Source organism: Myotis myotis, unplaced genomic scaffold (assembly GCF_014108235.1).
Source record: "Myotis myotis isolate mMyoMyo1 unplaced genomic scaffold, mMyoMyo1.p scaffold_m19_p_6, whole genome shotgun sequence".
NCBI lineage: Eukaryota > Metazoa > Chordata > Mammalia > Chiroptera > Vespertilionidae > Myotis > Myotis myotis.
The window spans coordinates 88,189,452-88,261,540 of record NW_023416368.1 but is presented as its reverse complement, the minus strand read 5'-3'; the positions used below and the strand labels follow the sequence as shown (position 1 = coordinate 88,261,540).

At 46.2% G+C, this 72,089-nt stretch overlaps 1 pseudogene; it reads left to right on the top strand.

The window, feature by feature from the left end:
- Positions 1 to 19,400: 19,400 nt before the first annotated feature.
- Positions 19,401 to 62,617, top strand: LOC118658559 (annotated as a pseudogene).
- Positions 62,618 to 72,089: the final 9,472 nt, after the last annotated feature.

Genomic DNA, 72,089 nt, shown 5'->3' with positions numbered 1-72,089 from the left:
AACAGGGTTTCTGAAGGTTGTGGTATGTGAGCTGGGTCTGGGAGGATATGTGACCTGAGGCTCCCCAAGCAAATGCCACTTAAAATGAGACCTTCTCTCTCTGGTCATCTAATTGTCCCTAAAATAGTCAAAGTCTGCAGGTTTTAAATATAAAGCTAGGTGTGCAACTTAGTGATAATACACAAGTTGGAATTTAGAAAATATGACAGACTCCCCTAATTGCCTGCCCAATATCTCTTGTTGCTTTCTTCCTTACTGTCAGAAACCCAGTCCTGTTTGGGGGTGGCAATGTGCCCAGGTAAATGCATTCAATTTTCCACACTTCCTCCCAGTCAAGGGAGTTCATCTGGACAATGAGATAACGCAGAAGTTACTGGGTGGGGCTTTTAAGTAGCAGTAATAGTCAAAGTAAATAACCAATTCTAAAGGATACCTGGTGTAAACTGCTGGTAAATAATGCCATTCCCAGAAAAGTTCTTTAAAAGGAACAGGCCTTCTCCCTTCTTCCTGCCTGGAGCAGGGAGGCCCCGTGCCTGGAGGCATAGCAGCCATCCTGCAGTGACAAAGAGGAAAGGAGGCAAAGATACTAACGATGACAGGGCAGGAAGAGAGAGAAGTCTGAGTCTTCAAGGACTCTCTTGACCAGCTGCATCTAAGGACTGCCTATTTCCAGAACACGTTACATTCGATAAATTAACCTCCTATTATTTAAGCCACTCTTGGTCACATTTTCTATCGCTGGCACCTGAATTGAATTCTAACTGATACAGGCATCAGATTGTGTTTAAATGTAAGAGGGTAATTGTCTTGTAATCTACAAAGGACTTGAGGCTTACTAGTACTTGTGCCTGGCCACTTAACCCCCCAATTCCTTTCTGGTCTGAATAAGGGTAACCCCAACACTCAGATGACTACAAAATAGATGACCCACTAGGGTCCAGCAGACATTGAATCTGCATTGTTATTCCTGCCTCTTCTAAGTCCCATTGACAAGGGTGCAATCTTGTCTCAACCAGAGAAGGAATGATGTCTTTTCATGGGTGAGCTGCAGACTGTCAGAATAAAATACTCTCCTCCCTACTTTCAGCGTGTGCCAAACGCTGCCTAGAACAGTGAGATATTGTAACTCTGACCTCTCTTCTCTAGTTAGAAACCTTCTGTTTTCTTCTCCACTGGACCTTAGGGGCCAGGAGGTGGCTTGCTTTGACTTGCTGTGTTCTGCCCATTTTTTTTTTGTGAATCTGTGTCTCTATGGAAAGACCCACTTAGTTGGATTTAAACCAACCTGGATAGAGTCATCTCTGGAACTGGCAGTTGGACCTCAGTTGGAACTCGTACTCAGGGGAAAAGTTCAGGGGGCTGGGAAAGGAACAAGGCATTCGAGGAACAGTAGCCAAAGTAAGGAAATATTTAAGTTTGTGCGTGGTAACATCAGTACAGCAGTTTCACTAGGGTAGAAAGGACCTTTTTGGGAGATTTTCGAAAAAAGCTGGAAAGATAAGCTAAGACCATACTGTTGGATGCTGGGCTTTATCACATAATAATGAAAAAAAGTTAAAATTGTCGAATTCTTTTTAGGTTTCAAAATGCCATCATCTATTCTCACACAACCTCTATGGTATGTATAATACTGGTTTCTCTTATCTTTGTTTCAGGGAAAAGGACTAGAGATGTAAAATGAGTTGTCCAATGGTCCACAACTAGAAATACTGTAGTAGATTGAGACTCAAAACCATCACAAATATTACCAATCCAGGGTTCTTTCACTCCATCCTGCTGAGAGTGGGAATGAGAGGCCTTTTGTAATCCTGTGTTTAAGCAGACAGTAGGAGGTAAGCAGGGAAGCAGTGGGACCATCAAGAGCAACTTCGGAATAGCTCAGCGTTAGGTAAAAGGGTTTGAATTAAACTTATGTCAAGAATTCCATGAAGGAGAAGGAAGAAGACACGAGTTCTGGTAAGGAGGACTCGGCAATGTGGGAGAAGTTTTCTTACTCAGTTTCTACTCAACCAACTCTCCAGATGGACCATGTTCTTCATCTCTTCCATAAAACAAAACGGTGGTGCCCGTGGGAAAGTGAATGCTTGTGATGAGCAGGTGACTGTCTGGTTCACTGAACCTCTGCTCCCACCAGTTGAACTTGTTCCTAATCTTGTTTATTTCAGTTATTCTTGTTATGTCATGACATGACGTAATTAAATATTACAAATGATGTTGTTGTTATATAAACCAAGTCTGATGCTTTAAGTATAGACAATAAAGATGAGTCACTAAAATGAACTCTTCAGATTCTTTTGCAAAACCATTAATGTTCCCTCTGCTTTTAAGAAACCTGAACATCTTAGAGCATGCATTCAGGATATGGCTTATGAAAACATTGTCAGAGAAATCCAACCAGCAGACTCAAAGAAAGGCCTTGACCCGACATCAAAAAAATTGGCTTTCTCCTTGAAATAAAATGTTTCAACTACTTAAGTAGCATTTCTCATTTTAATTGATTCTTTTTTCAGTTAATTTACTATCAATTCTGGTCTTGTGGGGTGAGAGGGCTTCCTCTGTAGTTAGAATCACAGACAGCTGAATGGAACATTGGAGATCAGCTAACCCCAAATTCTCCAACCTTCGTGTGTATCAGACTCGCTGGAAGGTTTGATAAACACAAATTGCTGGGCCTCAACCAACATTCCTGATTCTGTGGTTCTGAGTGGGTCCTGAGAATTTGCTTTTCTGATACATTTTCAGGTGAAATCTGATGCTGCTGGGTCAGGGACCACACTGGGAACCACTGAACCCACCAGCACTGAGGAAGTTCTAAGATTTGGGGATGCGAGGGGGTTCCCTCAAGCTCACATGTGGGTGAAATAACAGGAAAGCTGAGACCAGCACCAAGGTCCCCAGGATATCAACACAGAGATCCTCCCATTGCCCCTTGCTATCAAAATGAAAAGTATAATATTTGTGATAGATTTATAGATGGGGACAATTTCTTTAACAATCTTTCCATCCACGGGTAGCATCGACATCCTCTCCTATATTTTGAGCTGGTTCCATAATTCCATGACCAATACCATATGGTAGAAGTGATACCGCACCTGTGTCCACACCATCTTAAGACAGTAGTGGCTTCCACTTACTATCTCTTGGAACTTTCATTCTGGGGGCTCTGTGCCCAGAGGAAGTCTGACCACCTTGAGGCCACCATGCCGGAGAGGCCATGTGTAGGCAATAGTTCTGAGCCCAGCCTTCCATCTACCCCCAGCAAGGAGACAGAGAGTGCACCATCCCTCCCTCTCCAGACCTGCCAGCACGCCAGTGAGTACCAGTGAGTGACGTCTGTTGATGCCACTTGAAACAGAATGACTGCTTGGCCCAGATTTCCAACCCACAATCATGAGGTATATTAAAATGATTGTTAACAACATAAACTGATGAACAAAAATAGATCCAGAGACAGAGAAGCATCGAACAGACCATCCATCCTCAGAGGGAAGGCGGGGGCGGCGGGTCGGGGGTGGTGTAAGAGATCAACCACAGGACTTGTATGCATGCGTATAATCATAACCCATGGACACAGACAGTAGGGGGGTGAGGGCATGTGCTGGGGGATGGAAACGGCCGGGGAGAGGTCAATGAGGAGAAAAGGAAACATATGTAATACTTTAAGCAATAAAGAATTTAAATTTAAAAAAAAAATAAAAGACTTGTATGCGTGCATATTAGCATAACCAATGGACACAGACACTGAGGCAGTGGGGGCTTGCCCTCGGGGGTGAGAATGGCTGGGGGAGGGGGTCAATTGGGGAAAAAGGAGACATACGTAATACTTTAAACAATAAAATAATAATAATAATAATAAAGATAATAAAATGGTTGTTGTTTTAAGTTTTGGGGTACTTTGTTCCACAGCCATAGGAAACTGGAACAATATTGAAAAGACAGAAGCTGTATGGACCTGGCGTTCTATTTTCAGGCTGGACTTGGAGACAAAAGCAATCTGTGAGAAATGTAATAATGAGTGACTGATTAGATGTAGGTGTCTAGTGAAAGCGAAAAGGCAGCATTGTCTGAGGTTTGGCTCTGGAGACTGTGAGTACACTCGGTAATAAAGAGGAAACAGGGCTGATTTTTAGAGAATATTTGTAGAGCAGAAAGGTGGATGTGGGATGAAGTTGTTAGGTATGATTTTAGACACTTCAAGTCTCCCAGCAGAAAGCCCAACCTCCACTCCCATTCCCTGTTGTCTTTCGGGGATCCTCTCAGTTTCCACATCTGGCCCCCCACTGCTTAGTTCCCACTCACACTCCTTCCTAAATTCAAGTTGACCTTGTCTGGCTGGCTCATCTCAGCTCTGCTTCGTGTACTGTTTTGCACTATCATTTGATTTTTTTTCACGTGCTTCTCCCAAATGTAGTTGTAACTCATGACCACAAATTTGCCTTTTACTTCCTCCATGCTGAACTGAACACAGTGCTGTGCACACTTGGTGCCCCCAACACTCCAGCCAGGTGGGAGTTGTGTAGAATGGCTCACCTTACAACAGCAGCAAACAGAAAGGGTGGGTTGGAGTGGGAGCACCAAGGGCTGGGATCCCCTCAATGCTAACATCGCGCTCAGCGGCAGCCGCAGTGAAGTACATCGCTGAAGGTGACTGTTTGGAAGAGCAATATTCATCTCAGTCTGCTACATTTAGGCTGTTTGTAAAGATATCACTCCTGTGCATGGATATGAACATATATATTTACTGTTTTATCTGTTTGGCAATTCAGGTAAATTTTTCTTACTCGTCTAATTCTCAGAATTGATATCCAAGTTCAAAGTTCAAACCACGTCTTCTTTCTGACATTTTGATATTGACAATCCCCTGGGACCCTAAGAGCCGTTCACCCCTATTAAATTCCTCAATCAGCAAATGCTTTTTGATCTCCTTACTCAGTCAAGCACTGTTCTCTGGAGAAAAAAAATGCAAAGTTCCCTGGGGATTGAAAGAAAGAAAGTTCAAATCCAACTGAGCTCAAATCAAGCCCTGCTTCACAGAGGAAGTAGCGCTTGAAATTACCCTGTAAAAACCGAACAAAATTTAATAGAATCAATGGGGAGGGATCTGCAGGTCCAAGAGGCATTTATCCTCAGATAAAAAGAACATGAGGTAATCTGGGTTAACCAGAACAAGGGGCATGCGCAGAAAGGCGGGTTGGAGACGTCTACACAGAGACTTGGTTATCAGGGCAATGAATTTGCCTTGAATTTGGTCAACAGTGAGAAGCTATTGAGTTATGAGAATTAGATGGACAGAATTTTAAGCCCATTTGATTACTCTCCACAGTCCCTATCATTATATATGGTAGGTGATTATTAAATATTTGTTGATTGATCAGTGAAGTGCCAAAGCCAGCACGGCTGGTGTCTGAATCTTTTGGAGACTTGATTCTCTCCCCCTTTCTTCTCTGCCATTTGGGCAACATTTATTCTGGGAAATGACTCTGGCTTTAAAGACAAAGGAGAAGAAAAACTCCCAGTAAAACAGAGACCGTCAAAGCATAGCCATTTTTAAGTGGAATGATTTCTCCCTACCCAAACTTTACCGTGAGGCCCCATTAAGAGCTGCAGAGCCCCAGCATGAAAGAACTATAAATTGCAAGGCTCCCGACATCAGGGACAGAGAGCCACAGTTCCCACCGGAGCCGGCTGGACATTCCTCCTTGCAAAGCATCCAGAGCAGATTGAAATCCTGGCCGAGAAGCTTGTGGGAAGATAGAGCTGAGGCAAAGGGCAAAGGCATTAAATAATATATAGATTTTCACAAAAGATCATGTCTGCTTAAAGAGCCAGCCGCTCATGTTGGTGGCCAGGTTCAGGAAGGACGGGCTGCACTGTTGACAGTGGGGGGTGCAGGGCTGATGCAACGGTGCAGTGGCCATGTTTAATGGGCTTTTAAATGCCCCACGTTGAAGGTCAAAATTTCTAGGAGGACCATAAGGTCAAGACAATTTCTCTTTGTTTTGTTCGTGCACATGATAACGCTTTTCCCTGCTCTAGGATACAATCATCTATCCAGCGGTATAAGTGAAAATTCCACACATGCCCACCCCACCCAGGACACTTTTCTACCGCCAACACTTCAGAAACAAGTTCATCCATGAGATTCTCCCAATATGTGAGTGTCCTCATCCTCAGCCGTCTTCAAGAACCCCATCCCTACCAACCCTTCAGAGCTAGTGCACTTTCATTGTTTGGAACCCTGGCCAGCATAGGGAGAGGAGGGCTGCAGGCAGCACCCATATCAGCTGCATGATTTGATTTAAGTAACTGCCAGACCATTCCCCTAAGTCAAACGTTGATTTATGCTGATTGCCAAGTGAGTGGAAAAGAATGATGGCTCACTTTCATTGTAGAACCTTTCCACTTTCACAAGGAGAACGCAGACAATTTAAAAAGAAAAGCAGTTTGTTCTCTACTGTTTGTCTCTTGTGTATAAATTCCTCTGCCTCATCATCAAGGACCTATCTTCCAATGCATGGCCCACTCTTCTACCTTCAACAGAGCATGCCTACTTCTGTTTCTGTACTCATGATGCGCTCCCCTTCTCTCTGCTCTCCAAATCCATCCCACTTGAGAGCCTGGTCAAGCCCCACCTTTTCTATGAAACCAACAATATTACTCTTCCCATGAACATTCACAGACTTACCGAAGAAAGGCAATACACTCTCATTGCTTGGGGAGCTTACAATTTTTTTTCTCTCTAAATTGTGCTTTTTTAAAAAATATGTTTTTATTGATTTTTTTAGGGAGAGAAACATTGATGTAACAAAGAAACGTTAATTGGTTGCCTCCCATACGCACCCCAACTAGAGACTGAACCAGCAACAGGGGCATTGACTGGAAATCGAACCAGTGACCTCTTGGTGCAAGGGACGAAGCTCAACCAACTGAGCCACATCGGCCAGGGTTAAAGTATAATTTTTTTAAGGGGGAGAAGCCTGCCTTTTTATCTATGCCTTACAGTGAGCACTATGGCTTGCAAAGTGGAAGACCCAATGAACACTTGCTAATAATAAGACACATCTATGTGTTTAACTTATTAGCCCACAGAGGCCAGCAGAGAGCTGAGGGGGACATTCAGCTCATTTAAAGAGTTAAGAGCCGTTAAGCTAGCCATCTACTGCCCACCCCACCACTCCATATTTTTATTTTTTATTTCATTAGTTGTTGTTATTGTGGCTGTGGCTGTTCCTTCATTCGATGATGACTGATGATATAATGATGACAATGATGATAATAATGAATACTTAATATTGACTGAGAATTTACTAAATAATCCGCCCTGTTTTTAGCACTTAACCCTTCTGGTCACATTGCAACCCCAGGAGAAGGCATCGTCATTTTAATACAGAGGAAACTAAGGCAAAGAACATTAGCAACCTGCCTGAGATCATTCAGTGGAAAGGACAGAGCTGGGATTTGAATCCAAGGAGTCGACCTCCAGAGCTGGAGCTCTGAGGGGTGTGGCATTCCTCACACTTCCCTTCACCTTGTTTGTACAGTACCTAGAATGATAGGGAAGTCATAATGGTTTCCCTAAAGGCATTCGAAATTATTTAGCACTTTATTTTTTTAAAGTACTTTCTCCTACATTAAGTCATTTGATCTTAACAAGATACCTCTGTGGAAGGCAGGCTAAGTGTTTCTATACTTATGAATAGATAGGGAGATGGACTTCCTGCCTGAGAGTACAAAGTAGATGAGTAGGGTCAGGAAGTCATGGAAACAGAAACACAGATGCCAGAGGAGAGGAAGAGCCAAGATCATACAACCCACCCTTCATTCCACAGCAAAGCAACTGAGCCACCAACAGATGATCCACTCAGGATTGTGCCACAAGCACAACTAGAACTAAATTGTGCGACTTCTCGTCATGCTCTTCCATGGCAGCACCTTGGCCCTGAGCGTGCTCCCCAAAAATGAACAATGAAAAAGGAGTCCTGGTCAACTATGTTGGGACCTTCTATAGGCCTGGTCTGCTTCTTAGAGAGTCACAATTCCCAGGCTTTGAAAAACCACGCAAAAACATGTCATAAAATCACTTGACCAAAGAAATCCTATCTAATAATAGACAAACATGGTAATTAACTGTAACTTCGCTACCCTTCCCATTGGTTAATCGGGGCAATATGCAAATTAACTGCCAACCAAGATGGCGGCCGGCAGCCAGGCAGCTGAAGCGAACATGAGGCTTGCTTGCTCCAGTGATGGAGGAAGCCAACGTTCCCCGCCTGCTGCTGCCGGCCTCTGAGCTGCACTCTAAGAAACAATGTTGCAATTATAGAAGCTAAACAAGCTCCAGAAACCTGCTTTCAGCCAGCTTCGGCCTCAGAGCTTAGAGCGGCAGTGATGGCAACAATGTTTCAATTATAGAAGCTAAAAAAATCCCAGATACCTGCTTTCAGACAGCCGCAGCCTCAGAGCTGGAGCCAGGCCTCAGAGCTGGTGCCTGCTCTCAGCTCCAGTGACAGCTATAGAAGGTAAATAAATACCAGAATAAAAAGAAAAAAAAGAAAAAAAAAAACAGAAAAAAGGAGAGGCTGGGAGCTTTAGTTGCCTGCCAGCCTGAAAACGGCCCCCAGCCCCTCACCCAGACTGGCCAGGCACCCCAGTGGGGACCCCCACCTTGAAGGGAGTGTGACCAGCTGCAAACAGCCATCATCCCCTCATCCAGGCTGGCCAGGCACCCAAGCGGGACCCCCACTCTGATCCAGGACACCCTTCAGGGCAAACCAGCTGGCCCCCACCTGTGCACCAGGTCTCTATCCTATATAGTAAAAGGGTAATATGCAAACTGACCCTAACAGCAGAAAGACTGGGAATGACTGGTCACTATGACACACACTGACCACCAGGGGGCAGATGCTCAATGCAGGAGCTGCCCTCTGGTGGTCAGGGCACTCTCACATGGGAGGAGCTCTGCTCAGCCACAAGCCAGGCTGATGGCTGCCAGTACAGTGGTGGTGGTGGGAGCCTCTCCCGTCTCCTCAGCAGCGCTAAGGATGTCCGACTGTAGTTTAGGCCTGTTCCCCGCTGGCAAGTGGACATCCCCCGAGGGCTGCCGGGCTGCCAGAGGGATGTCTGATTGCCATCTTAGGCCCAATCCCCCAGGGAGCAGGCCTAAGCCAACAGGTGGTCTTCCCCTGAGGGGTCCCAGACTGCGAGAGGGCACAGGCCAGGCTGAGGGAACCCCCCCCTACCCCCCCGAGTGCACAAATTTTTGTGCACTAGGCCTCTAGTCTCACCTAATAATAGACAAACATGTAAATTGACCATCCCTCCGCTATGCTCCCCAGCCAATCAGGAGAGTATGCAAATTAACCCAACAAAGATGGCGGTTAATTTGCATATGTAGGTGCGAAGCAGCGGAGCGAAGACTGAAGGCTCCGGCAGGAGAAGCAAAGGCTTGGGTCCCAGGTACCGGAGGAAAACTGGTGTCAGTGGAAAACTGGTGCTGGCAGCCAGGGGAAGGGAAGGCCTATTGCACGAATCTCTTTAATAACTTCCATTAATATCCCTTTGTGGAACTGGTATTCTATGGGAGTCAATGTGGGAAATAAAGCATAACAATATATTGGGATACATGCATATAAATTAATTAATTCTTCTTTTCTGCTCTTGGGGTTAGATGTAAAAAGAAAATAGTGCCCCGTTTTCTTTCTTTTTACCTCTGAAACTCCCCTTCCTGCCACCATCACCAAATCTATGCATCACACTCCTCCACCCTGCAATGAAACATACATGAAAAAAACTTCACCCACTTAGATGAAATACAATAGAACATTAACTCTCTCTAAAGAAGCACCTGCATTCTTGCTTGTTTACACACCACATACACACATGTGCCTTGAATTCTAGTGCTTTTTCAGATTCTTAGGGCTATCACATTATTGTATTTGTGTAAATGAGGATCATATCCCCACTGTTCCTTGGAGATTAGTTTCTAAAAAAATGTATTAGTCTGGTCAGGCCATCATAACAAAATACCATAGACTAGGTGGCTTAAACAACAGAAGTGTGTCTCTCACCTTTCTGGAGGCTGGAGGTCCAAAATCAGGGTGTGGTGAGGGAGGTTTTATTTTGAGGCCTCTTCTCTTGGCTTGCAGGGGGCCATCACCTCACTGTGTGCTCACACGGCCTGTTCTCGGTTCAGTGTAGGCTGCTGGGAGGGGTAGGTGTGTGTGTGTGTGTGTGTGTGTGTGTGTGTGTGTGTGTGTGTGTGTGTGTGTTTGTGTGTGTGTGTGAGAGAGAGAGAGAGAGAGAGAGAGAGAGAGAGAGAGAGAGAGAGATCCTTTGAGAGTGAGACTCTGGTGTCTCTTATAAGAACACTAAATCCTGTTGGATCCAGGCTCTACCCTAATGATCTCATTTAGTCTTAATTACTTCCTTAGGGGCCCCATCTACAAATACAGTTACACTGGGAGGAAAGGCTTCAACATATGGATTTTTCAGGGACAGGATTCCGTCCATAACACAGATGGAGTTTATAATGATGACAGCAAAGAAAGTCATTTTTAGGGTGACCAGAGAGATCTCAGTGGTAGACCAAATTTGATTTTAAAATCTGAAGAAAAATACTTGAACAAACTATTCACACCCTGCCGTCTCACATCTTTTTCCCAAGTTGGCAGGGTGGCGGGGGGGAGGGGGGTACGGCGCTGGGAGGGGAGGGTATGAAAGAAAGTATTTCAATGAATTGTAACAACTATGCCTGAAAATTCTAATCTTTTATGAGCTAAAGTAAGGTGGCAAGTTTATATTAAGATATAAATAACTGACATTCTTTCTCCAAGCACATCTTTATGGCAAGGGAGCCTGGAAAGCTGAAGTGGAGAAGGAGTGGGCCTACCTCAGCAAGGACAGACACACACACCCCATCCCCATGCATCCGGGGAGCTAGCTGAGGGGGGCAACCACACTCTCTGGTGGCCAGAGCCCCAGGGGCCACAGCTTCCCCATCTGACCTCTGTGGCCCCCAGGCAGCACCGTGGGCAAGCGAAACCTCTCCCCTGGGTTCCAGCCCCACTCACCTGCCAAGAGCAGCAGCCGAGCAGGAGCCAGGAGCAGAGGGAGAAGGGAAAGGGCATGTGGGTTGGAAAGGGCACCGCTCACCCAGGGGGGCTGAGGGCGGCCTTCGATGTTCTAAGAAGAACCTCACTGATCACTTTCTTCCTCATTATTTCAGGATTATTGTAATTTCATGCAAACACTCCTTCTTCCCCACGCAGCTTCTGACGGCCACGGTTCTTGTTTGGTGCTGGCCCCCAGCAATGCTAATAAACGGCTTCCGGATCATTTTTATTCATTTTGCACATTTCACTCACAGTACTTCATGTGACTTATGTAGCCCCTGCAGCTCATATTTCTATTTGAATTGCAGGGCAAGTAGTGAGTTTTAACATTCCAACTGCACACACATTCTTCTTTCCCTCGAAATGAAAGATCATTTGAACTTTGAATTGCATTAGCATGACATTTTTCTACTAAATTACCCTGGCTGCACTCAACAGCCTGAAAAGAAACAAACCTCTTTTAACTCTATAGGCTATGTGAGTGAATAAATAGCGGAAGAGACGCCACAGAGAAGAGGAGGGGCAACCTGGCAAGGCTGGGCACTCCCCCTGCCCTGGGAGCCCAGCTGTGGTGCTGGCCGGGACTGGGAGCCATCCGGGTCCCACCCTTGCCAGGCTATGGTGGGTCATTAGGATGGATGGGGGAGGTTAACGGTTCCCAGCAGCTGTTGCTTTGTAAAAACAATGAGGTGCTGCTTCTCCTATGGCTTTCAGAAAGCAATGCTTGCTTCTTGTTGTATTATAATCGTAGGAAATGTTCATTGTGGGAAATCGGGGAAATAGAAAAAGGCTAAAGAAGAAAGTGAAAACCACCCATATGCTTACTGCTTAGATAGAGAAACTACAGCTTTTGGATGGTATTTTCCAAATCCTTTTGAGGGAGGGATAGAGCCCTATTCAATGGTACATGTACATAGCATAATTTTATTCCCCCCCCATAAATTTTATATATATATATATATATATATATATATATATATATATATATATATATATATAGTGGGGCCTTGACTTATGAGTTTAATTCGTTCCAAGACTGAGCTCGTTAAGGAGCTCGTTAATTCAAATTACTCTATCAACTCAATGCAAAAAATCGGCAGAGAGACAGCTGGTATCTCAAAAAACTCATTAGTCGGGACACTCGTAAGTCAAGGCCCCACTGTGTGTGTGTGTGTGTGTGTGTGTGTGTGTGTGTGTGTGTATATATATGATTTGGATCTTCTTTTTACCTGACATTTCTTTTGTGAGTATTTTCCCTTTTTTAAAAAAGTCAGGATTTACAATGGCTGCATTATATTTTATCATATGAGTATATCGTAACTGATTTAATCATTTCTTTATTGGTATACGTTGATGCCATTCCGAAGATTTGTGTTTATAAACAATGTTATGGTAAACATCTTTTTGCACATATCATCTGAAGACTGATATTAGCTACCACTTCTTAAGTACCTACTGTGTGCTAACAATGATACACGCTTCCCAGGGAATGTTATATATAACATTAATATATCACAGTATAATAATCATCTATAATATTAAAAGGGTAATATGTTAATTAGACCGATGTCATTCGGACATCATTCCAGATGAAGCTGGGGCTGGAGGGAAGCAGCCCAGGTCCCAGTGCTGGCAGTCAGGGGAAGGAAGGCCTGCTCTTGCACGAATTTTTGTGCATCGGGCCTCTAGTAATATATAATATCTTAGCTCTCCTAATCTCCCTCAGAGGTAATCATTATTCTCCACATCTTATGGACAAAGAAATTGAGGTGCAGAGGTGCACTGACAGGTTCAGGGCCATGAGGCAGGAAGGAGCAATCCTGGGATTGGACCCCAGTGTTATTTGACTCCAATGTCCATGCTCTTTCACCTGTGCTCTGGGTATTATCATGATCTACTTGCCACTCCCAAGGCCCTTCTCTGAAGATTGCAGGAAAAGGGGCTCAAGTCACCCCATAAAACCCCAAGTCTCCCTCAGAAGTCTGTATCCCAGCCAGAATTCCAGGAGCTCAGCAGGAGCTTGAGATTTGCCTCCATCGAGGGGTAAGCATTGGCTTTAAAGAGGCTGGTTGTGGGAGCGGAGAGTCTGCCTTGGACCAGTGCAGACACAGGTGCTCAGCTGCTCACTGCCTGCAGCAGGGCCGGTCGGAGCCACCTGGACAGAGGCTTTAGACCAGTGGTTCTCAACCTTCCTAATGCCGAGACCCTTTAATACAGTTCCTCATGATGTGGTGACCCCCAATTTCACTGTTACAAATTGAACATAATTAAAGTATAGTGATTAATCACAAAAACAACATGTAATTATATATGTGTTTTCTTATGGTCTTAGGCGACCCCTGTGAAAGGGTCGTTCAACCCCCAAAGGGGTTGCGACCCACAGGTTGAGAACCACTGCTTTAGACTCAGGTACTTCTGGGTGCAGAGCGAGGGTCCCCACCAAGAGGAAAACAAATGGGAAAAGAAGTGGCATCTTCATAATACCTGGTGCATGCAAGCCCAGTGGTGTGTTTGATGTTTTCTGTTTAAGGAGATCGCATGGACCTCCTTGTAGGTTGGCATGTAAGCATGTTATTCCTACTGAGTGAGTTGCTGGTGATAAGCTAGTGTCTGGGTGGATGCATCACAGTTACCCTGCTAAAGGCACACAGAAATGTTGACAAACGTGAAACTCCACAATAAAGAAGCCATCTCATACTCTCCTCCTCCCCAAGGTCTATGCAAAGCAGCCTTGGCCTTCCAGTGGGTCTCGATCCACAGGCCCCCTCATCTTCACCACCTCCCAAGGTAAGATCTCAGGGAGCTCCATGGCGGCACAGGCATGCGGTGTAACCACACAGGCACCAGCCAGACACAGCAGGCTGTGCTCCCATAATTCACGGACTCTGTGCAGGACCCCAGGAGAGCCGACTGTGCCTCAGCCCCTGGGTTCGGGCTAGTTCAAGGTGCCTCTTTATTCCTCTTCCAAACTCTGTGGGATAGGGAGCCACATTTGGCACAGAAACACCAGCTTCACCCGAGCTCCTCCTGAAAGAGCTGCCCCAGTGTTTGCGAGGTGGTGAGAACCAAGTTTGAGCCGGAGCTGGAATCTGCAATGGCACCTTGACACTGCTTGCCCTTAGTCACATGGCCTCCTGGTAAGTCGGCAAACTTCTCTGGACCTCAGCTTCTTCATCTACAAAATTAACTCATTTAATTAATTTATTTCTTTAATTTCACTCATTTATTGGCTGCCTGCCATGCTAATAGTAGGTAACATCTCTAGAGTGATCCCTAAGTGCTGGTACCATGATACTAATAAGTGCTGTTTAAAAGTTGGCCAATGAAATAAGTAGATGTCTGCCTTTGCGGAGTTTGCTGTCTAATTGGAGATAACCGAGAAAACATTGTGAATAAGTAACCATTTCAACCCAGATGGGGGTCAACATTATTAAGCAAATAAACCAAATGCAATAAGAATAAGAAACATCAAGATGACACTTCATCTTGCCAGATATATAAAAGACTCAGCAAAACAACTAACATTAGCACATAAATAATAAATAATATTGTCGGAGGGAAAACTAAGATGGCGGCATAGGTAAACACCAGGAAATTGTCGCCTCACACAACAATTGAAAATTACCGCAAAGGACTGAGCAAATATCATCCAGTACAACAGGAAGGCTGGCTGAGTGTAAATTCTACAACTAGAAGGAAAGAAAAGCACGCTGAGAGCCAGAGGCGCTGCGGAGGTGAAGTGCAGAGGTACGGCGGCTCGCGCGCGAGGAAAGGGGGTGGCGCCTGAGGACGCGGCTGTCTTTTTGAATCACAAGCTCCCGAGGGCTCTGAACTCCGGTTCTGGGAAGTCTCTGGGGACCCAGGACTCATACGGGGAGAGGCTGGTCTGTCCGGCAGCGGGCGAACTTGAGGGCGGCTTTCCCTCAGAGGTGCTTGCAGCCGTTACCGGGACACTGAGACGCGCAACTCCGGGCGGAGAATCGGCCATAGCTGCTTTCTCCGCCCTTTGACTCCCTGAGACCCCGCCCCACCCAGGCTGCGGCAGAGGCTTTTGCATGTGAATGTACCTAACTGCAGCCGAACCAGGCAGACCCGGAACTTCCAAGAGAAGGCCCAAGGCCCCACAGCGGCTTGCATTGCTTCACAGCTGAGCCTCTTCGTGGCTCCTGCTGTGTGGCCTCAGGCAGAGGCTGAATTAGCACCTCCTTAGATCCAGGAACCACTGTACCCAGTGGTCAGAGGGGGACCACCCAGATTGCAACTCCTCAGATCCATAAGGGACACACTCAGGGAGCAGACTCAGTGAGCACCAAAGCCCCACTGAAGCAAGTCTTGCCCCAGAAGGCTGTCTTCAGCACAGAAGTTCTCCCACTTTAGACACAGCTGATTCTCACAGCCAATTGGCCTGGAGGTCAATTCCTCCCAGTGATTCTACAACAACCAAGGCACCAAGAGTGCACCAAGAGTGTCCATCCCAGGTAACTGGGGAGGCTGAGCTACTGGGCCCTACAGGACACCTGGCGCACAGGGCCACTCTATCAACACAGGGAAGCTGCCAAAATGCGGAGACAAAGAAACAGGTCACAAATGGCAGAAATGGAGGAAAGCAAATGATTGGATATAGAGTTCAAGGCCACGTTTATAAGGTTTTTCAAGAATTTTATGGAAACCGCCGATAAATTTAATGAATCCCTCAATAAGTATAGTGAGACCATGGAGGACATGAAAAAGGACCAACTAGAAATTAAGCATACACTGACTGAAATAAAGAATAATTTACAGAGATCCAGCAGCAGACAAGAGGATCCCAAGAATCAAGTCAAAGATTTGAAATACAAAGAAACAAAAAATACCCAACCGAAAAAGAAAAAAGAAAAGAGATTCCAAAAATATGAAGATAGTGTAAGGAACCTCTGGGACAACTTCAAGCGTACCAACATCAGAATTATAGGGGTACCAGAAGGAGAGAGAGGGCAAGATATTGAAAATCTTTTTGAAGAAATAATGACAGAAAACTTCCCCTACCTGGTGAAAGAAATGGACTTACAAGTCCAGGAAGCACAGAGAACCCCAAACAAAAGGAATCCAAGGAGGACCACACCAAGACACATCATAATTAAAATGCCAAGAGCAAAAGATAAAGAGAGAATCTTAAAAGCAGCAAGAGAAAGACAGTCAGTTACCTACAAAGGAGTACCCATACGACTGTCAGCTGATTTCTCAACAGAAACCATGCAGGCCAGAAGAGACTGGCAAGAAATATTCAAAGTGATGAATAGCAAGAACCTGCAACCAAGATTACTTTATCCAGCAAAGCTATCATTCAGAATAGAAGGTCAGATAAAGAGCTTCACGGATAAGAAAAAGCTAAAGGAGTTCATCACCACCAAACCAGCATTATATGAAATGCTGAAAGGTATTCTTTAAGAAGAGGAAGAAGAAAAAGGAACTCTTACCATTTGCCACAGCATGGATGGAACTGGAGAGTGGATAAATACCACAGGATCTCACTCATTTGTGGAATATAATGAACAACATAAACTGATGAACAAGGACTGATCCAGAGACGGAGAGGCATTGATTGGACTGTCGGGACTTGGAGGGAAGGTAGGGGAGGGTGGGGGTAAGGGGGAAAGGTCAACCAAAGGACTTATATGCAAGCATATAGGCCTAATCAATGGACATGGACAACGGGGGGGTGAGGGCATGAGCGGGGGAGGGGGGGGGTAGAGGGTAACGTGGGGACAAGGACACATATGTAATATCTTAATCAATAAAAAATATATTAAAAAAAAAAAGAAAAGTCTTCAATAGAAATGAAAAAAGAAAAAAAAAAAAACAGTCCTTAAAAGTAGTATTACACTAGTAATATAAAGGTGGTTTTACTTTCTTTTTTTATTTTACTAACTTGTACTCATATTTCCTAAAGTTTCTACAATAAACCATTTCAATAAAAGCTGTTTAAAATATAAAAAAATAAATAAATAAATAAATAAATAAATAAATAAATAAATAAATAATATTGTCATTATTAAGTAGATATCAACTGGACCTTCCTGTCCCTTGAAATCTGGTTAGAGAAAACGTCAACCTCCAATTCCATTCTATTTAGATGTCTGAAATGGACTGGAAAACGTCTGTAAAATTCCTAAGGGACATTCCTCCACTCCTTCAGCTCTGAGCTCTTGTTCACTCCATTTATGGATCATCCAACATCTCACACAGGCTCTTTCTGTGGCGTTCCATACTGACTCAGGCGGGGAATCCAACCCTGACCTTGGTTTCACTGAGTGAATAAATGAGTGAATAACACTCAGGCACAGCCATTGGTGTGTTTAGTAGACTTTACTGAAGTTGCAAGAGAGAGGTTGTACATGGTAGTGAAGCAAAGAACTTAAACTGGAATACTAAGCTTTTTCTCTCTAAAATGCCCTTAGACCTTGCATGGGCCACTTCACTCCATGCACTTCAGTTTACTGTCAACATTTTTTCAGGAAGAAAACCCTTTTCTCTGTTTTATTGTCTTTGCAACTGTTAATGTATATGTGCCGGGGTTCTTATTCCAGCATTAAAAAGGGTTCAGCAATCTGGAAAAGGGGCTGTGTGTAACTTAAGTATGAGTCCAGAGACAAAGCATAATTTTGAAAGGCACTTGGGGGTCAGAGGAGCTTTAGCTTAAGAAACTAAGATCTCCTCATCTCAGGACCCCATGCTTTTTATTAACACCAATTGTCCCAAGGCAAAGCAGAGATATACACTTCAAAGGGTCAGGGTTTCGTATACAGAAGCATTGTCAGAATGGAAGAATTGCCTATGGCTGTTCAGGTGTTTGGCCAGTAGGAGGCAATAACATGTAGATTAAGATGCCCTGAGCTATCTGGCAGCAAGCAATCATCCCTTTTCAGGTTTGGGAAAATGCCTTTAGCCATTCCCAACAAGTGACAACATATGTGACTCATCCCTTGTTGAGTCCCCAGGTTCCATCAACCTTTTAATGAAACTCTGGCAATTATAACATGCTGGAATTGGCGTCCGGCATATCTGTTCTAAGAGTTTCTACTCTAGGCATCTTATCAACCTTCTAGATAAGGCAGCATTCTCCCAAAGAGAAATTCTACTACAAACTAATTATCTATATATTTTTATGCCTGCTTTATTGTTATTGCCATGATTAGCCTCCTTATTAATGTTAGGATTAAGCCTGACACCTGAGGAAAAGGTTTCGCAGATGTAGTCTCCATAAATCCATTTTCTTTAAATATGAGGATCCAGGACATCCGAGATTCCAGGGATGGACCTCCCCAGACGCCCACACACAGCATAAAATGGATAACAATGAGGCTGTCTGCTTCGCTGTGGTCCAACTCTACACCATGTGTTCTCTCCAACTTTAGCTGCTTAAATAAAGTACCTAAAACTCCAGAGCTTGAGAATCCAGTCTTTCTTCTCTCTACTCTTCCTCATCTCAAAAATTAGATTCCCTGAAATATTTTTCCCTGAGACTTTAACAGTAAATCAGTCTAGGACTTAATGAAGCTTTTGAAAGCCGAGCTCTCCGATTCACTGGGCAGAGTGCAGAAACAGAAATGAGCTCCAGACACGCTGAATCCAGGGCCATCAGTGAATTTCACCCAGCAACTGCCTACCGCACTTGTGGGAAATGCAGTCCTCCAGGTTCTTTAGGAAAACACTCCTCCTCACATCCCAGACCATAAGGTACACACAATAGACCTCCTTCTCCCTGATCTCAGTGATGGATTCAGTGACCCAGCTGCTTCATTTGATTCTTATGGAATAGAAGCTCTCCTTCCCACTGGATTTAACCCTGAAAGGATACCAGGCCTGGAACGGCAATCACAGCTTCCAGGGGCCACCATCTGTAAACAACAAGAAGGAAAAAAAGGTTGAAAGAAAGACACCAGGCCTGATGCCATCATTTAAGGCCTGCATCTAGCCAGCCCTCTCCTGGGACTTCTCAATCACTTAAAGTAATCAACATCCTCTTTTGCTTAAAATATTTTTCCCAGGTTTTTTTGTACCATGAAAAAGACAAGTCCTGCTGTGTGTACAGATCTGGTGGTAGGTCAGGAATCTGCTGCCTAATCCAGCCCGCTCAGTTCTGCTCTTGAGATCCAAGGATGATGGTGCAGGGGCTGCTCCTAGGCTGGAATAAGTGTCCATGTGTGTTTCAGGGCAGGAGTTCAAACCACAGTTGCTCTAGGCAAAGAGATGAAAGCAGAAATCTAGGGTCAGAAATGGGCAGAACCTGGTCCCTCACTTGCCACTGAAATGCTTCAATCACACCAGGTCCTTCACCAGAGTAGGCCAGTGTCCAGGGCACTGGCTCCTCCTCTCACGCGAGCTTATGCCAAAGATGGAAAATTTAGTGTCGATGCCTGAGCCTTAATGCTTCAAGGTGTAGACCGTTTACCAGGGGTGGGCAAACTTTTTGACTCGAGGGCCACAATGGGTTCTTAAACTGGACCGGAGGGCCGGAACAAAAGCATGGATGGAGTGTTTGTGTGAACTAATATAAATTCAAAGTAAACATCATTACATAAAAGGGTACGGTCTTTTTTTTTTTTTTAGTTTTATTCATTTCAAATGGGCCGGATCCGGCCCACGGGCCCTAGTTTGCCCACGGCTGGTTTAGCCGATGCTGTAGCCATTGCTATGGGGTCAAAGGGAAGAACAGTGATTACTGAACAGAGCTGGAGAAGTCCCAAAGTAACGAAAGTGGTGTGACCGTTGCAAAGTCCATTGACTTAAAAGATAAATATAAAATATTGGTGCTAAATTTGTTCAAGATGTTGCCAATAATACAAATGAAGAGGCCAGGATGGCACCACCACTGCTCTGTACCGGCACGCTGTGTTTCCAGGGAAGGCTTTGAGGAGGTTAGTGAAGGTTTGCTAATCCAGCGGAAATCAGGAGGGGCGTGATGTGAGCTGTTGATGCTGTAATTGCTGAATTTGAGAAATAGCCTAACCCTGTAACAACCCCTGAAGAAAGAGTTCAGGCTGCTACAATTCCTGCAAATGGAGATCAAAAAAACTGGCAACATAATTTTCAACCCAATGAAAATGGCTGGAAGAAAGGCCGTCATCACAGTAAAGGATGAAAAAAAAAAAAAAAAAAAAAAAAAAAACCACTGGATGATGAATTAGAAATGATTGAAGGCATGAAGTTTGATCGAGGTTATCTTTCTCCATACTTTATTAATACAGCAAAAGGTCAGAAATGTAAATCCCAAGATGCCTATGTTCTATTGAGTGAAAAGAAAATGTCTAGTGTTCCATCCATTGTACCTGTTCTTGAAACTCCCAATACTCACCATAAGCCCTTGGTCATAATGGCTAAATGTGTGGATGGAAAAGCTCTAAGTTCACTTGTTTTGAATAAGCTAAAAGTTGGTCTTCAGTTTGCAGCAGTCAGAGCTCAAGATTTGGGTGACAATAGAAAGAACCAGCTTACAGTCATGGTTATTGCTACTGTGGTGCAGTGTTGGGAGAAGAAAGATTGACTCTAAATCTTTTTTTTTTTAATAAATTTGTATTTTTTTAAAATATATTTTATTGATTTTTTACAGAGAGGAAGGGAGAGAGATAGAGAGTCAGAAACATCGATGAGAGAGAAACATCGACCAGCCGCCTCCTGCACATCCCCCACTGGGGATGTGCCCGCAACCCAGGTACATGCCCTTGACTGGAATCGAACCTGGGACCTTTCAGTCCGCAGGCCGACGCTCTATCCACTGAGCCAAACCGGTTTCAGCTTGACTCTAAATCTTGAAGACATTCAGCCTTATGACTCAGGAAAAGTTGGAGAGGTCATTGTGACCAAAGGTGATGCTATGCTCTTGAAAGGAAAAGGTGACAAGGCTCAAGTTGAAAAACATATTCAAGAAATCATTGAGCAGTTAGATAATATGACTAGTGAATATGAAAAGGAAAAACTCAATGGACATCTGGCAAAACTCTCAGAGGGAGTAGCTGTGCTGGAGGTTGGTGGGGCAAGTGATGTTGAAGTGAAGGAAAATAAAGGCAGAGTCACAGATGCCCTCAATGCTACACTAGCTGCTGTTGAGGAGGGCATTTTTCTGGGAGGGGGTTGTGCCCTGCTCCGGTGCATTCCAGCCTAGGACTCAGCTAATGAAGATCCAAAAATTGGTATAGAAATTATTTAAAAAGCACTCACAATTCCTGGTTATGACACTATGCTTGTAGATTTTATGAATATGGTGGGAAAAAGAATCATTGATCCAACTAAGGTTGTAAGAACTGCTTTATTGGATGCCGCTGGAGTGGCCTCTCTGTTAACAACAGCAGAAGTTGTGGTCACAGAAATTCCTGAAGAAGAGAAAGACCCGCCTGGCTGGTGTGGTTCAGCAGTTGAGGGGGACCCAGGAACCAAGAGGTCACCGGTTTGTATCCTGGTCAGGGCACATGTCTGGATTGCAAGCTCAATCCCCAGTCGGGGTGCATGCAGGATGCAGCCAATCGGTGATGTTCCTCTCTCATTGATGTTTCCATCTCTGTACCCCTCTTCCTTCTTCTCTCTTTAAAAACCAATAAAAACATGTATATTTTTAAGAAGGAAGAAGAGAAGGACGCTGGAATGAGAGGTGGCATGTTCTAATCCTGGAATAGTGCTTCTCTGTCATGAATGAGAACTGTGTGAGGAAGCTCAGGGCAGTGCTCCTCACCTGTAACTTCAGAGAAGTAGGTTGGAGAAAATGACTGAAGAAAAGGATGGTTAATGTCTAAGAAAATCACTATTGCCCTAACTGGTTTGGCTCAGTAGATAGAGCATCAGCCTGTGGACTGAAGGGTCCCAGGTTTGATTCTGGTCAAGGGCACATACCTTGATTCCTAACCCTCATAAGGGTTAGTGCGAGAGGCAACCAACTGAAGTGTGTCTCTCTCACATCGACGGTTCTCTCTCTCTCTCTGTCTCTCCCCCTCCCTTCCACTATCTCTAAAAATCAATGGTGAGGATTAACAAAACAGACACAAAAGAAGCCTTGCCTGTGTGGCTCAGTGGTTAAGCATTGGCCTATGAACCAGGAGGTCATCGTTCAATTCCCTGTCAGGGCACATGCCCAGGTTGTGGGCTCAATCCCCAGTATAGGGTGTGCAGGAAGCAACTCATCAATGATTCTCTCACCATTGATGTTTCTATCTCTCTCTCTCCCTCTCCCTCTCCTCTCCTCTCTGAAATCAATAAATACATTTTTTTAATGAAAATCACTATAACATGAGTTTCTGGTTTCAGTTGATAACATACAATGATTTGCTGCTGTCATTGTCCATGCCTACAGATAGTTTATTTTGTATTTTTGAATAAAAATACATTTGAACATTCTTGGTAACTAAATGCAAGAGCCATGTAGCAATGTATTACTTTCAACTTAAATCACTGAGGCATTTTTACTACTCTCCTGTTAATATCAGGATTTTAGTGCTTGCCATCGCCCGATGAGAAGTTAAGAAGCAGCCTTTCTGTGGAGAGTAAGAATAATTGCATACAAAGTAGAGAAATACCCAATTATGTGAACTTTGTGTAATAAAAATTTGTTTAAAGTCAAAGAAAAAAGAAATGGGCAGAACCTGGCAATGTGTTTCTTGGTGGTGTTGTGTGTGTGTGTGTTTTTCCAATAACATTCAAAGGCTATTACTGAATTTGACCAAATTTCTTATAAATTAAATAAAAATATTCCTTCAATTGCATTTGTGACTCTGCTCTTTCTAAGCAAAGATTAGATAATATTATTAACACATGGTGATCCCTGCTATAATATGTGTCAATGTCCATGTGAATGACTAGTTTGCAAAGGTTTACAGGGTTACTCTACAGCCCCAGACCCAGGCAAGTCCACTTTGCCATATAGAAAGGCATCAGCTAGGGCAGGGGTCGGCAAACTCATTAGTCAACAGAGCCAAATATCAACAGTACAACGATCGAAATTTCTTTTGAGAGCCAAATTTTTTAAACTTAAACTATATAGGTAGGTACATTGTTATTAACTTAATTAGGGTACTCCTAAGGTTTAGGAAGAGCCACACTCAAGGGGCCAAAGAGCCGCATGTGGCTCACAAGCCACAGTTTGCCAACCACAGAGCTAGGGTTTTTTTTTTTGGCAGTTCTCAAGCTAATTATTGAGTGACTCCATATTTACTTTTATCCTAAAACATCATAGAATCTCGTTTCTTGATTAAATTGTGGAAATTTTTGGTGTGATTTACCTTCTGTCCATTTCATGAATGACATATCTATGTAATTTTTGTGTTTGCCTTATATTATAATATTGATGTTTATAGGAAACATAGTGGCCAAATTTGGGGGACATTCCCTTTTAGATGGAATATCATTTTTGGATACTGTATATCATGGCACAATGAGCTTATGCTCACAGTTTTTAATCATTTTTAACAACTTTATCCAGGTATAATTAACATGCAATAAAACACACTTATTTAAAATATATGATTTGATAAGTTTTTACATATGGAAGCACCTATAAAACCATCACTTTAATCAAGATAATGAACCTATACATCAAAACCCAAATCTTCCTTCTTACCCATTTGTAATCCAATTCCTCAAACCACTGCCCACTTCTTGCTTCCCCAGGCAGCCACTGACTTGCTTTCCTTCACTAAAGATTATTTTGTAGACCAATGGAACAGAACAGAGAACCCAGAAATCGTCCAAGCCATTATCCTCAATTAATATTTGGCAAAGGAGGCCAGAGCATACAATGGAGTCAAGACAGTCTCTTCAATAAATGGTGCTGGGAAATTTGGTCAGATACATGCAAAAAAATGAAAGTAGATCATCAACTTACACCATACACAAAAACAAACTCAAAATGTCTAAAGGACTTAAATATAAGACAGGAAACTATAAAAATCCAAAAAGACTCCATAAGCAGCAAAATAGCAGACATATGTCGTAACAATATCTTTACTACACAGCTCCTAGGGCAATGAAGACTAAGGAGAAAATAAACAAATGGGACTATATCAAAATAAAAAGCTTCTGCACAGCAAAAGAAACCATCAACAAAACAACAAGAAAGCCCATTGCATGGGAGAACATATTTGCCAATGATATTTCAGATAAGGATTTAATCTCCAAAATTTACAGAGAACTCATACAACTTAACAAAAGGAAGATCAATGATCCAATCAAAAAATAGGCAAAGGACCTAAATAGACACTTTTCAAAAGAGGACATACAGAAGGCTGAGAGACATATGAAAACATGCTCAAAGTCACTAATCATCCGAGAGATGCAAATCAAAACAACAATGAGGTACCATCTCACACCTGTCAGAATGGCTATCATCAACAAATCAACAAATGACAAATGCTGGCGAGGATGTGGAGAAAAAGGAACCCCCATGCACTGCTGGTGGGAATGCAGACTGGTGCAGCCACTGTGGAGAACAGTTGGAGCTTCCTCAAAAAACTAAAAATGGAACTCCCATTTGACTCAGTGATCCCACTTCTAGGACTATATCCCAAGAAACCAGAAACACCAATCAGAAAGGATATATGCACCCCTATGTTCATAGCAGCGCAATTTACAATAGCTAAGATTTGGAAACAGCCCAAGTGCCCATCAGCAGATGAGTGGATTAAAAAACGGTGGTACATCTACACAATGGAATACTATGCCGCTATAAAAAAGAAGGACCATTTACCATTTGCAACAGCATGGATGGAACTGGAGAGCATTATCCTAAGCAAAATAAACCAGACGGAGAAAGATAAATATCACATGATCTCACACATATGTGGGATATAATGATCAACATAACTTGATGAACAAAAATAGATCCAGAGACAAATGGCGGGGGGGGGGGGGGGTGGCTAGAGAGCAACCAAAGACATGTATGCATGCATATTAGCATAACCAATGGACACAGACACTGGGACGGTTGGGGCTTGCCCGGGGTGGGAATGACTAGGGGAGGGGAGATCAATCAGGGAAAAAGAAGACATATGTAAAACTTTAGACAATAAATAAATTAATTAATTAATTAATTAATTTTTTAAAAAAGATATAATTGACGTATAAAAAAAGATTATTTTGCATTTCTAAAATTATATAGCATACACTCTTTTGTGTCTTCTTTTACCTGGCACATTACTTTGTGATTTATCCAAGTTGTAGGTTATATCCCACCTGTAATCCTTTTTATTGCTAACTAGTATTCCATTGAACAGATATACCATAGTTTATTATATTCATTCAGTTTGATGGACAGTTGGGCTGCTTTCAGTTTAGGGCTATGACAAAATAAAGCTGCTACAAACATTATGTGCAAGTCTCTACATGAGCACACACTTTCATTTCTCTTGGATAAAATCCTAGGGGTGGATTAGTTGGGTCATATAGCAGGTGCAGGATTGACTCTTTAAGGAACAGCCGCGCTGCTTTCCTAAGGGGCTGTGCTGTTTCACGTTCCCGGCAGCAGCTGAGCGTTCCAGTTCCCCCACGTCTTCACCAGCGCTTCAGATGGTCCGTCTCTTCCATGCAGGGGTGTCTAATAGGTGTGTAATGAATGGCTTCTCATTGTGCTTCTAATTTGCATTTCTCTCATAAATAATGATGTTAAGCATATTTCCATGTGCTTATTTACCAACAGTGTATTCTTTGGTGAAGTGCTGTTTACATTTGTCCATTTAAAAAACTGTTTTTTTATGAAAATAATAATAATAATAATAAACTGTTTTTTAATTGAATTTTGAGAATTCTTCATAAATTCTGAAGTCAAGATTTCTGATTTGTGAATAAATGCCTCTAGTTTCTGCTCACCTGTTTACTATCTCAATATATTTTGAAAGGCAGAAGTTCTAAGTCAAGTATATTAAGTTTTTAATTTGATTTATTAGGGTGACATTGGTTAATAAAATTATATAGTTTTAGAGAGTACAATTTTATAATACATCATCTGTATTGTATTATGTGTTTACCACCCAAAGTCAAGTCTTCTTCCATCACCATTTATCCCCATATCCCCTCTTTTACCTCCCCATCCCTTTCCCCTCTGGTAATCACCATGCTATTGTCTATCTATGAAGTTGGTTTTTTCCTTGCAGTGTTATTTACAATATTAAGTATTTCTTTAATGGATCATACATTTTGTATTATAGCTAAGATATCGTTCCCTAATCCATGATCACAAAGATTCTCTTCTATGTTTTCATTGAGAAGTTGTATAGTTTGGGGGTTCACAGGTATTTGATCCATGTTAATTTAATTTTTGTATACAGTGCAAGGAATAAGTAGAATGTTCTTGTTATTGTTGTTTTGGGGGATTTTTGCCTATAGATATCTATTTATTTCAGCCCAAATAAGACTATCTTTTCTCCACTAACCAAACTGCCTTTGCAACTTTGTTGAAAATAGATTGACCATATATGTATGGTCTATTTCCAGACTCTCTATTCTGTTCCATTGATATATTTGTCTATCTTTACACATACACCACATTATCTGAATTACTAGAGCTTTATAAGTTCAAAGTCAAGTAGTGACAAGTCCTCCAACTTTGTTTTCCTTTTTCAAAGTTGCTTTAGCTATCGTGGTTCTTTTGCATTTTTCTCTAAATTTTAGAATCAGATATAAAGGGTGTCCCCTCCAAAAAAAATGTACATACACACTCTGAATAATTATAAAGGCGGTGTTTATTAAAGTTCATTTCATTTTCAAAATTGAGCTATCAGCTGTTACAGTGTTTATACACTTTGGGGGACAACCTGTATTAAGGGAGCTCAAACCCAGTGGGAAGGGGAGTTTTTGACAAAACACAACTTAGCAACTATTGAAGAAATTTAAGTATCTCATAATTACACCTCAATAACTTAAAATGTCTCAATTAAACTGTATATATATGTGTTATATGTATATATTATATATAGTTCTTTAAAAATAATATGGCAATCAGTAATATAGCAAGCACTATAAACAAGTTTATACCCTTTGATCAGTATTGTTAGCAAGCCAGCTCTCCAAAAACAAAACAAAAAAGCCCTGATTTGCAGTATTTGTCCATTTTTGTGGCGTAAATCACCCTACCTATTACAGCTGATTTCAAGAGAGTTCAAGAGGTTTGCAAAATGGGCTCTCACAAGCTGGTGTGACCCAGCTCCAGCACACCTCTGCCTTTGATCCTTCTCCTAAAAATGAACCCTAAACAAAATAATTTCAACAAGAAAAAAAAGCTATAACACAAAATTGTCATTGCATGGCTGCTTATGATAGCAGAAAATATGTCAACAATCTAAATAGTTTGTTTATCCACTTGATGAAATAACGTACAGCTATTAAAATAGAAAAAGAATGGAACAATATAGAAAAACATTTGATGTAATGTGAAGAGAAGAAAGAAGAAAGAAAATTTTATGTTCTCTAGAATTACATTGATGTAAAATATGTATGATTATGGCCAAAGTCTCCAGAATACACAAAAATAAAACCTATTACTCTTGTGATAGAGAGTAATTTATTTTTCTGTTGAAAGGGCCTTTAAAGTTGTTATACTAATACACACATTTTTTTAACACAGCAAAACAAAATCAGTAGTAGTTGACTTAACCCCATTTCTAAAGATAGATGCATTTGCACATTGGATTAGGCCAACGGCATCCAGGCCAGGGCTGGAGCCCTGCTCCAATAGGCATTACAACATCATTAGAAATCTGGTGGAAAAAGTATTTATCAGAACTCCTACGAAGGAAATATCCATGTAGAGACCTCCATCACCACCACCCCAAGGGCAGGCTGAAGTAACAACTGACTGTTCAAATGCTTCTGAGGAGGGTGGGTCTGTTTCGCTGTACGTCTTTGTTTTATCTGATGGGGTCTGAACATGAGTGAGGTATATGGGGGGGAGGGGGTTCTCCTTAACAGCTCTTTGTTCACTCAGCCTTCAACCTCTTCCCTAAATAATTGTTGAGAAAATATTTAACAACACTGTTTAAAGGTGTGCCAAGTTGTTAGCTTGTCTAAGGCACCCAGGTGTCTCTCTCTCTCTCTGGCCCTAAACATATTCCACCAATTTCCCTCAATTCCATTCAAATCAGGAAAAGTTAAGTGAGTCCTGATTCGCTGCCAGGCCCTGGCTAAAGTCTGGGGACACAGGGAGGGATGAAGACTCAATTTCCGCCTTTGAGAAGCCTGGTATTGTAAGCTAGTCATGGAGTGAAACAACAGGGCACTGGGGTAGGCGCTGCTGCATATGAGAAGCTGATGGGTCCCTTCCTGGAGCCTCGCCCACGGAGCCCAGGGAAGCATGTTGACGGGATCCCCTGATGCCTTCAGTGAAGCCTGCTCCAAGTCTATTAACCTCTCAAGCTTTCTTCTCCATCTGGGCTCCCTTTGCCCTCTGCCAGGATCTGGCCATTCCCTGCACGGATTTGTTCCAAGGCAATTCCAGCCTAAAAGGCTGCAGCTTGCTCAGCTCGGCATTAGGTTGACAGACATGCCTGCCAACTGGCAGGGGCTTCCTCGCCCTCCCCGCCCTTATCTGTCTTCTCCAAGCAGAGCAGGTGGCAGAAACCTGGCACGAGGTAGAGGCCATGTCGTGTGAAGACCCCAAAGCTTGCCAGAGAAGCCCAGGTGCCTCTTGCCACCAGTGCCATGAGTAGGAAGAGACAGGGAACTGAGGCAGCTTCGTGGCTCCTGGAAGCTCCTGGGGCTTCTCCGAATGAAAATAGCTGAAGAGAACACTGATGATTTCCAACACGGAGGAAGAAAGGACGTGCAGCGATGCTCTCGTCTGGAGGTGTTTGATTTCCGAGTTGTGAAGTGGGCTTCCATGGTCCTCTTCTTTCCTCCTCCGACAGGCAGCCCGGCCTAAATCTGGGGTATCTTCCCAGCCCTCCAACAGCCTAGACAACGTAAGTTGTGAAAAGGACTTTCTTGCTGAGGATAGGAAATGATGATGATAACAGTTATTCCACACGAGGAAACAAAATCTTGCCGTTTGCAACAGTATGGGTGGACCTAGGGGGTATTATGCTAAGTGAAATAAGTCAGACAGAGAAAGACAAATGCCATATGATTTCACTTAAATGTGGAATCTAAAAATCAGGATAAATGAACAAAACAAAAACAAACTCATAGATTCAGAGAATATTTTGATGGGTGCCAGGTGAGAGGGAGGTTGGGGGATAGGTGAAAAGAATTAAGATGTGCAAATTGCCAGTTATAAAAAGTCACAGAGATGTAAATTACAGCATAGGGAATACAGTCAATAGTAATGCAATAACTATGTATGGTGTCAGATGGTACTAGAGGTAGGTGATCACTTCATAAGGCATATCAATGTCTAATCCTTATGCAGTACACCTGAAACTAATGTAATAGTGTATATCAACTATAATTGAAAAATTAAAAATTATTTTTAAAAAATAAGTTTTAAAAATGTAAACGACAATAAAAAAACACCAGGAAACAGAGACTGAGTTCAGAGAGTTCCTCTACTTCCTTCTCTGAGGAAAGAGCAAAGAAAGCCAGGGCTCTGCAGGTGTGTAGTGAAAATTCAGTGTGTGAGTGGCTTGGAGGTGAACAGTGCCATTTAAATACAATGGAATTGAATGGCGGAATCAAAATCCCTAAAATGTATGCCTTGCCCTCAGATACATGCAAAGAAATGTGTATCACCAACCTGAAACCTTTTCTCACCAAGAAAATTGACCAAACTCTGATTCCTCAGAGTTCCTACAGAACATTAGATGCCACAGGTGCATAGAAACGCTCTGTGGAAACTGATCCTTGGCAAGTCGGAACTACAAGTGAACCAGATATGGGAAGAATCCGTCCCAACACTTGACAGAAGTTAACTGATGTTGCAAATGGTACATTGCCTGTGCTGGCATTGAGCTTGGTAAATCAAATGAACTCATTGGAAGGTACTTATAAAACATTCAGTCTTGGGTAAATGGATTTTAATTCGATGGAAGAGAAAGCAAAGCTCGTTGCCATGGAAACCGGCTTTTATCTGTCTAGGTTATCTCAGGTCAGGGACATCAATGCTGATGGTTTTGAATGGCTCTAAACAGTACTACAAATGTGGACATAGTTACTCTCCTAAATACAAGTGGGCTTATTTTTACATTTGGGCCATAACACAACTATTTTATAGCTGCTGTTCAACAAGAAGCAAGACATTCATTAGCTGAAGGTATACCAATATATGTTACCTTTACAAGTGATCATTTATGTTGTTTTTATATATTTTAAATAAAAAGCATTTGACTTCTAAGTCAGGAATTAAGTATTATAATAATAACGCAACACTTACTGAATTCTTGCTATGTACTAACTGCTTTGCATGCATTCTCTCAATTCATCTTTTTAAATACCCTATGAAATCAGTGCTGTTTTATTCCTCATTTTACATAGAGAAAAACTGAGGTTCAACAGTCTGCCCAACATTTCACAGTGAGGTGTGTGTCACTGCATGAAACTAGAAATCGACTACAATAAAAATACTCAAAAACATTCAAACACCTAGAGGCTAAATAGCACGTTATTAAACAATTAATGGGTTACCAATGAGATGAAGAAAGAAATAAAAGACTTTCTGAAAACAAATGAAAATGAACACACAACCACCCAAAAATCTATGGGATACAGCGAATGTAGTCCTGATCTACCTCAAGAAATAATAATAATAAAAATCTCAAATAAATTATCTAACCCTACAACTAAGAGAATTAGGAAGAGAGCAACACAAAAAGCCCAGAGTAAGTAGAAAAAAGGAAATAATAAACATCAGAGTGGAAATGAATGACATAGAGACTAAAAAATCAATATAAAAGGTCAATGAAACCAAGAGCTCGTTCTTTGAAAAGATAAACAAGATTGATGAACCTTTAGCCAAACTCATCAAGAAACAGAGAGAACCCAATAAATAAAATCGGAAATGAAAGAGGCAAAGTAACAACTGACATCACAGATATACAAAGGATTATAAGAAAATATGATGAAAAACTATCTGCCAACAAATTGGACAGCCTGGGCAAAATGGATAAATTCCTAGAAACATGCAATTTTCCAAAGCTCAAACAGGAAGACTCAGAAAACCTGAATAAACCAATAACAGCTGATGAAATTGAAGCAGTAACCAAAAAACTCCCAGCAAACAAAAGTCTTGGACCAGATGGCTTCACAGGTGAGTTTTACCAAATATTCAGAGAACTAACACCCCTCAAACTACTCCAAAAAATTCAATAGGAAGAAAGACTTCCAAGCTCTTTTTATGAGGTCAGCATTATCCTAATTCCAAAACCAGATAAAGATACCACAAAGGAACAAAACTACAGGCCATTATCCCTGATGACCATAGATATTAATATCCTCAACAAAATATTAACAAATTGGATCCAGCAATACCTTAAAGAGATCTTACACCATGACCAAGCGGGATTTATTCCAGGGATGCAAGGCTGGTACAATATTCATAAATCAATAAATGTGATAGATTACATAAACAAAATGAAGGATAAAAATCACATTATCATATCAACAGATGCAGAAAAAGCATTTGATAAAATCCAGCACTCATCCTATATAATAAAAGTCCAGGCACCATAAGCGTAATGACCGGAACACCAGGTACCAGAACCACCATGGCCCCTTGTCAGGCTAGCCCTGCCCCCAAGCAAGTGTTAGGGGCAATAAGGCAGGCAGGCAGAGTGGTTAGGGGTGATCAGGTAGGCAGACAGCCCCTCACAGGGCTGGCCCCACCCCCCCAGCAAGCAGTTAGGGGTGATCAGGTAGGCAAAAAAGTGGTTAGGGGTGATCAAGTAGGCAGGCAGAGTGGTTAGGGGCAATCAGGTAGGCAGATGGCCTCGCAGGGCTGGCCAAGCCCCTCAGCAAAGAAAGAGGGAGGCCCAGGCCACTAGCGGCAACTCTGTGGCAGGTGTGTGGCCAGCCAGCGATCACCCCACAGAGGGAGGCCCAGGCCAGCCAAGCCATCACACCCCACACCTGTCACCTGCAGAGGGAAGCCACCAGTGGCAGGGGAGGCAGGGGTAGTGCTGCACAGATGGCAAGCAGTGGCAGTGGTGGGGGTGGGGCCAGCTGCCTGCAGCTGGAGGAAGGAAAGCCCTGATAGGTCCTGATCTCAGGCCAGGCCTAGGGACCCTACCCAATGGTTCCCGGATTGTGAGAGGGCGCAGGCTGGGCTGAGGGACCCCTCTGAGTGCACAATTTTCATGCACCGGGCCTCTAGTTTATAATAAAAATTCTCAGCAAAGTGGAAACCATAAAAATCCTAGAAGAAAACATAGGCAATAAAATCTCAATCATGTCATATAATGGGATTTTTGCTAGTACATCTCTTAGGGCAAGAGAAACAAAGGAAAATTTAAACAAATGGGACTACCTCAAACTAAAAAGCTTCTGCACAGCAAAAGAAACCATCATCAAAACGAAAAGGGATCCCTCTGTATGTATGGGAGAATATATTCACCAATGATACATCTGATAAGGGGTTAATTTCCAAAATATATAAGGAACTCATATAACTCAACAAAAGAAAGACAAACAATCCTACTAAAAAACTGGGCAAAGAATAGACACTTCTCCAAAGAAGACATACGGATGGCCAAGAGACATAAGAAAAAATGCTCAATGTCACTAACCATCAAATAGATGCAAATTAAAACAACAAGGAGATATCAGCTCACACTTGCCAGAATGGCTACCAGCAATAAATCAACAACAAATGCTGGCAAGGATGTGGAGAAAGGGAACTCTAGCACACTGCTGGTGGGAATGCAGACTGGTGCAGCCACTGTGGAAAACAGTTAAGGAGTTTCTTCAAAAAATTAAAAATGGAACTGCTGTTTGACCCAGCAATCCCACATCTGGGAATATAGCCTAAGAATCCCAAAAACACCACTCAGAAAGAATATATGCACCCCTATGCTCATAGCAGTGTTATTTACAATAGCTAAGATCTGGAAACAGCCCAAATGCCCATCAGTAGATTCATAGATAAGTGGATAAAAAAGCTGTGATATATTTACCCAATGGAATACTATGCAGCTATAAAAAGGGAGCTCTTACCCTTGGTGACAGCATGGATGGACCTGGTGATTATTTATTATGTTAAGCAAAATAAGCCAGTCAGAGAAAGACAAATATCTCATGATCTTACTTATATGTGGAATCTAATGAACAAAATAAACTGGCAAACAAAATAGATCCAGAGGCATGGAAGCATGCAACAGACTGACGGATCTCAGCGGGTGGGGGATGGGAAGAGATCCACCAAAGAACTTATATGCATAAATGCATAGCCCATGGACACAGACAATAGTGTGGCGAAGACCTGGGGTGGGGCAGGGGCTGGGTGGATGAGGGCAAAGGGGGGAAATGGGGGACATCTGTACTACTTTCAACAATTTAACAAAAAGACTGCATCTTGCCCTAGCTGGTTTGGCTCTCTGGATAGAGCGTCAGCCTGCGGACTGAAGGGTCCCAGGTTCCGTTCCAGTCAAGGGCATGTACCTTGGTTGCAGGCACATCCCCAGTAGGAGGTGTGCAGGAGGCAGCTGATCGATGCTTCTCTCTCATCGATGTTTCTAACTCTCTATCCTTCTCTCTTTCTCTCTGTAAAAAAATTAATAAAATATATTATAAAAAAAGACTGCGTCTTTAGCAATAAGTCTGGCCCTAACAGTCACAAATATCTCATTCTCTTTCTCCCTCTCTACCAGCTTGAGGAGTTAAGGAGCAGAGAGGCATCTTGTCCCTGGGTCAAATAAAAAACCTTTTCCTTTTGCCCCAAAGCCTCTGTGCACCAGCCTCACTGCAGGCTCAACCCCACACCGGCCCACTCTCCGCCCAGCGTCCACCTGGCACCATGGCCTCTTTCCCTGACTACTTCCAGGCCCAGGTGCTTGCTCTCTGCCCAGCACAAATGATGTAGACTCAGGAGAGCACTTCAGTAATTGGCCTGAGCAGCACACCACCTGCGGCCCGTGTATTTTTTGTTCTCCCTCCCACACACCCCTGCTTTTTCAGGCCTGGAGTTTGGAAGTGATTTCTGAACCACCCTTAGCATGCTGCAAGGCCCAGGAGGTGGAGGGGGCAGGGGGCACAGGCAGCAGTCATCTCTTCCCCCTCCTCCCCAGCCATGTGCCGCTGCTCCTGCCCCCTCTCCCTTCATCACCTCTGAAACTCCAACTGGGCGCTTAGCCCATACTCACCTGCCTTGCCAGCCCCACTTCCCTCCCCCACGCCATACTTCTTCCTCATTTATAAGAATTTCCATCTGAAAGGAAATTTTTTCTTCTTTTAAAAAAAAATCTCCTGAGCTGGGAACACCACAGATTGTAACTATAGCGAGGCATCAATCAAGCCTCAATAATTGCACAGCACAGGGTTTCCTGTTAGGGCTGAGCTACCTGCCAGAAAATGGCAGCAATCAGCCTATTGGCAGCAGACAATCAGGCATCATTTGTAATTCTTTATAGCTGCATGTTTTCTGTCCGGGAATTGGATGCTAATCAATCAGTTGTCATGGCAACCCAGCACCCCACAGCTATCAATACAGGAAAAAGATGGGAGAAATGATGAGGGCAGTGAGTGCCATAATTCCTGGAAGGGAGTGCCAGGTGACCCCAGTAGGTGCCAACCCCATGAGAAGCAAGACCAAGAAAGAGCTTGAGCCCCCAAGGGGAAAACATCCTAGCTGGTCCAGGGAAAAGCTGCTGTCTTAGTCAATGAGTAGAAGCAGGTGGGTAATGTGGAGGTCACCTCATTGTCCTTGGATACCGGTTGAGCTTCCAGGGGCAGGCAATAAGTAAACAGTTTAAGAAAAAAGACAAGCGCTAGTGATGGAGGAGAAAGGGAGATCCATTATCCAATCAGCCAGCAAATGTTTATGGAGCACCCAATACGTGTGAGGCCCTCCACGTGGCAAATACTGTCTGGTCTCAGCCACCCAACATAGTCAGCAAAAGCCAACCAGGACCCACAGCAGCACTCGATGCACCAGAAGAGTGGTACCATCTCTGTGTAACACTGTAGGAGAGGTCAGCCATGGAGACCTCCAGTGTGACCCAGCATGAGGAAGGTGATGGATCAAAACCATATGCCAGGACTGAGCTAAACATGCTCACCTACTTGTGTTAAATTCCAACAGCATGGGAAAGTGGGTTTCATCATTTCTAATTCACTGCTGAGGAAACCAGCATAGAATGGCTGAATAAACTGGCTAACATCACACAGCTAGGAAAGGCCGGGATAAGACTGCCCTTAAATCGTGGACCTAATTTTTACCCAATACCATATATACAATGGCTGCTCTGCAGTTGAGGGTCTGTCAGGGTCATATTTATTCAGACTCTCAGGAGCCCTGAAAACCACATAGCCCATCTAAAGACAAGATTTATCATAAGACAGATTTCTGACTGGCCTTGCCAGTAATTCAGAACCATCCCCTGGAGATATCAGTTCAGCTCAGGGTGACTCTAGAAAAGTCATTTTATCTCTGTGTCTTCAATTCCCCTCTCTATGCAATGTTCAGATATTTTCTATATAATGTTCACAATAGACAGTGTGCGTGGATAATACTCCTAGCCCAGAGTAGCTTCTCTATTCCTTCTTTCCTTCCTGACCTCTACAGAGGTTCTCTAGATCTGGTCTGCACAGACAAGCGGCTTCCTTGAGTGGGTTAAGAGTCTGTTCTAGAAAGCTTGCTAAGCGTTCCAAAACGCAATCAGAAGAAGCTGAAAACGTGTTGGCTTCTACACCCTTAGTCTCAGGCTTCTCCAGAGAAACAGAACCAGTGGGAGATATATGTGAAGAAATATACAGAATTGGCTAATGCAATTATAAAGGCTGGCAAGCCCCAGGATGGAAACACAGGAGAGCCAGTGGGGTGACTCAGGCCAAGGCCAACGGCTTGAGGACCAGGAGCACCGAGCAATGTTGCAGCTCAAGCAACAGGCAAGAAGGGCTGAATTCCTTCTTCCTCCCCCTTTTGTTCTAAACAGGCTCTCAGCGGATTGGGTGATGCCCACCCACAGTGGGGAGGACTACCCACCTCACTGAGTCCACCAATTCAGAAGCTACTTCCATCTGCAGACACCCTCACAGACATACCCGGAAGTAACGTTTAGCCAGATATCTCTGCACCCTGTGATGCCGTCACATAAAATCTGTATCACAGGCCTCATGTACCTCCCCCCATCTGACTTCTGGGGAGGCTTTGAAAGGTCAAGTCAAAAGGCTCCCCCTCCCCAGGAAAAGCCTCATAACCCTCAGCTCCAAGGCCACCTCACCTCTGTCAGGACCATACATTGTGATGAGATTTGAGTTTGTCAGACAATTCCTGGTAGGACACTGTGGCATTACCAAAATGACATATGAAGCTCTGTGAGTGTGAACCTCGTTACCAGCCAATTAACTTACCAAACTGTTCTTATTAAAGCAATTGCATTCTTTAAACTCACTTTTTCTTTAACCCAGATGATATCCAGGCATATTTTATGGCACAGCTTCCTTGCCACACTCAGTGAGCTTTGGTTCAAATGTTTTATGGCCTGAGAAGGGGCTTTCAAACGCAATATGGAGGAAAAGGTATAAGCCTTGGGTTCCCTTCCTGTTCCTTCCACTAAATATGAGCGTAACCTTTTGCAAGTGACTCCCTCTCTGAGGCTCGGCCCCGTCTGTGGATAAAGGAGCAGCATTTTCAAGGTGTCTTCCTCGGAGAATCTCCATTTTCATGTACAACGTTAGCAGCTGTGCACTTACACTCAAACAACGTAGGTAACTGGGAGAGAACGCTTTCAGCAGTGAAATGGTCCAAAACAAGGTTGAGAGCCCTAGCTGGTTTGGCTCAGTGGATAGAGCGTCAGCCTGCAGACTGAAGGGTCCTGGGTTCGATTCTGGTCAAGCGCACATGCCCAGGTTGTGGGCTCGATTCTCAGTAGGGGGCGTGCAGGAGGCAGCCTATCAGTGATTCTCTCTCATTGATATTTCTATCTCTCTCTCTCTCCTCTCCCTTCCTCTCTGAAATCAATAAGGATATTTTTTTAAAAAGGCAAGTTTGAGAAACGTTGCGTGAAGCCATGTTTTTAGGTTTCCTTCCTGGGTGGATTTCTGGAGCTTGCGGGAGGCTAGTGGAAGAGGGGAATCTAAGGCTGCACTTACCACGTTTAACCTCCTGCACTTGCCACGTTTAACCTCTAAACCATATTTTGTGTGTTTGGCTTTTTTGTTTGTTTGTTTCTGTCCCTGAGCATCTCTAAATGCTTGTGTTCCAAGGATCAAACCTGAGAAAACACTGACGTAAAGGCTCTCTAAGCAGTGTTTGCTCTGACAACAGCTGGAAAAACCTGGCGTCCACTGCTTGCTGCGGCCAGCCTCCTCCCTTCCGGCAAAGCCAGGCCTTACAGAGCACACCGCAGACCCCCGAGCGGTGGCGTGGAAAATTCCCAACACACTTGATCAAATGCAAAAAGCAAAACCCAGGCTTTATGAAATGGCCCCCTTGGTATGTGAGCTCAAGTGCAGGTGGAGCCGAGCGGGTGCAAGGCTGGATGTAAATGCATGGCTGTGCGTAGACACGTTCTCAGCACGTGCGTAAGAAACTCTTTGCAGCAGATTCCCTGTGGCGTGGCACTGAGGGTGGAGATCAAGCATATTTTTCCTTTTCATTTTATACCATTAACTACTGTTGGAATTTTTTTTTTTAACCAGGCCATGTAGCATTTTTATGATTTAAAAAAACTAAATTTTTAAAAATATGTTTTTATTGATTGTAGAGATAAAAGAAGGGAGATGGGGGGAGAGAGAATCATCCATCCGCTGTCTCCTGCATGCCTCCTACGGGGGATCAAGTCCACAACCGGATATGTGCCCTGACCGGGGATCGAACCAGCAACCTCTTGGTGCATGGGAAAACACTCAGTCCACTGAGCACGCTGGCCAGGCATAAAAAAACTAAATTTTTAAAAGCTATTTAGAAACCCTTTCAGCTCAACTTTTATAATTTTGTGGTTTCTTGAGCCCCACATTGAGGCTAATTTAAGCCTGTCTTCTTAGTGAGAAATGGTCAAAGCTTTACACCCTGGGTCCTCTGGAGTGCCTACTCTTTTGTATTCTCCAGCCTGAGTCCGCAGGCAGAGCTGGGTGGATGGATCCCCTAGGAGTAACCAGCCCCTCTCCTTGGCATCCCACACCTGGGGGCTGCATCTGGGTCTGCAGGCGGCCAAAGAACCCAGCCACAGGGGCCGGAATAGAACGTTGAGTCCCGCTGTAGGCAAACATTAACAGGCAAACCACAATTAAGCACAGAATCCTAGAATCCAAAAACATCCGAGCTGGAAACATCATTCGACAGAGGAAAGATCTGAAACCCCAAGGAGTGGCATGGAGGAACACACCGCTCATCTCAACTCGGGGACTCCTGATACTGAGCCTGGGCCAATTTCCACCCTGCGGCATCTCTTTGCAAAACCGAGAGAACACGCCACTGAGCTGCCCACACAGAGACAGGGGCACATTCCCCACTTCCAGAATGACCATCGCCAGACAGGAGGGGCTGAAGAAACAAACTCCAACCGGAAAAGGCAGGGCCCAATGAAGGCAAGGCAAAGCTGGTTAGCTACTGTAGCTCCCATTGAAAATCTTGGGGAAAGGGCACCAAGGAAGAGTAAAGAAACGGACACAGACACAAAACAAAGATCCACGCGAACTTGCACCCACTGCTAAAGGAAACGGGGGAGGAAGATTTCGCTGTCGCTTTTGGTGTCTGCTCTGCACACCTGCGAGGGATTAACTTGTCAACAAGTTGTACGTGTTGTGACCCTATGGTAACTGCAGCGCAAGGAGAGGGTATGAGCTTTTCCACCTGAGTTGCCAGTGTCGGAAGGTCTCCTCTCACCACCAGAACCGCTGCGTAGGGGGAAGCGGTCATGGGCGTCTTTACCGAAAGCACCGAGTGCCTGCCTGCCCCACTAAACGGAGTGTGCCGCACCCCACCGAGACTTTTCAGTGTTTTGTTTATTTGTTTTTGCATTCAGAATTGACGTCCGTTTTCCGAGTTCTTACACAGAGAGGCCCTCACACCCGCTGCGGTACAATGGGCTCTTGGTTTCCCATCCCCACCTTTGTTCTCCACACAGGTTGGCAAAGCACTATGAGGTCTGAGAGATGCGTTCTGTCTGGGGACAGTGGTTGCTTCTGGAAAAAGGAAGCGGATCTGGGGGAAGAGGTAGTCTGAAAAGGTAGAGAGTATTTTCTCGTTTAACTCCATGTACTTCTGAATCACTCCATCTCTCTCTTTTTTTTTTTTTTACAAGTAAGTTGTTTATACAACAAACAAGTGTGTTATTTTTGTACCAAGCAAACAGAAGAGTAAACAGGAGAGATCAGACCCTGACCCTTGTTCCCTCCTTGGATAGAGCCCAAGGGCATGTGGGCTGTAATTACTGCTTTTCTAGGGATGAGAAAGCTGATTCCTAGAGATGAACAGACTGGGCCAAGGCCGCGCAGGGGGCGGGGGGTAGGACAAGCGTGTGAACTTGGGTGTTCTGATTCCCAGGCCCCACACCCCCCATGTGGCCACCTGGGCTCCTGGCCAAGTGCTGCCCATCGGAGTGCCCAGCTCGGCGCGTCACTCACTCAGTCCGCTTATTTGCCTGCCTGTCTGTCTCTCTTTCCTTTTCTCGCTATCATTACACGTGCTCCTAGCAATCTCTGCTCCCTTCTACTTTGCTATTTCTATGGTACCATGAGCTGGAAAGTCAAACACCAACTCTCTGTGCTATGGAAGAAGAGGAAAAGGGTCCCTCTGTGTGCAGGACAGAGGCTCTCCCTCTGCGAAAGTCATGAGCCTGACCCCATGTTCGCTGGGACTACCCTGCCTGCTCTGAAACCCCTTCCCTTGCTTCCTCATTTCTGCCATGTTCCAAGTACCTGGAGTAAAGTCTATGATGTGCATAGTGTCTGCCCATCGGCAGCCAGAACGCTAAAAGCAAGCCGAGCTAAGAACCTATTGCTTTTGTGATGATCTTAGTTGGCGTAAGGGAGTGAAGAAAGAAGGGAGGTGAGGAGATGAGGTTTGGAGAAACTTTGCTTCCAAGATTCAACCATGAGAACATAGGTGGCATTCCTGAGAGGCACAGGCAGGTGGCATCGGTGTTGCGGGGGGAGGGGGGGGACTCTAGTGTTCTCTCCCTATAACCTTCATCAGACCCCTAGGCTCCCCCTACCCAACCTACAATCCAAGTACAAGCAATGTGCCTGTTATAAAACCTGTTTTCTAGAAAAGATCTCTCACTCCCCCTTGGAAATATTGCCACCCCTATGTCCTTCCTGCATAAAAATTCTGTGGTCACCAGCATCCAGGAAACCTGATGGTCAGCCCTGGCTTCCCAGCCACAGGTACATAGCATCCCCCCCAGTGACAAGTCAGGGTAAGGACACCGTGACCAGTCAAAGATCCCAGAGGCTTCCCAGTGCTGGAGGGAAGCCATTCCCTGACTTGCACACCATGCACCAGCCTGCCGAGCCCAGGCCCCAGTGAGTCAGCACCAGAACTCATGGAAGTTCATCGACCTTTCTGTGGCCCCGGCTCCTATCTGACATCAGCACACACCCCCAAACTCCCGCGTGCCCTTCAACCTGGCCCGCCCCCTATAAGAAAGAGGAGATGATACCCCCGGGGCTGCCATGAGATATTCACAGGGGGCAGGACAGAGAGGAGAATGCCTGTGTGCTGCTCAGTTAAAAAAATAAAAATAAAAGGACCCATCAGTCTGGTAATAACCATCCCTGTGAAGAGATATGAGCGACACTAAAGCCATCATGCTGGGGAAAGGAGTGATTGCTCGCATGTCTCCCCTCTCCCCGCCGGTCGCAGGAGCTGCAGACACACAGGGTGATTTACCCCGCCGTCAGCAGGGGCTGGTCAGGTAAAGAAAGGAACGGGCAGCGATGGCTTTCTTCCGGTTCAGGCAGGCCCGCCGGCCCTCACGATGCACCTCGCCCTGTACTGGGCAGTGTGGCACGGGGGTCCCCAGGCCGAGGAGCTCAGAAATGCCCAGGAAACAAAGACACACCCTGGGCTCTGCTCAGACCAGCAGAATCAGAACCAGACATCTGTGCTGGCTTTTAGGCCCCCGGGCTGATTCGGTTGCAGCTTGCCCAGGGCTGGCCTGTAGAAACCGCTGCGGTGGGGACGACAACAGCGTCTAAGGTACAGTTTGTCCTTACAGAACTCATAAGCAAAGATAAGACTTAGTCATAGGAGGCAGATTTAATTATTCCCTCATCTGTGTTCAAATAGTGCTTTTATACATGTCTCTGTTACGGCATTTGTTTCCTTGGATGGGAAATATTCATTAATTTCTCTCTTTTACAAGCGTCCTGTGAACTATTTGAAGGCAGGGGCTGTGTTTGTTCACCTTGGATACACTCTCCACACCCTCATTTAACCACTCATTCATTCCTTCATGTCAGCAAACACGGAGTCTCTGGGTGCCAGACCCTGTCCGAGGTGCTGGCAGCCCTGCAGGAAACAAGGCTGGGAGTGCCCCGCTTTCCTGGAACTGCATTCCCGAGGGGGTGACGGTGGGGCGCAATGAAAGAAACCACTGGATGGCTAAGACCAGTGCTACAAAGAAAAGAAAACAACGTCGTGGGGAAAGCTGAGCCATGAGTCCAAGAGGCAACATTTAAAATAAGGTCAGGGGATGCTCAGTGTGGCTCAGTGGTTGAGGGCTGACCCATTCACTGAGAGATCACCTGTTTGATTCTAAGTCAGGGCACATGCCTGAGTTGTGGGCTCGATTCCCAGTAGAGGCCATGCAAGGGGCAGCTGATGGATGTTTCTATCTCTCTCTCTCCCTCTCTCTTCCTCTCTCTAAAATCAATAAAAATAAATAAATAATACATAAGTAAATAAATAAGGTCAGCGGAGGCTTCTCTAAGTTGATAATATTTGAGCTAAACCCCAGATGAAGACAACGCAGAGTTAGTGGCATAAACATCTGGAAAGAGCGTCCCAGGCAGAAGCAGCAAGTGACCAGGATCGGGGGCAGGCAGGCACTGGCATGCCCGGAAGGACGGCCAGGAGGCTGAACCCAGGATAGATGGGAGGGAAGCAGCGTGGCCACTGGGAGAAGGGCAGAGGCCAAACGACAAGCAGCCTTAGGAGCTGTGGTGGGGGGTGGAGAGGCACTACTTTATTTCCTACTTCTACCCGATTCTAAGTGTCATAGAACTCCACCAGGAGGTTCTAGCCAAGGTCACTGACCACGATAATCTGATCTCCTCCTTTAACACTCACTCTGTTTCAAGAAGGAATTGCATGGGGACAGGAATGGGAGTGGCAGGCTAGTGAGAAGACTATTTTGGAAATCCAGACAGGAGACAGAGGAGTGGAGGGGTGGAGGAGTGGGGAGGTGGAGGAGTGGAGAGGTGGAGGAGTGGGGGAGTGGAGGAGTAGAGGAGTGGGGAGTGGAGGGGTGGAGGAGTGGAAGGCTGGATGGGTAGAGAGGTAGAGAGGTGGGTGGGTGGAGGGGTGGAGGGATGGAGGGGTGGAGGGGTGGAGGGGTGGATGGGTAAAGGGGTGGAGGTGTGGAGGGGTGGAGGGATGGAGGGGTGGAGGGGTGGAGCGGTGGAGGGTGGAGAGGTGGAGGGGTGGAGGGGTGGAGGGGTGGAGGGGTGGAGGGGTGGAGGGGTGGAGGGGTAGAGGGGTGGAGGGGTGGCTGGGTACAGCACACCATTTGGAAGCATCTCTCAGCCCACTTGATAGATTGGTCGTGGGGGTTGGAGAAAAAAGTCAGGGCAACTCCTAGACTAAGGAATGAGCCAACACCTGGAACAGAATAGCAAGCACTCAGTGATGATTACAGAACAATGTGCAAAATGAGGGTAAACAACTCAACATCAGTATCTGGAGCACAACTGCACACCAACCCATCTGGTGCCGATAGAGTGCTCTGGGCCATCAGGAAAGCTGTCAGTGTGGATTCAAGTGCTCCAAGAGGTAGGATTTGAAACTGGACTCAAAAGATGGGTCGTATTGAGCCAGAGAAGTGAACATGAAGGGTGCTTCCAGACTAGAACATAAAAATAAGCCTGCCTGGATTTTAAATTTCTTTTTATTTATTTCTGGTGTAATTTTACCTGATGTGAGTTTGGGGTGGGGAGTGTGGAGACAGCTGTGCTGGGAAAGCAGAGGCTGGAGATATGGTTGTTTGGATCTGAAAACAGGAGCAGCATATGAAGGATCTTGAAAACCAAGCAGTAATTTGGATGCAAAAGCCACAGAGACCCATCCAGGTTCTTGTCCAGGGAAGCAGCATGTCAGCAGCGGGTGATTTATGTCCTGAATTTGGATGGTCTGGGGCTGGAGGTGGGTGCCACAACCTGGTGAGACAGCAAATCGGATAGAATTACAGTCATCCACCTGCTACAGACATTCACCAAACCAACCTCTCTCTGGAAGACAAACAAACAAAGACATGATGCCCAAGCCTGGGCCCCAATGCAGGAGAAACATGGCCATGCCAGAGGCTCTTGGAGCGGGCGAGAGGGGACAGGAGAAGGGGGGCAGGTGCGCAGAGGGAGAAAGCAAGTCAGCCCCAGACAATAAAGAGCCTTTGGCCTGGCTGGTGTGGGTCAGTGGTTGAGTGTCAACCCATGAACCAGGAGGTCACAGTTCCATTCCCCATCAGGGCACATGCCCCGGTTGCGGGCTCGATCCCCAGTAGGACAGGAGGCAGCCGATCAACGATTCTCTCTCATCATTGATGTTTCTATTGCTCTCTCCCTCTCCCTTCCTCTTTCTGAAATCAATAAAAACTTTTTTTTTAAGAGCCCTTGAACAAGACACAAGAGTTTTCAGCTGCAGGTGGCTGGATGCCCTCCCGAGACCAATCTATGTATTTTCCATCTCCTTCAGATTCCAAATTGAAGTCAAATTCTTGGTCTTCCCCAGGGCATTTGCAGCAGCCACGAGGAGAACAGGGACTTACAGATCAGTTATAACCCAACCATAGCCTCAGACTGTGCAGGCAATAGGACATGCTTAGCAGAGAGCAAAGGTGGGGGCGGCTGAGTCCTTTTCCTTTGACATTCACGATGCTGCCAGAACGGGCCCTTCCCCGTCATCTGTATGTGGAAGGAACAGAAAGGGCAGTGGACTCCGGAGAAGGTCTCCCCAGCGGAAAGGAAAGGGCAGAATGGGAGGGGCGGTGGCAGCCTGTGCTGGGAACTTGCCCTCTTACAGCCGGAAGTTGGCTGACTTCTCCAACCAAGGACGTGGGGGGAAGCAGGCCCGGCAGCCAGTCGGCAGCAATAAAAAGCTCGATTCTGCTAAAGGGGCTGGAATGGTTCTAAATGATCGCCATCTGCTCAGGGGCCCAGTGGAGCCTGGCGGGTCAGAATGATTCATGGTCAGGCCGCACCCGGGCTGCAGGGCTGGTTCGCGGAGCAGGCAGTCCTGTGGTGAGACACAGATGGCAGCTTCCTCTCCCCTACTGGTGTTTGAACCATGACAACTAGTGTCAAGAATGCAGTCGCTGGACAAAGAGCCAGGGACCTGGCACGTTCCTTCTCTCCCCACATGCTTTGCCCATACGGTTCTGCAACCCAAGAATGCCACACGTATGCGCGTACACAAACACACCATCAATCATTCAACAACTTATTGAGCATCTCATATGTGTCAGGCATGATGCTAGGGTTTAGGGCCACGAAGATGAGTATGTCAGGGTCCCTGACCTCCAGGGGAAGACAGCTAGGTACACAGTCCCAACTTCTTACAATACGGCCGCATTGTCACCAAGAGAGGTTGGGTGGTTAGAGAAGTTTTACCAAATATGATATATCTGTGCTGTAGCTGGAAGAAAAGAAAGGACTTTCCCAATAATAATTTTTAAAAGTAGTGACAAAGACATTTCCAGAAGAAGCAACAGCACGTAAGGGCTACAACCTCTTGAAAGTCGAAGGAAAAGCTCAGGGATGACCATGGCCAGCAGCAATGCATAGAAGATAAAAGTGGCCGGTCAGTGGGGGCGGATTATGAAAGGCCTTTAGGGGTCTGGGTACCTGAGCAACCAGCAGGGCCTTAGGAACAAATAGATGTTGACATTTGGTGACTAAGGAAGGACCTAGAAATGCCTAGTCATATCCATCAGGTCACGTGTCCCCCCCTTGACATTTTCAAGGGAGTTTGCACACAAGTGGCATGATCATTGGTTGTCAAGCCCTATGTTACCCCGATCCACGACTCACCGGGAGAAGTCTGACTGGAACGTGTGCCTTAGGCTCAAAAACCTGTGTGCAGCCTTCTTTTCTCTCTGGACCAGACAAACGGGCAGGTCTGCCCAAACAATAAGAGGAAAAGAAGGCAATTGTGCCTGAACCCTCCCACTTGCAGGCTTGTTTCGAAAGAGCTGTGGACAGGTCGCCCTCTGGAGGCAGGAGACAGAAGAGCAGCCAACCTGGTGCTGAGGACCTTCAGCCAGGGGACCAAGGAAACAGAACATTATCCTATGTCCCACCTCACAGGTGATATTCCGCCCCCCAGTTTTTCCCTGAGATCCGTCAGTGTGGTCTCTGAAAGAATCCTAGATATAAGCAGGGCTCTTTCTCCAGCTCGGGCACCTGGGGTACCTTGCACTGGGTTGAGTGTGGTTCCTTCCACCGCCCGCATGTGAATTAATCCAACCCCCAGTCTTTCCGGTGTCCCACTGCTCCAAATCGCCAAAGGATGGATAAGATGCACACAGTGTGACTGCACCCAGCACCCAACACAGCTTCAAAATACAGAAGACAGAACTAAAGCATTAGCATTTCCCAAACAAAAGCGAGTCCCAGTCTGAAATATAGCAGAGTGGCAAATACCTAGGCAAGGAGAAAAAAAACGAAATCCTAAACTAATGTAGGAGAAACTTGCTATTGGGCTGACTTGTGCCACCATATGCAAGTCTTATAGAAACTCAAAGTATGAATGGGTCTGAGGCAGGTGACAGAGGCCACCCACGGTAGTGACCTTTAGCTCAGCGACCTGGCCCACTAGCGCTGGGAGAGTGGGGTTGGGTGAAGGGTGGGGCGGGACCATGAAAGCACATTGACTTAGGAGACTAGCAATTCTCAAGAGCATCTCCAAAGGCCAAATGAGAACACTGTCCTCAGGCCCTCAGGTCTCAAGCTTCACTTCCCCAACTGCTGTCTAAACACCTCTTCTCTCTCCAGGTCTCCTACTGCAGCAAGCCTTCACTTAATAATAATAATAATAATAATAATATATATATATATATATATATATATATATATATATAAGCCTAAGTGACTGTTACAATGGAACAACCAGTCACTATGATGAATACTGACCACCAGGGTGCAGATGCTCTATGCAGGAGCTGCCCTCAGCCTGCAGGCCCCAATCTCCTGGTCCCTCCCCGCTGCTGACAGGTTCCAATCGCCTGATCAGGGCCAGGCCCCGGGGCTGGGATTGGGAGCTGGGGATGGGTGGTGGTGGATGTGGGCAGCAGGGACAGAGGAGGCGGGGAGGCAGGGAATCATACTGTGGTGGCATGTGGGATGTTAGGGAAGGAGGAGGGGGGGAGGCGGGGAGGCAGGGAAGCAGGGAACCTGATCAGCCCTGATCACAGGCCAGGCCTAGGGACCCCACCCGTGCACCGATTTCTTGCACCAGGCCTCTAGTATAATAATATAACCAGTCAAACACCCCTTTGCATAAAATTTTCCTTGAGCCTTCTTGCTATGAATAGACTCTTCCCACTGAGAGCTCCTCCAGCCTGTCCTTGTGCCGCTCTCGTAATTGTATATGTGCATAACTTCTTTCTCCTCTTAGAACACAATAAAGTCCTTGAGGTTAGAACAATGAAAATCGGGATTCTCTTTCTTCTTTATATTGGAAAAAAACTCCACACAGTACTCCCGTGGAGTCCAGGGTCACGTTCATAACTCACACTGTTCGTGATGTCGCCCCAGCCAACCCTGGGATAAGAGAGCTGGGGGAGCCAGTACATGCAGGCAGAGCAGGACGCGGCCTGGGTGGCAGTTTGGGGGAATGTCAGGAATTTCCCAATTGTCCTCCAAACTCCCCACCCTGAAATTCTACCATTAACAATATAGTCCAGCCCTAGCCGGTTTGGCTCAGTGGATAGAGCAATGATGACACGAACCTATGACACGCGTGTCAGAGGTGACACGTGAACTCATTTTTTTGGTTGATTTTTCTTTGTTAAATGGCATTTAAATATATAAAATAAATATTAAAAATATAAGTCTTTGTTTTACTATGGTTGCAAATATCAAAAAATTTCTATATGTGACACGGCACCAGAGTTAAGTTAGGGTTTTTCAAAATGCTGACTCGCCGAGCTCAAAAGGTTCGCCATCACTGGGATAGAGCATAGGCCTGCAGACTGAAAGGGTCCTGGGTTCAATTCTGGTCAATGGGCATGTACCTCAGTTGCAGGCTCTTGCAGGAGGCAACCAATCAATGCATTTCTCTCACATCGCTATTTCTCTCTGTCTTTCTCTCTTCCACTCTCTCTAAAAATCAATGGGAAAATATCCTCAGGTGAAGATTTAAAAAAAAAAATGAATACTGTTAAAAAAATGTTTAAAATAATAATAATCATATATTCCAGGTCTTTAATATTTCTCTTTTCCACAGAACCCGTTTTAACGTTTTTTATTTATTGATTTGAGAGATAAAAGGGGAGAGAGAAACATTGATTTTGTTGTTTCATTTCTCTATGGATCGATCTGTTGCTTCTTGTATGTGCCCTGACCAGAGATCAAACCCACAACTTTGGCGTATCAGGACAACGCTCTAACCCACTGAGCGACCCCAGCCAGAGCCCTGCATCTCTCTCTTGAACAAACTCTAAATATCCCATAGAAGGAGAACATCGTAAGTTCTAACTAAACAAGGAATTCACTGGCCATCAGGTGTAAGCCACGTTTTCCAGGAGTGTGACAGTGTGAGTATGTCAAGGACCAGACACTCAGGCAGGGACCCGAGAGTGTAAGCATCCATGAGGTAGAGCTTGTTCGTTTCGTTTACCTCTGTAACCCCAGCACCATATGGAACACAGAAGGTGCTCAATAATGTTTGTCGAAGGAAATGAATGAGTAAGTGAATGAGAAGTCCAGAAGACAGGTATCTCCAAGGGAAGGTCAGAGGGCGGAAAGCAAATTCCCTGGAGGCAGATTGAGTCCTTATTCTTCTTGTATGACCCCATGGTGTCTTGGACAGCCTAAGAAGTGCCCAGGAAATTCACTGGACCTAACATATCTGCAGTTTCTCCGGTGGCTCTGGGCCTGGCCCAGGAAGAGCCCGCCCTGGCAGTCCAAAACTGGGTCTCACCACCAGGGGGCAATGCAGACCAAACACCAGGGTTTTCTTGTCCGAACCCCTGGTGGCTGACTGACAGCAGGGGGCCCCCACGTGCCATTTTGGAGGACTAAATACAGCACTCCGTCCCTGTACACTCATTAAATCACAATCTCCCATATAAGCAGCTTTGTTTCTCAGACCTAAAACAGGGACAATCGCTAAAAAGCCACGCTGAAATCCATGCAATCAACAAAAGCAGTGGCCTGTATCGGGGAAATGGAAAAAGAAAAAGAAAGCTGTGGTGGGCACTGGTTCAGTGTTAGGAACCTCCCCTACGATATTTTTTTAAGCACTGAGATATGACCCCTGAGGAACCTGAAGCATCGTACGGATGATTCATATTTAATTGATCATTAATATGCAAGGAGTCGTGCCTAACAGCTATGAGAAGCGCACAGAACCTTCCTCAGGAACAAGGCCGAGCACTAGACTAGTATCCAGTATTTGGAATCAAACTGGGTCAGGATCTTAGACAGTGGGCTGGCCCCTTCAGTGTTAGATTGTAAAAAGGGGGTGAGAGCAGAAAGCAACATGCCCCAGGTAAGGAAGGGAGCAAAAAGGGAATAGTTACAGAGCCAGGCACGGCCTCCCGCTAGGCATACAGAGTACTGCATTCATTTAACCTCTCCAGGCTAGGCTAGCATTAACACCCACTCCTCACAGGAGAAAGCAGACTTCGAGAGGGATGGCAACACCCTGCTTATTTCATTTGTTCTCTCAGTCAACATTTATTGGGATAGTATTTGGGGCCAGGAACTGTGCTAAGCAACAGGGATCCTGAAAATAGAATGTAATACCTGAGGTGCGTGGGAGAGAGGGACGCAGACATCAATACAATGGAGTGCTGTGCTCAGTGGTAGGGTTATAGCTCAGCTCTCTGTTAAGCCAAGGTCTTTAGTGTAGTACACTTTGCTGCCGTCTACCACACAGCCAACCCCCTTCCTCAGGGCAGGGTCTGTCATGTCCTCTTTGTGTCTCCGGTATTTAGACGAGTACCTTGTACTCCATAAATGACTGAGTGGCCAAACAAATGAAGAGATGGTTAATGGGTGGATAGATGGATAGATGGATGGGTGGAAGGATCTGTAGTAGGCAATTAGACAGGCATGAGCAGAGCAAGGACAGGTATGGAAGGTGCCCAGCAACGGACAATTGTAGGGTGGGACCTCGTCCCCAAGCTGACCTTTTCTCCCCTGGCATGCCAATAGTCATGTGGCAGACCCCCCACATGAGGAGGAGGAGGAGTAAGGGGGCCTCATACAAATCCCATCAAGCCCTTACATGACCACTCCCGTAAGCATTAAGCCCTAGAGATAACATCTAGTCCTCAGTTATGTATGTTTCAGCTCCAGGCCCAGAAACGCAGCCAGGCCAGGCGGGGTGACGCCATAGCTGACATGAGGACCCCCTGCCCTGGTGCAGACCAATGGGTAGAGACCATGACCCTGAAAGGACACACCTGGAAAGCTGATCAATATGCTATTGATCATCCCTAAGACCTCCAGAAAAAATCCCTTCAGGTAAGGGCCCAGCACAGGCTTTTTCTCTTTTGAGCATGCCCATGCCTTTCCCCACCTCCTTCTTTTATTTTATTTTTATTTTTATTTTTTATTTTTTTGCCTCCCGTATGTACCCTGACCAGGGATTGAACTCGCAACTTAGGTATGTGCCCTGACTGGAATTGAACCCGTAGCCTTTGGATGTATGGGGCAATGCTCCAACCAACTGAGCCACCCTGCTGGGGTTTCCCACCCCCTCCTTCTCCTATCTCTCTCTCTCTCTCTCTCTCTCTCTCTCTCTCTCTCTCTCCCCTGCCCCCCTGCTTTACCTTTCTCCCTCTTCTTCCCCCAGTCACATCTTCTCTGCCTTTCTCTCTCCTAAGCTCAAAGACCCCTTCTTTTGACTCTAACTTGTTTCCTGAGCCCACACAACCCAGCTGGCTCACTTCTCCTACAGCTCACTTCTACCTCTGTGACTTTTAAATAAACTTTTATTTATACAGGGTGTCCCCAAAAATGTATACATACTTTAACAGCTGATAGCTTAATCTGGAAAATGAAATGTATTTTAGCACTGTCTCTATAATTATTCAAAGTGTGTATATACATTTTTGAGGACAACCTATATTTGAGTCTTGGTTCTGAATTCTTTCTTAGCCAGAACTCAAGTGCCCAGGTTGCTGAACCAAGGTCTAAATAACATTCTGGTGTCATTTCGCCGCTAACAGATCAATGAATGAGTGAATGAACAAATGGGTGGATCCTGGAGACCGTGGGTCAAAAGGAGAAGGAAATGAAGGAATAGTCGGTGAGACTGAATATGTGTTACTGTATTTTCATTATCTGCACAGATATTTGAGTTCTTTAGTGTGTTGTAAACACCTTGGGAGCAAGGGACTTTCCCGGTGTGTTTTCTGTCACCTGCAGAGCCTCGCACAGTGTCAGGTGCCCTCCAGGTGCTCGGTAATGAAATGGTATTTTCCATGTATGACTTTGTTCTCTTTCATAATCCTCTGGACAACTTGGGGGGTGGGAGTGGGATAGGGTTCTTCTACCTTTTCATGCAAAGAGGAAGAATAAGTCACAAAAAGCAAAGTGGGCATCTGAACTCTGGGCCTCGGAGACGGCCCCCCCACCCAGCCCCCCCTGGGGCAAATCAGTGAGCGAGCTGGGGCCTTTAGAAGAGGCCCCGGAGGTCCCAGACCTGAGGCTGAGGAGAACTCACCGTTGGGCGTGGTGGAAAGCCCCTCCTGGGCGTCTGTGACCTGAAGGCATGCACAGGCATCCTCCAGCGGGATAAGCAGGCCCCACTGCCAAAGAGGGGACTGCTGGGAGCAGCGGCGCCACCCTGGAAGATGGGGGGAGGGAGCAAGGAGAGCCCATCCTCCAAGGAGGGGCCTTGGCAGAGCAGTAAGTGTGTCTCCCCACATGCAGCCCAGCAGCTCTGAGAATGTGCCCCTCATGTCCTCTGCTGCCTCCCTGGTCCGGCGGGAGCTAAGACAGAGGGAAGCCTGAGGAGTCTCACCCTGGGGACAGGGCCTGCAGGAGGCAAGAGTCAGACCCTGGGTGTCTGAGGTGCTGATTTTTGCCCCAGCTCTCTAACTACTAGGCCGGAATTCCTTTGTGGCCCCACCTCTTTCTCTGCGCCTCAGTTTCCTAGTCTCTGAAATGCTGTCATCGAGAAAATTACATGTGTTACGAAAGTACCTGACAGTGCCAGCACATATGTATTCAGTAAATATCTTCCCTTCATCTCTTAATGCTGTTCCTCAGTTTACCCATGAGTGACATGAGAACAATAGCCCCCATGCCAGTACTGTCTTGGGCATATTACAAGAACAAAATGAAAGAATAGATGTAGAGGCATCATAATGTTCATGGATAAAAATGCAAAAGCAGCCCGGCCAGTGTGACTCAGTGGTTGAGCATCAACCTAGGAACCAGGAGGTCACGGTTTGATTCCCAGTCAGGGCACATGCCAGGGTTGTGGGCTCAGTCCCCAGGGGGGGCCATGCAGGAGGCAGTCAATCAATGGTTCTCTCTCATCATTGATGTTTCTATCTCTCTCTCACTCTCCCTTCCTCTCTCCGAAATGAATAAAAACTTTTTTTAATGCAAAAGCAAGGTTAAATTAACACCGAAGAGCCATCCAGCTAACCCAAATCCTCCCAGGTAAAAGTATGTGAGAGGCATTTCCTTCAGTCCCACCCGACCTGCCTTGTGCCCAGCAGCTCTCTGCTGCAGTGCTGCCCCCCAGCCTCCCCCACTGCCCCGCCCAGTGGAACCTGCACCATTTCCTCCAGGTGCTCAAAGGCTGCTCCAGCCTCCACAGCTGATGGGCCTAGAGATAAGGAGCCAACAGCATGCTGCCGCCTGCCCAGTGACAGAAAAGGGGACCCACTGGCCCCTCGATGTCCTGTAAATGCTCCTCCAGGGGAGCTGCCCAAATATGCCCCTTTTGTGGAGCCCCCCCTCCCCCCAAGAAAGCCCACTTGGCAGAGTGAACTCCTCCGGTCAGTGACAGGCACAGTGGAAAGAGGCTGGACCCGGAGTGGGGTGGGAGCCAGAAGCCAGGTCTATGTCTGAATTAGAATCCCATATGACCTTGAACCCATTCCTCATCTAGACCTTGGTTTCTTCATGTTCAAGGTGGTGATTGTCTTGAGGCTTAAATAAGGAAATATGAATATGGGCTGTAGAATAGTATCTGGACAAGAGTTGACTCCAATAAATGTGCTAAATAAAAGGATGGGAGAATGACCCACAATCTCAGTAGAGAGCTCAGCTTCGGGGCAAGCTGGAGGTGGCTCCAGTAAGCCACAGTTTTCAGCTGGCTGGAGCAGCATACCTGCCCATGCTCCCTAGAAAAAAAGGGGGAGAATCTTTCCCTGAAGCTTGGGGCAGGGAAGGGGCAGGTGAGTGTGAATAGGGAAAATGGGAAAAGGAAAATCCCAAAGCTCATGGCCAAAACAATATATATATTTTGCCACAATCTCCATATATATATATGCCTAAGCCACTGAATGACCTAACTACCGGTCTACCGGTCGCTATGATGTGCAATGACCACCAGGGGGCAGAGGCTCAATGCAGGAGCTGTCCCCTAGTGGCCAGTGTGCCCCCACACTGGGAGTGCCGTTAAGCTGACCAATGGGCACCAGATGCAGGGCTCACGGCTGGTGAGAGCTACTGCGGTGGCACAAGCCTCTGGATGGGGACTGACAGGGCACCAGCACGCAGCAAGCACAGCGAGGCCAGGATGAATGGAAGCGGGAGTGGCAAGCAGGAGCAGCAGGCAGTGTTGGACGGGTTTCACCCCATCCCCACAGGTCACACCGAGGGACGCCACCAGTGCACGAATCCATGCACCAGGCCTCTAATTTAAAAATAAAAGCCATGCCTTCTCAGGACCCTTCCATGGCTCCCCCTTATCCAGATCAGAATTCCTCAGGCAGCACGCTGAGGAGTTGGCTTGATTCAGTCTAACTTCCCACCCAATTTTGGCCTCGCCTCACCCTACCCCTCACCTTCTCTGGACTGTTCCACTCACGGGTACCTGGATAGGCTTCGCACACCTTCCCTCCCCGTTCCATGTGTGCTCAAAGTGAACCCTCAAGCCCCCGCAGTGCCCACTCACCCTCACTTGAGCCCACAGGGATCTCTCCCTTCCCTGAGCTCAGCACTTGCTACTCATTTTGCCTTTTTTTGTGTCACTTTTCAAATATCAAACTAAGTCTTTGCAACTAGACTGTGAGCTCCACTGGGACAAGAATGTGTGTTTGTTTGTATTTGCATTTATATGTAAATATCTATACAGCCCTAACTGGTTTGGCTCAGTGGATAGAGCGTCCACCCTTGGACTGAAGAGTCCTGTGTTCAATTCCAGTAAAGGGTGCTGGGGTCCAACCCCAGCAGGTCCAGGGGTCCCCAAAGGTGTGGACGTAGTCGGCGAAGAAGGAATGACACGGAGACAGCGTTCAGTTGATCAGCAGCCTTGCCAGGATCTCTAGCCACAATCTCCAGCCAAGTTCTGTCTAGGATCTCCAGCCAAGTTCTGTCTAGGATCTCCAGCCAAGTTCTGTTCAGGATATTCAGCAAAGTTCTGGTTAGGATCTCCAGCCAGGTTCTGTGTCCATGTTCTCTTGCTAGGTTCTCCAGGTTCTCCAGCCAGGTTCTGTAGCCATGTTCCCTCGCTAGGTTCTCCAGCCAGGTTCAGTCACCGGGTTCTAGTCAGGTTCTCTTGCCATGTTCTATCCAGGTTCTGTAGCCAGGTTCTGTCTCTAGGTTCTTCAGCCAGGTTCTCTTGCTAGGTTCTGTCTCTAGGTTCTGTGGCCAGTTTCTGTCCAGGATCTTTTGCCATGTTCTCTCGCTAGGTTCTGTCTCTAGGTTCTGTGGCCAGTTTCTGTGTCTAGGTTCTGTGTGTAGGTTCTGTCTTCTAAGTTCTGTGTCTTGCTATCTTGTTACATCTGTATTTATACCAGTTGATTCAATCCTATCAATCTCTATTACAAAGGTTAGGGCGTTTCTTATCTCCATTCCAGGGAGTAAAGATTATGTAGCTTAAGCATGATTGTTCATAGTTAAAGTGATTAATTACCTGCCTGGCACTTAGTTGAGGGGTTTTATTCCCTCCCTAACTTCAGGGGAAAATCCCTACCTGGGGAAACAACCTTTCTCAGAGAGGAGACCTTGGTTAAAACACATAGTGCCAAGAAGGTGAGAAAACATATTAAGAACAGTATGCCATATATGCCAGGTCCTTTGAAATAGCAAGGATGGACTGGCTCCCAGCACAAGGGCATGTGCCTTGGTTGCAGGCCTGATCCCTAGTAAGCAGCATGCAGAAGGCAGCTGATCAATGTTTCTCTCTCATGGATGTTTCTAACTTTCTATTCTTCTCCCTTCCTCTCTGTAAAAATCAATAAAAAAAATTTTTTTTTTTTATCGTCTAAAGTTTTACATATGTCTCCTTTCTCTCTGACCCCTCCCCCTGCCCCCAGCCATTCCCACCCCAGGCAAGCCCCCGCTGCCCCAGTGTCTGTGTCCATTATGCTAATATGCATGCAAACAAGTCCTTTGGTAGCTCTCTACCCCCCCCCCCTCCTCCCGCCTCCCCTGCCATTTGTCTCTGGATCTATTTTTGTTCATCAAATTATGTTGATCATTATATCCCACATATGAGTGAGATCATGTGATATTTATCTTTCTCCGACTGGTTTATTTTGCTTAGGATAATGCTCTCCAGTTCCATCCATGCTGTTGCAAATGGTAAGAATTCCTTCTTTTTTATAGCGGCATAGTATTCCATTGTGTAGATGTACCACCGTTTTTTAATCCACTCATCTGCTGATGGGCATTTAGGCTGTTTCCAAATCTTAGCTATTGTAAATTGTGCTGCTATGAACATAGGGGTGCATATATCCTTTCTAATTGGTGTTTCTGGTTTCTTGGTATATATTCCTATAAGTGGGATTACTGGGTCAAATGGGAGTTCCATTTTTAACTTTTTGAGGAAACTCCATACTGCTTTTCACACCAGCAGTGCACAAAGGTTCCTTTTTCTCCACATCCTCACCAGCACTTGTCATTTGTTGATTTGTTGATGATAGCCATTCTGACAGGTGCGAGATGGTACTTCATTGTTGTTTTGATTTGCATCTCTCGGATGATTAGTGACTTTGAGCAAAAAGTATTTTTAAATAAATAAATAAACATAAATATGTATATATTTAAGAATATTGATCCATCTATTCATATTTATGTTTATATTTATATCTATATCCAGATAAGGCAGGTAATATATTGATGATAGAGATAGAGACAGAGACAGACAGAATGGCCACAGGAACACCCTCTCTGATCCTGTATGCACGCTCCATTAAATGAGACTTTGCTCACCCCTCAAGAAATGGAGTCTTTACGTCTCTTTTCCTTGAATCTTGGCTGGCCCTGTGACTTGCTTTGATAACTAAACTGGACAATAGAATATGGCAGATGTGACATGCCATGGTTTCCTAGTCTAAGTCTCACAGATTCCACCCTTGCTCTCTTAGATAAGAATTCTGCCACCGCCTTCTTGAGGATGGGAGACCGTGTGGAGAGAGAAGCCTGAATAACAGCCGGCACAACCACCAGACGTGTGGGTGAGGCCATCTTTGACACCCAGACCCAGCCAAGCCACCATGTGACTGCAACCACCTTAGTGACCTCTGGGGAAAGTACCAAGTGTGGCACCATCTGAGAGTCTTCCACTTCTTGTCAGGATCTTCCAGAGCTGAGCCCAGCACAAATTGTTGATCCACAGACTTGGGAGGAAATAGAATGGTTGTTTATTTGTCCACAAAATTTTGGGGTAATGATAGCAAAAACGATAATATGTGTTTGTGTCTTCATGTGTCCATGTGAATAACTGGATGCCATGGACATATTAGCATCAGAATTAAAGTGAATAAATGAATGAGCAGAAGAGTGCAAAACCTTAACACACTCCACTTCTAGATTCTGCCTATGTAATCCATCAATATATTTTCTAGAGGTTTTTTCAATGTTTTTATTGAATTCAGAGAAAGAAAAGGAGAGGGAGAGATAGAAACATAATTAATCGGCTGCCTTCTGCATGGCCCTTACTGGGGATCAAGCCTGCAATCAGAGCATGTGTCCTGACCAGGAATCGAACCATGACCTCCTGGTTCATAGATCAACATTCAATCACTGAGCCACACTGGTAGGGCTATAATCCATTAATACAGAATTTGTTCAGTGGAATTGACTTTACTCCTCTCTCATTTCTCTCAGCAAGAGAAAAAAGTAACCAGGGTGTGGAAGAAATTCAGGGAGTTCTTAGGAATGCCAAGGATGTAGAACAAGGGCCCAACCCACTGGTTTTTCTTTGATGCACAGAAGGCTCCATGGTGTGGGGTCAGGGAAGTGAACTGGAAGCCAGGCAATAAATGCTTGAGGCCTGGTTTTACCACTCGTTATGTCCTTGAGCATGGTCAGTTTCCTTTCTCTGGGCCTCAGTTTCGATAGCCCCAAGGCATCTCTCATCTCCAGCATTCCTAGATTGTTGGTGAGAATGTGTCAACCTTTTCATTCACCCCGTGTTCCTTTGAGGATTAGTTTACAGAAAGCAGTAGGATAAGGACAGGGACTGTCTGTTTCTTTGGGGTCAGAAAATAGGATTTAGGAAAGGGTGTTGAGGCCCCTGAGATTACACTGCAAAGCAGGAGGTGAGCTAGAGTTAGGGGATACGCACAACAGTTGCATTTGGATGGCCCAGGACACCTGGGTTACACTGGGTCTCAGATCTACCATGTCTCCTGTGATCGGACCAGCATCTAGAATTCACAGGAGATGATGTTGTACAAGATGACCCTGAGAGGACCTAGTGATAGCTGTGGGAAAAGGTGATATTAAGTCTGACTGGATGCATCCTCTGCCCTCCATCGTTTGCCACCAATTTCTGATGATGATCATGGCAGCCTTTCAGTAAGGTCTACCATCCCAGCCACCTTACCCTGAAGGCATTAGCCGTCTCATTTTAAATGTGAAAAAATCACAGGTTGGAATGGTGACTTAATTTACCCAATGCCACATAATTAGGAAATTCAAAGCCAAGAAATAGACCCTAATGTATTTGATTCCAAAACTCACTATCTTCCTCACCATATCACACAGTTCGTGGCATTGGTAGTCTATTTCCTGCCAGGGTCCTCTTCTAGAGCTGGGCCAGGGAGGGGAAGGACTTTGCACAGAACACATAGCACCCAGGTCACAGGCTGCTCTGAAAACTGAGGTGGCTATGAGCAGGCCATCTTATATGACTTTTTATATCCACTTTGGGTAGAGCCTGGACTGGATCTGCTTCATCCCAACTTCTATCTCTAGAAAATTGAGATGTTGTATAATCCAGTGAATAACAATTAATACATGGCTACAGAAGCATGGAGCCCTGTCTGGAGCCTAAGATGTGGCTTCATTACCTCCTCCCCAGTCAGAGGATCACTGCCCATTGAGCACATGTACAGGGAAATATAGGATGTGTTCTCCAATCTGATGGAGCTTAACTTCTAGTCAACATAAAAATAAACATAGAATGCTGAGCTTTGTGGTATCAACTTACAGTACAACAACAGGGAAAGAAAGATTGTTAAGGACTAAAGGGCAAAGAGGTTCCCTGGGAAAAATGGAATCTGAGCTGAGCCTTGAAGAAAAATGACTTTGGAAGAGAGAAGAACTGTGGGAACAGCATGAGCAAAAGCTTGGGTGGGAAATGACAAGGTTTATGTAGAGACAGTGAGAAGATAAACCTCTATGGGGCCTGGGGCCTGGGAGAGAAGATGGTGAACGGCCCCAGAGTGGGCCAAAAAGCCAGAGGTCAGCAAAAGGGAGACATCTGGCACCCAGGCCCTATCCACCCATCCATCTCACTTTCTAGAAGACTGAAGCCACACAAACCGACAGACAAACATATGCATGTGAGTGTGGACATGACACACACACACACACACACACACACACACACACTACTGTGTATTTGTTCCTGCCAGAAACCAGCCTGTGAGATTGTTGTGGATTCCAGAGGAGGGGGGTGGGGCTAAGATAGCAGATTGTTGAGACTCTAATTACATATCTTTGAGGTGGAAATTTAGTAAAACCACAGACTTGGAACAACATAAAAGTGCATAAAACAGCCTCATCCGTTTATTACGCAAAGGAATTGCTCATTTACAGAGTTTGGATTACAGTAGAGAGCTTATCAAGCAAAAAGATGGAGCTTTATGGAATCCCGTAAGCACCAGCGTGTTCTCATCAGGAAGAGCACACCTGTTGGGTGGAGCCTAACCAATGCAGGTGGCAGGTCCCCCACCGCTGAGGGGTGCCCCACAGTGCCACCTACCTCCAGGAGGGATGAGCAAGATCAAGGGCCCAGAGAAGCTAGCTGAGAAAACAACTGCCTAGAGCAATTCTGAGTCCATAGAGGGAAGGGTCCACTGGGGAGCCACTTATTATAAAACCAAATGATATACATATTGTCATATTGGGACAAAGGACTTAATATATGTGCTGCCAAAGCTGGCACCACAAAGGACTTAGAAAAGGGAGATGATAGAAGTTATTGGCTTATGCACTAACAGAGCCATCTATTTGTGATTCAAGGAATCCCCTGAAACTGGATCCCCCAATTTAAAAAATCTTGATTCTAACTCACCTTAGTTTTTCTGCATTTTATTATCTACTTGCCCTTTCCTTTACATTAAAATTGCTTTGGGGCCCTGGCCAGTGTAGCTCAATGGTTGAGCATCGACCTATAAACCAGGAGGTCACAGTTCCATTCCCGATCAGGGCACATGCCCAGGTTGCGGGCTTGATCCCTAGTAGGAGGTGTGCAGAAGGCTGCCGATCAATTATTCTCTCTCATTATTGATGTTTCTATCCCTTTCTTCCTCTCCCTTCCTCTCTGAAATCAATAAAAAGATTTTTAAAGTTGCTTTGGGGAATGATTAAGTCTGAAAATAGCAAGTCACAAAGTGTGTCCTGTGGAGTATCAGTTTACAAGGAAAACTATTTGGCAGTTAAATTAAATATGTACATTTGGGAAATTTCAAATTAAATTCACATTCCATAACATGGCCCTTGGAATGTATTGTGAACATTAACATTAACGTGTTAAAGGCTCTGGGAAGTTTGTAATAAATACATTTAAATGTAAATTTGTTTAACTTAGCATTTCTAAAATTGAAGTAATCAAGAAATCTGGGTGGGTTTTTTGGGGGAGGATGAGGGGTGTTTTTATTTACAAAACACCAATTATTATCCTGAAGAACAAGTGGTTTATAAAACAAGCCTGGCTGGTTTTTTCACTTTCCGTCATTGGATGTAAATTTGAAAATTGTTCTGTGATTTTTCAAGACCTTTTGCTTGATCCTTTTGTTTGAGTGCATCCTGGTCAAGCGCCATCCTGACCCCCTTACACAGAGTTGTACTACTTACCCGTAAAGTGATTGGATTAGCAGGTTTCTGGGTGGAACCACATTCTCTGGGACTTAAAAAGGCCTGCCCTGGTGCCCAGAGAGGGAAAGGGAATCCCAGTGCCCTGGTCAGGGCCACTCTGCCACATCTGGGTACAAAAGAGAAGACAGATTTGAGTGTCCTATGTAGGTTTAAAAATAATGGGGACACTGGATACAACCCAAAGGCTGTCAACAGGTAAGTGGAAAAATAAACTCGTATATCCACCTCCAGAGAATGAACCCTAGAGAGTAAAGTGATGTGGTCTAGATTGTATGGACAACTAATACAGAGCTAAGACTGAAGTTCAGGCCTTTTGCTTCATATCCAGGGTAACTCCTAAGGCACCAGTATGTCTCCCATGAGCACCCATTTGGCTCCAAGCTGAGGGTGGGAAAGGGATGATTTTGTTTCTGGAAGCTTCTTGTGCTGGACTAGGCTTATCATAATAATGGCCACTAGAGTCTGGACTTTAGGGGCATGATCTCGAATACCTGTAACAATAGTCGACATTCTCGAAGGGCTTACTATGGGCCAGCCACTAGTCTTAGCATTTAAACGTATTAACTTCTTTAGTCCTCCCAACAAGCGAGGTCTTTCGGAATCCCAAAGCCCAAAAGGAGAGCTGGGAGTGAAAACGGCTCTTTGGACACCCCACCCCCCACCCCCACCGAATGCCTCTGAGTAATTTAAAGCTCCAGTGGAATTTGACAAGGTCCACCTAGGCTGGGAATGGGATAACCACAAAGGACAGTTGTCTATCCAAAACCCAGCTGCTGGCCAATTAGCTGGGAGCCTCCCAAAGCCAAATCTTTGGATGTACCCACAGACAGAGACACGGATGGTCAATTAGCCATTCCAGCTCACTGCTGTGGTTTCTGGCCAGAAGAGCCGGCAGATGTGCGTCGGCAGTTGTGCCGGCCAGGGTGCAGACGTGGGACAAATCTCTCTGGCAGGCTGCTATTCCGAGACAAGGAGGGACAGAGAGGAGAAGAGCCGCTTGGGCCATCCATGTGAACAGCTCAGATTCTAAGGACTGCTGGCTGGGTCCCAGGGGCCCTGGCTCACCACTCATTACAGGCTGGAGAACAGTGGGCGGTAATTAACCATCATCCAACGGCATCAATTAAAGCCAAGGAAAGGTCTCGGTGGGACACACCGACTCAGAGAGGGGGTGCAGAAGGAGGGGACGGCCATCTCTTCTGGGCCTGTGGAGACAGAACGTGCTAGGGGATGCCACAGGGGATCAAAGGGGACTGGAATTTCCTTTGCCTCTGCCACTCCCTTGGTAATGATAGCTCTTATTTGGGGAAAGGCAGATGTGAGGATTTAGGCTCTGGCGAGGGTGTATTTTGAGGTCACACCCTGGGTTGCTGGACCAGGTATTTAGAGGAGGCCGAACAGTCTGCTGCTTGTGTGGACTTGGCGCGTGCAGAGAACAGAAGTGCCCCCTCTCGCTTGTGAGGAGACTAAGGAAGCAGCAAAGAGCGCTGCCCAGGAACCTTGAGACCTGAGGCCCCAGGACGCTCTGCCACTGCTTTGCTAGGTGCCTGGATGAACCCTTTAACCTCACTGTGTCTGAGAGCCCTCTTTTCCCAAGAAGGATGGCGCTACATGTCTGTCCTTCTCCATGGGCTATTGTGAGACTCAAATAGGACAAGACACACAGAAGCATTCTGAAAAGTGCTATTTCTTTGTTTTTAAAGTGAAAGTATATTTTTTACTATATTTTATTGACTTTAGAGAGAAAGGGAGAGGGAGAGAGATGGAAACATCAGTAATGAAAGAGAATCATTGGTCGGCTGCCTCCTGCACGCCCCACACTGGGAATGGAGCCCGCAATCCAGGCATGTGCCCTGACCGGGAATTGAACCGGTGACCTCCTGATTCATAGGTCGATGCTCAACCACTACCACACCAGCTGGACTGAAAAATGCTATTTTGGTAGTAGGGACAGAAAGTGCTGATGACTGAGAGCCAAGAGGAGCCACTCAACCACCAGCCATCTACGGGAAACGGGGAAAGTCGTCATAAAACTCTAATAGTGCCCTCAGCCCTGAGTCATGAAGTTTTTTTGCAAATCTAACCAAAGTGATGGCCCCATGGCCCCATAAAAATGCCCAAGAAAGCAATAATGTTTGCTCATGACCTCAGGAGCTTCTGGGCCCTCGAGGTCTATTTGTGGGCCTCCCACAAATCCCTAGACCCCTGGTGGAAGGTTTCTGCCCCAGGAACAGGAGCTGGACAGCAGCAGCCAGACCTTGGTAACATACCTGGACAAAGAACGCCTCAATGTCAATGCGGACCATTCCAGGCGGACGGAAAGTGAGGAAATATATTGTTTCTTATACTTAGTGGGACCATATGAAAGTCCTATGGCACATGGTCTGTTCCTCAAGCAGTACGGTAGGGTAACCTGCAGTCCTTCCCTAAACATCTTCTGAGCTGTCACTGTGCCTCTCCAGGTTACCCTTCCATATGTTCCCAGCTACTTCCTGGCTTTCAGAAAGCCATCAGAATCTCTGGCACAGACAGCCACCCCTGCTGTTCTCCGCCTAGCCGAGGATTGATTTCCTTTTTATATCTTTGCTGCCACTTCAGTGGGGTTGGGAAGCAGGGGAGGCAAACACGTGAACTCAGGCTGGAGCCAGAAGCTCCTCGTTTTTTTAGATTATGTAAACCTCCACCAGCTCCCCTCAGTTGGGAGGCGCCACCTTGGTTGCTTTTGCAGCGTCATGTCGGGCCGCCCACCTCCTTGTCCCTCCACAGCCCCTGAGTGCCAGCGTCCACGCACAGCGCCATCCCCGCCATCCTGAGCCAGGGCGCAGCGGGGCGGGGCGGCAGCAGCCAGGACTCGGTTGATTCACCTTGAGCAGAAGTGGCTCAACACCCCAGGGACCATTCCCAGCAGTGAGCATGTCCCCTGTGGCTGAGATGACTGATTGACCAGGGTGCTGTCCTGGGAGACGGTATGGCCTCTGGTCTTTGGGTGGGCACTTATTTTGTGCCCAGGTATATGGGCCTGCACCCTAGAGGCAGCACAGCCAAAGGTCCAGAATGCAGGGGCTCACTAGCTGTGTGACATTGAACAAATTCCCTAACCTTTCTGTGCCTTAGCATCATCCACTGTAAAATGGGGACAATAGTAATACTCACTCCATATGGCTGGTATAAAAATTAAATGGTTTAATACGTATGAAGTGCTTAGAACAATGTCTAGTAAGGGTAGTAAGCACTCAATAAACACCAAAGCAGAACCAATAGGATGTGGGGGGGGGGGGGCGGGGGGAAGGAATTGGCTCACGTGGTTGTGAGGGCTAGCAAATCTGAATGCTACAGAAACTAGGGGGTGGGTGAGGGCTGAGGGAGAGTTTGCTCAGCTGTCTATCATGTGCCTCACCTCCTCCTCACTTCCCATATCACCTCTTCTACCCCCGGGCCACACATGCTGGGACTGGGGAGTGTGCTAGCCACAGGTGTGGTGTTGCCAGTTTCATACAGGGCAATCCCTCAGCCCCTTGCCCATCGCTCGTGCCCTCCTTACTGTCAGGAACATCACACACTCACGTTCAGATCTGTACATGGGACAGAATTAATTTTTGAATGTGAGAGGGAGAGGCTGGATGGTGGGAGGTGGGTAGATGCTGGCATCATATCTCCTGGGTTTGCATCTTGGTTCTGCCCCCTAATAGCTCAGAAGCTAAGGCAAGACACTTAAGTTCTCTGGGCCTTTGTTTTCTCATCTGTAAAATAGTGCCATTAAGAGTACCTGCCCCAGAAAATTGTTATAAAGAATGTATGGGATAATCTGCACTCTGTTATACTGGCTGTTTTATCTAATTCAACTTTTTTAAAATTTGCACACACACACACACACACACACACACACACACACACACACACACACACACGAGAGCGGTGACTCACCCAGGTTTTAAAAGCTAACTGCAGCATGAGGGTTAGTCCACATCCCCTTGTTCACAGAACCTCCCTCTCTGCAGAGCATGAGTGGCCCTAAGCACACTGTGAAATGCCAATGTTCCCAGGAGGCCCACTCCACCTTGTTATCACCTTGATGTTAGTGATGTGAATTGGTTTGCCACCTTTTTAAAAATTGAACCCTGGTTAGAAAGGAGCGCAGATTGGGGTGGGGGAGGGACAGGCTTCATGACTGTGATTCTGGCAGCCCCAATCTCAGAAACAAAGGTGTCCCCTATCCCTATATCAGGAGCGAGGCTGAGGCTCAGGTCTGAGGATCAGACCGTACAGTGGACGGCACTGCTCCCAACCCCCCCCCCCCCCCCCCCCCGGCATCTGTGTTCTCACTCCCCGGAGGAAGGGGGTTAGATAGAGCTCGTGATCTCAGACTGGCTCTGCCAGGGGCCTGGGTGACCAGGCAGCGAGAGAAGGAGAGGCCACTGCAAAGGCCCTAGCAGTTGCCCAGGTAGGACAAGCCATGGACGGTCATTCATTCATTCATTCACTCACTCCGCACAGATGGTGAGTGAGCCCTTACCTTGTGTCAGAGGTGAATGCCAGTCCCAGACCTCAGGCAATGGCTGCTCTGATGCTCCTTTACCCCCGGCAGCCTCGCAGGCCCCTGATGGCTGGAGGGATGTTTAACCCAGGCCTTGAGCACCCAGGACCAGCACAGTCAAGCAAACAGCAGAGATAGAGCCAGAAAACCCGCTGACAACTGTACAGTGCCTTCCTTCAAGGCAGGGAGGCCAGGGCTAAATATGGGATCCCTCCCCTTCCCTGCTTCTTAGAGAGAATATAAACAGAATAGGTTGTTGTTCTTCTTAATTAAACCCTCTAAGTTTAGACCTGCGTTTCTGAGCAACCTATCTAGGGAATTGTGGACTAAAGACAATACAAGAAGGAACAGACAGAGGGTGCCACCTTTTGATTATTCAACTCACATTTTCAAGGACCTACCTCACACCTGTCAGAATGGCTATCATCAACAAATCAACAAACAACATGTGCTGGGGAGGATGTGGAGAAAAGGGAACCCTCATTCACTGCTGGTGGGAATGCAGACTGGTGCAGCCACTGTGGAAATCTCATTCATATGTGGAATCTAATGAACAAAATAAACAGATGAACAAGATAGATCCAGAGACATATAAACGTGGAACAGACTTTTGAATCTCAGAGAGAAGGCGGGGGAGGGCAGGTGGGTGGGAAGAGATGAACCAAAGAACTTGTATGCATATATGCATAACCCATGGACACAGACAATTGGGTGGTGAAGGCCTGGGTGGAGGGGGTGGGAGGGGCAAGGGTGGGCTAGAAGAGGTCAATGGGGGGAAAGAGAGGACATATGTAATACCATATCAACAATAAAGATTTCTTTTTTTAAAAGTAATATTTTATTTACTCCTCAAGAACTCTGTGAAGGCTGGAGATGACAAGGACACGTCTGTTTATCACCCACGGCTGATCCGAGGGCCAGAGCTAGGGTTCAACGCCTGCCCTGCGACCCAGAGCCCAGACTGATGGGTGCAGCTCCCATGTCTCCCCAGGGCCAGCCAGCAGCCTTCCCCCACCCTCAGGCCCAGGCACTGGCTCCCAGCCCCTCTCCTCAGATGTGTTGCATCTTATCTCTGTCAAGAAGCCCTACCCTTCAGCAGAGATCCCCGTCCATCTATTGGCGGTACCAATCCATCCAGTATTCCCACAAAATAGTCTCTCTTGTTCAAGAAATTCACCAAACCAAAAAGCCACCATGAATTCCGTGATGCTTTGAAATGAATCCATATTTCGATCATCACAACAGCATGTACGTGCGTTTGAAAAACAGTGTCCCCGGGGAAACATTATGTATTCACTCTGACGAAAGCACGCCCTGTGCCCATGAATTAGAGAAGCCGGGAAATGATTCACCTTGAAGTTGCCAGGGTTGGGACTGGCTGAGAACACTGCTTTCCATCCCACAGTCTCTCCCACCTGCTGAACCCGCAGAGGGATCTTAGAAGGTAACATTGGCTTTCCCTTTTGCCCTGGTTTATTACGAGCTGGAATTCCACCCCCAGCACCGGCAGTGTTGTCCAACCTTAACCTCTCAAGGCCGTGAGCAAATAACACAACAACACATTTACCCGTATTCACTCATGTAATCTTCAGATCAGCCCAGGCGGGTATATGACTCTCATTGTCCTCAAAACACTGAGGCCCAAGGCTTAAGCAGCTTGCTTAAGGTTGCTGAGTTAGTGAGAAAGCAAGATCCAAACCCAGGTTCAATTCGTTCTCTGCCCCACAGCCTCCCCTCCTGCCTGTCCTCCTCCTCGCCTGTCCTCACCCCCCTAACAGCCAGGGGATGGGAGTCTCCTGAAAGCTCAGGACAGGTGCCCAGTTCGGTTGCACAGGCAGAAGGCCCCCGTGCCTGCCTTCCTGTCCACGCGGCCTCGCTCTCCAGCCCATTTGGTCTCTAAGGCGCCACGCCAGCATGAAGTGACAACCCTGTTGGCGATGGGGACTGTTCTGCTCCCCAATTCCTGTGCCAAGAGGTTCAGGAGGCACAGGAGCAGCCTCCCTGAGGAGGGAAAGACAGTCTCAGGAAGCAAAGGCTCAGGGGAGCAACCTCAGGAGGGGAGTAGCTGCAAAGGGCAGCGTGGCCAGCTCAGCCAGAGGCTGCTCCGGACCATATGCTGCGGAGCACTCCCTAAAGCAGCGGTTCTCAACCTGTGGGTCGCGACCCCTTTGGGGGTCAAACGACCCTTTCACAGGGGTCGCCTAAGACCATCGGAAAACACATATATAATTACATATTGTTTTTGTGATTAATCACTATGATTTAATTATGTTCAATTTGTAACAATGAAGTTGGGGGTCACCACACCATGAGGAACTGTATTAAAGGGTCGCGGCAGTAGAAAGGTTGAGAACCACTGCCCTAAAGCCTGGGGCCCACACCCGGGCCAAGGGGACTGTTGCCTTTGCTCCCGCTGGGCACCGGCTTCCCTCCAGGAAATGCCTTCCAAATGGCCCTCTCACTTTCAGTTGCTATCCCACCCCTAGTGTCCTGGTGTCCTGGTGTCCAGGGTCCGGCACCCCAAGCCAGCCGGCCTCTAAGGACTCCTCTCCATCCCACCCCATCCCACCCCACCCCACCCCACCAAGAATTCAGCAGCAGACCGGCTGCCACACTCTGGTGTTAATCCAGGCACCCCAGGTTAATTGCCAAACAAACAGCTGCCTCACAAACAGCTCCTCTCCACTCCACCCCTCCCCCACACCTCCCCCCACCACACCCCCCAACCCTGACAATACGACTAAGGTGGAAATGGAGTTTACACCTCAAGACGAAAAGGCTGTGGCCCATCTGGTCCTTCTCCTCTACCCCCCTCCCCCGCCCCCTGCCACCTTCTATACTAAACAGTGTCTCAGGCAGGATAGTTGGCAGAGGCCTCTAGAGACCCCTCCCCAGATTATCTGGAGTGAGAACCCTCCCCCATTCAAGGGCCGACAGGGCCATCTGTGCCTGAGCTCCAGGAATAAGGGAGGCTGTACTTCTGCCTCCAGGGGCCTCCAAGCTGTGAGGAAACCTGTCAAGCACTAACCCCCCCACACACACCTCCTTCAAAGCCCCCTCCCCCACCCTTCTCACACCAAATACCACCAGCAATTCTGCAAATGCTCCCCTCCCCGCCAGCTCCTCCCTGAACCTGAGAGCATGCCAAGCCAATCTGGTTTCCTGCAATCCGCACTGGGAAAGAAAATGCATTAGCGCAGGAAGGAGGTTTTAGCTGCTGATTGGACAGCTGCTGGCATATCCAGACAATTCAGGCTGGTGACACTGGAGGGATGAAAAGGAAGGGTTAGGACCAGAAACTAGGAGTAAGCCTCCCGTCTCCCCCTTGGACAAAGGGGTGTCCGCGGATACTGAGGACGTGGGGCAGAGAAGAGGAATGCCGCGATGTCACTGACAGCTTCACCTTCCATGAAACTCTAGGGTAAAAGTAGATCATAGAGAGAGTGAGAGCCCTTCAGTGCAAGCCTTTCATGGATGAGAAAACTGACTCTCAGAAACGCAGATGACAGATTCAGGACAAGAAGCCACGTCTCCTGACTCCAGCCAGCGCTCCCCGTCCTCACCTTCTGCTGTCATCACCGCACAGCTCCCTCTGTATGAGTCCACCACCCCCTTTAGTCCCGTGCCTCAGGTTCCCTGTGCATGAAATATTCTGCAGCATAGAGAAGGAGAGCTAGGACAGGAGATGTGTGGGAGACAGTCCTGGGAATGACGTTCAAGGGCTCCCCATCTGTATGGAGAGGGAGCACCCCTAACGGTCCTCCCTCCCTCCTGCAGCAAGTGAAATTGGAGTCCCCCGGTGGGAAGGGCAAGTGAGAAAAGCCGTGGGGTCCAGACCTCCGTGCTGACACTCACCAGCTTGGCAGCTGTGATGTAGACCTTGACCCCTTTGAGCTCCTGACTCCATATGTAAAATGCATGCAGGAACACCATTTTCAGCATCATTGTGAAGAGTATGAGATATCTGGTTTTTTTTTCAATTATTTTTATTTATTTATCTATTTGTTTTTTGTCAATGAGCAGGGAATTTTATTTTTATTTTATTTTTTCGATCTCTATTGCTGAGAGTATTACAGATGTCCCACCGCGCCCCAGGCCTTTACCAGCCTATTGCCTGTGACCATGGACAATGCATATGTGTGTATAAGTTTTTTGGTTAATCTCTTCTCATTCTCCCCTCCCCCACTTCCCTCTGAGATTCCTCAGGCCACTGGTTCTAGTTTATTCATCAGTTTATTTTGTTCATTAGACTCCACATTTAAGTGAGATCATGCAATATTTGTCTTTCTCTGATTGGCTTATTCCACTTTGTATAATAATCCCCAGGTCCTGCCCTGTTGTCTCGCCTGCATAGTATTCCATTATGTAAATGAGATATCTATTTTAAAAATACTGCCTAGACTGCTAGTAGTTGGCCCTGTCCTTTACACGAGGCTTATGATTGGAGGGCTGTCAAGAGTTTTCTATTATCTTATAGACACAGACTTCTGATCGATCCCAAACTCAGAGCAAAGCCTATAGATGAAGGCACATGACACAGTTTCTTTGAGATTGGTACCATCCCCGGGATGTAAACTTGCTTCCCCGGCTCTCTTTATGGATGGATAATGTGCTCATTCTTGCCTTGGTGCCTGCCCTCCCCCTGAAATGCTCTCCCTCCCACCTGCTCAAATGTCCCCATCTCTGTAGTGAAGACCGCCTCCTGGAACACTCTAACCCTCACCGACATTCTCCCTCTCTCTAATGATTCAGCATCTCATTTTTTTGTATCGTGTCTTTTAACAAGATTGTAAGTTCCAAGCTCTATGGGGTTTGACTCAGTGGATAGAGTGTCGGTCCTCAAACTGAAGATCGAGGGTTTGATTCTGATCAAGGGCACATACCTCCTTGCAGGCTCGATCCCCAGCCCCAGTCGGGGTGCGGTGCAGGAGGCAACCAACCAATGTGTCTCACATCGATGTTTCTATCTCTGTCTCTCCCCTCCCTTCCACTCTCGCTAAAAAAATCAATGGAAAATATATCCTCATGTGAGGCTTCACAACAACAATGAAAATTGTTAAGTTCCTAGAGGGCAGAAGAAATCACATCTTGTTAACTTTTTTTATTGATTTCAGAGAGGAAGGAAGAGGGCAAGAGAGGTAGAAACAGCAGAAATGAGAGAAAATCATTGATCAGCTGCCTCCGGCACACCCCTCCTGGGGATTGAGCCTGCAATCCGTGCAAATGCCCTGACCAGAAATCAAACCATATCCTCCTGGTTCATAGTTCGACACTCAACCACTGAGCCACACCAGCCGGGTGTATCTTGGTAATTTTTAAGTCTCCTTTGTGATGGTCTAATGCAAAGTCCAGCATGTGTATTAACCAAGGGGGGGGAGGGGCTCAGTTTGCATAAGACCATTTTTCTGCACGCTCCCTCACCCTAGCTTTCCTATTCCAGATTCTTCTATATACAGTATAGGCAAAAAGAAGCTATATCCAAGGAGGTGGCTACGAAAGAGAGCTTATCCACTTTGCTTAACCATCTGAGGCTTCCTATGCTTGTTCATTCATTTCTTCATTCATTAAGGAGAGACAGTACCTATATCCGCCAAATACAATCCATGCTGGGAGACTCTGGACAGAGACGGGCCAAGGCCTGGGAGACTCCACCGGACCTTGAGCCAGCAAATGCTGTGGAGTTATTTACATCAATAGAGAAGTGCTGGCTGCTTTCCGTGCATTCGCTATTCAAAAAGCTTTACCTGTATCTACCCGTATAAACCTTACAACAGCCTTTGAAGTATGGGCTGTCACTACCCCCACTTTGTAGATAATGAAACGGAGGCACAGAGATGCTGAGTCACTCACCCAAGGTCTCAGGCTAGAAACCTACACAGCCGAGTGCAAGCCAGACCGTCTGGCTCGGAGCCCAGACACTGGAGCATCCACTGCCCGGCACCGCAGGTCAGTCTCAGGGCACTGAGGCTGGAGGCACGCAGGGAAGGGCATGATGCCACTGAGAGACTTCAGAGCCCTGGCGAGGTGGGGCGACTGAAGAGTCAGAGACTCCCCTCTGGCCGCTGTGAGCCCCTACCTTCAAGGACATCCTTAGCCACTCCTGTGGGCTGCCACTTGGAGCTCAGCTGACACAGGGCTTCCGAGAGGCAGCTGGCATTCCTGTCAGGGATGAGCATATTAGCCCGGCTCCAAACACAGGCCTTTCTGCTCCCAAACCTGTCCTTTCCGTTTCTGTGCCATTCTGCCCTGCTCTCATCTTGTAAAAACCCCAAAGATCCCCCCACTTTTAGATCACCTAGCGACAGCCACACTAGTCTGTATCCTCTGTCCTGGGGGAGTTTAGGAGCAATGCAAAGGAAGAAGCCCCTTGAGGTCTGGAAAGACCATTAGAAGATGCTGAAGAGTGGATCCTCATAGTATTGGTTGTTGAGAAAACTGGGGTTACAGGCAAGGGGTCCACCACCCCTTGGGCAGATAGAGAGCCATCACCCTGGAGGGCATCCTTAAAGAGAAGGAGGAGAGAACTCAGAGCTTCAAACCCATATGCCCATGGCGATAGCTGGCATTGCCCACATAGGCATTCGGAGCAAGAGTTCCTAGAGGAACCCTCACCAGTCACTTCTATCATCACCCGTGGAAACCCAGCACCTCCTTCGTGTTGTCAAAGCCAGCACAGGCCCAGAGCGAGCACCAACCAAGCCAGCCTCACTCCTGATGGCATGAGATTAGCAGACCAGTGTGAGAGAGCAGGGAAGTGGGGTCCCCTGGGGAGGACTTCAGTGGAAACGGAAGGAGTGGGGACATACTCTCTCCATGCCAGCACTCTCTTATGAGGTCTACACTCCCAGGTGCAGCTCACGATGTAAATCGCCCACATGCAGGGGGAAGGAGGAGGGTGGATTGCAGTGGATAATGTTTACTCTGGTGCACCAAGTGGGTTGTTTTCCATGGCCTGTGAGGATGTAGCCCCCGCCCCCCTCGCTGACTACCCCCTCCCTCTCTCCCCTGGCTCATTGTGCTTCAGCCTCACTAGCCCTCTCCTTACTCCTTGAACATGCCTCAGGGCCTTGCCCTTGCTGTTTCCTCTGTGTAGAAGAGTCTTCCGTCAGATATCCAATAACTCTCTCTTCCTTTCATGTCTGCTCAGACATCACCTTTTCAGATAGTGACCTGACCTCCCCATATACAATGCACCCTCCCCTCCCAGCAGCACTCTGGTATACCCTAGTGCTGCTTCATTTTCTCTAGACACTCATCCCCACCTGAGTGTGTGTGTGTGTGTGTGTGTGTGTGTGTGTGTGTGTGTGTGAGAGAGAGAGAGAGAGAGAGAGGTGGCCCTAAGAGAACACAGACTCCATGAGAACAAACCAGGTTTTGTTTGTTTCTGTATCTCTATACCTGGAACAGTGCCCGACACACAACAGCACTCAGTATACTTATAGAATCAAATTGAATTCTGCCCCTTAGTCTCCGAATGATTTCCTTCTGAATCAGGCCAGCGGTTT